At 46.6% G+C, this 72,089-nt stretch overlaps 1 protein-coding gene across 1 annotated transcript; it reads right to left on the bottom strand.

Moving 5' to 3' along the window:
* Nucleotides 28,600–32,970, bottom strand: LOC8069453 (protein CMSS1). Its single transcript, XM_002446191.2, has 6 exons — nt 32,590–32,970; nt 32,268–32,463; nt 32,095–32,167; nt 31,464–31,513; nt 28,972–29,085; nt 28,600–28,885 (listed from the first exon to the last, which is right to left on the bottom strand). Exons 1-6 carry the CDS (start codon nt 32,921–32,923, stop codon nt 28,759–28,761), a joined length of 894 nt encoding a protein of 297 aa, XP_002446236.1. The 5' UTR covers nt 32,924–32,970; the 3' UTR covers nt 28,600–28,758.

Below are 72,089 nucleotides of genomic sequence, written 5' to 3'. Positions count from 1 at the left end.
TAAACATGGTGTTTAGGCTGGGGTACTCATAGATATTCCCTGACTAGCTAGACCGTGGTAGTAGTGAGGAACGTGACAATTCCGAGTTACCTTTGTAGACCATATCTCATTAGCAGGAAGGATAGGGTTTATAGGTGCGGGTTGAACATCCTTTGTGGTGTCTAGATTCCGTTAGCCTCTCCGATAGAACAGTAGATCATCCTTGCCAAGGTTAGAAGGAGACTACGGTTGCAGTCTTCTCTATTTATCACTCACATCGAGAACATTCTTTGTTGCCTAAAGGGTTAGTAGTAATAGACCAGTTAGTCAGATGCACTCTTTCTCCTAGTGGTAAAAAAATAAATGCGATACTCTGGATAATTTCCCGGGTGAAGTGCTCACCGATATCCGTGCGCTTGCGGATCAATTCCTTATTGCGTTCCCAAATATCAACACACTTGATCTCTGCCTTGTCTCTATGAACAGCTACACTTCAAGCAAAATATTGAGGAGTTTTACAACTCCCAGATTCCACCAAGTGAAGAACCGGGATCTACGAGCACAAACACAATGGATGTCAGACACTTAGTTTCCCAAAGGAAATATTGAAGAACCTCTGTGTCCGAGTTGGTACCTTGTACGCTCCAGCAAACTTTGTGGTGATAGAGACTGGTACTGAGGAGAGGGCACCCATCATCTTAGGGAGGCCATTCCTAAACACCAGAGCTGTCATCTACGCCAAGGCTGCCAAGATCAGTCTCTACATCAAGGGGAAGAAGGAGACTTTCCTTCAAGAACAAGACTACACAAATTTCAGAGCAATCTCGACATGAACCAAGGAAGAGGACCAACAGGAGGAACAGGAACAAGCAAATGTGGACCGAGTCAGCTAAGATGGTCACTGCAGCTCAAGGAGGTCAAGATCGTCGACTCAAGTCACCTTTCTTGATCAAGAAGGACGACCCTGGTGTTCCAAGCATCAAGTGCACAATCAACAGATACTCTTTTTAGAAGACACTCTACGACACCGGATCTGACGTCAACATAATGGCCGCAATCACTTATCAGCTCCTGCATGGAACCATGCCCCTACAAGCAACATACATTCAGCTCCAGATTTCAGGTCATTGACATGGGAGAAGACGAGTATGATCCACCCACCATCCTTGGAAGACCGTTCCTCAACACTATCAAAGCCATCATCTATATTAGAACCGGAGAAGTCCACATGCACTTCCCCTCTGAGAAGAAGGCGACGCAACCGAAACCAGAGGAGGCAAATCATCGAGGACGGATGGGCAGACTATGAAAGAGATGTGGTAAGGTCTGAAGACATACAGCTTGAACAGAACTGTCCTGAGGAGACCATAGCACCGAGTCAGGTGTGGAGAGAGAAGATAGTTATACACGAAGAAGAGGCACCACCGGAATCACCGACTACGCCACCTAGCGAATCCCAGGACGACTAAGAAACCGGAGAGTCCCGTTCGGAGGACTTAAAAACACCGAACGCCTTGCCAAGAGGTAAACTTGGTAGTTATCCTTTTCCCTTCAATTATTTTGTTTAGTTAATCAGGTTCATATCATCTCGAAAATAAAATAAAAATGTTAAAAATAGTAAGCCCCATGTGAGTAGACTTGTGGTTTAAAAACTCATAGGTATATTGACTGTGGTGGCATAAAATAAATATGTTTTCATCTTACAATAAAAATATAAAAATAATAAGTGCATGATCCTGCTAAATAAATAACATTTATTGAGGAGGCTCAACATGATAAAGGCTAGATATTTATGCTAACACTTAACCAGTTCCACAAAGCTTTGTTGTCTATTTGAGCTCCACAAAATTCAAGGATCAAAGAAGACTAGCAGAAGGAGGACATCCTAATTGCTGTCAGGGTGCTGCCGACTTTCAAATACACCTCCACCACCTGCTAGCTACATCAGAAGAAATTACGTCAAAATCCAGCTTGGGGGAGAGCACCCCCATTTATCAAGCTAAGTGTTTCTACTCGCGTTTATACTTTACTGAAATAATAAAAGATGCATAATCATGAAAATCCAAATAAAGATTTTGTGCTTTTATCTTTGCTTAGTTTGCTAAATAAATAAATAAATAAAGTTTGCTATGAACCCTCATGATAAACTCTCACATGGAAATGATGAATAGTTGCTCTGCCATGACTAGATCTTAAAATTGAAATCTCTCTCAAGTTTAGGCATGACTGTTATGAAGTAAGATTTGCTCTAAACCTGAACTTGTGGGAAGAGTACTTGATCTAAAGTCTAAGTTGTTAACGGATATGATATGGGAAGGTTGAGCTGTTGTTTATCTGTTCCTAGAGATGCTAGAATTCTGGAGAATTTTATCTTTGAAAAATCTTTAAAATATCACATGATGAGTTCCTGTATGATGAGAGTTTAAGAGCCTACCACAGCCATATATACATGCTTATTAGACTTTGAGCCACACATTTACTTTTTACTGCTTATGAGCATTGAGTGTGGTCAAGCTGTGTAGACCCTTAGGAGCTTGTCATGTGGTTAAAATCAAGATTCACTTGCACGTTCACTCATACATGCTACTTCTACTCCGGAAGTACCATCCACATATATCCACTCATTTCCATCTCCAGATTCACCCAAAATAATTCTACTCCTAATCCGGGAGAGAATAGCCAGAAACATTATCCTATCCCTGTTATTCCCTTTGAAATAAATGCTCGAGTTATCTTGGTTACTACCACTTGCTATATTATTTCAGGAGATGAGTGCTCTAAAAAAAGAGAGAAAAAGAAAAAAAATACAAGGAAATAAAAAGGGGCAAGTGCCCGGAACCTCGAAGAAAAGAAAAAGTGAGACGAGAGGTAAAAATGGACAAGTGTCCGATAGTAGAATTAGGGGTACAAGATACCCACATGAGAGGAAAGAAAAAGAAAATATAGAGCATCTCATTCTCCTCAAAAAGCTTCAAAGTGCAAGAAAGGTATGTATCCCCTTAAAAGAGCAAAAGTAGAATTAGACTTTCACCATTGTTATCACCATCATCACCATACACCATTCACTCGCAACACATGCACATCTTGATTTGACTTATTGACTTGTTTCTCTGGATCCATGGTTTGACTATGCAATAAATGTCTTGTAAGTATGTATTAGCTGTCTCCCACCTATGAGCTCCAGATATCAAAACCTTATTAGAGTAGGGTGAGAGAGAAGGCAATTTCACTATGCCTCATACCAAAAATACCACATATTTTGAGAGAAGGCATATACTATTACTGCCTTGGAAAGGATCCAGAAATACCACAAAAGAGAGATCTGAGAGAGTCATACAAAGAATCTCTGAGTTTTATTTGAAAATCTGCAAAAACTCCAGAGCTATAGCTGATCAAGAATAAGAGACATGGCGCTTGACTTGACCGTTCTATCTTTTAACTGCTCAAGACACAAGTGACGGTTACAAGCCCCATGGTAAAAGGTAAAATGAGTAAGTTTTAAGTCTTAACAGTTTACTCTAACTCAGAGATGAGATCTTGCTTGAATGCGTGTGTACTTTTAAGGCATGAAACCACTGCAGAAACTCTTGAGTTCATCCTTGCTTAGGGACGAGCAAGAGGTAAGCTTGGGGGAGTTGTTGACGGTCCTTAAGTACCAAATATAAGCATCAAATAAATAAAGAAAAGGATGCAAATGCAACCAACACCTAGACTTAGGGTTTTATCTGACAGAATTCTACGAGTTTTGGTGTTTGTCTATTTCTGCAGGGGGTTATCTAGAAATAAGGAAGAAAGGCCCACATGTCGGGATTACATAGAGATATCAACGCACCGCGCAATTTTCTACCATCTAGAAGACTCCAGAAGCCACGGGAAGGAAGCGGAGGCCGAAAGGGGCCAGGCCCAGGGCGCCCGCCCTGAGGACCTGGGCGCCCGCCCTCTGTTGGATGCCTATCAGGACTCTTTTTGCACACAACGTTCCACCGACCTAAAGGATCAAGGATAACGTAGTACCACATCGCCTGCTAGACCAAAAATGCACAAATGAGGAGGACTATATAAGCAGACCCCCTGGCCCCTGGAGGAGACGAAGTTTATCATAGAGTTGAGGGGTGCCCTCGAAGGAAAACCTCTTCTCTAAATAGAATTTCTTTTTAGGCTTAGCAACCAATATAAGTAGAAATAGATCATCTAGTTTCTACTAGATTGAGAGAGATAGAGTGGAGGTGTAGATCGGAGGAAGGCCGGCCTGTCGGTATCTACTCCGAGGTTGTACCTGCGGGATCAAGTCTTCTAACCCGAGGCTTGCTCCTAAGATTCTTCAGTAATTCGACTTCTAATTCTAGTAAGTTCTTGTTTTATTGTTCTTTGGTTTATGAGTTTACTTTAATCCTCTTCCGGTTGAGTATTAGAGTAATCATTACTAGCGTAAACGTGGTGTTTAGGCTAGGGTACTCATAGATATCCTCTGACTAGCTGGACCGTGGTAGTAGCGAGGAACGTGACATTTCCGAGTTACCTTTGTATCCCACATCTTGTTAGCAGGACGGGTAGGGTTTATAGGTGCGGGTCGAACATCCTTTGTGGTGTCTAGATTCCGTAAGCTTCCCCAATAGAACAGTAGATCATCCTTACCAAGGTTAGAACGAGACTATGGTTGCAGTCTTCTCTATACATCACTCACATCGAGAAACATTCTTTGTAGCCTAAAGGGATAGTAGCAATAGATTTGGTTAGTCAGATGCACCCTTTCTCCCAGTGGTAAAAATATAAATACGATAACTCTGGATAACCTCCCGGGTGAAATGCTCACCGATATCCGTACGCTTGCGGATCATTTCCTGATTGCGTTACCAAATATCAACACACATGCGGTATGTCAGTCGCATTCATTATGTAGCCTCTAACAATGTCGCAGAATACAAGGCCCTTGTCAATGGGCTATGCATTACTATCGAGCTCGGGGTATGACGCCTCAACGTTTGAGGTGATTCGCAACTTGTTATCAACCAGGTCATGAAAGCCTCAAGTTGCCACGACCCCAAGATGGAGGCTTACTCTAATGAGGTACGCAAGCTGGAGGATAAGTTCCATGGACTCAAGCTCAACCACATCGCCAGACACTGCAATGAGGATGTGGATGAGGTCACCAAGATTGCATCCACACGAGGCATTATCCCACCCGACGTGTTCTCAAGGGATCTCCTTGAGCCTTCAGTCGACTACAGCAATGACAAAGAGCTATACCTATGAAGCCCAACAGGGATCCTTTAGCGGTGTGTCACCATTGAGGAACGCAAGAAGCTCCTTGAGGACATACACTCAGGGGCTTGCAGCCACCACATAGCACCAAGGACCCATGTTGGAAACACTTTCCGACAAGGTTTCTACTAGCCAACCACTGCTGTTGACGCCATCAACCTCATCCGCTAATGCCACGAGTGCTAATTCTATGCCAAGCAAACGCATCTCTTGGCTCACACCCTATAGATGATCCCCATCACCTGGCCATTTGCGGTCTGGGGTCTCAACCTGGTAGGACCCCTCTAGAGGATGACTGGAGGTTACATGCACCTGCTCATAGCCGTCGACAAATTTTCCAAGTGGATCGAGGCTCCACCCATGCCAACAACGCTCCGAGCAAGCCGTCTTGTTCTTCACCGACATTAACCATTGCTTTGGAGTTCCTAATGTCATCATCACCGATAACGACACATAGTTCACAGGAAAAAAGTTCTTGGACTTCTACGACCATCACCACATCCATGTGAATTGTTCCTCGTCAACCCACAAACTAACGGCCAGGTCGAGCATGCCAACAAGATGATCCTTTAGGGCCTAAAACCAAGAATCTACAATCAGTTGAAGAAATTTGGCAAGAAATGGGTCGCCGAGCTGACTTTGGTCCTATGGAGCCTAAGGACAATGTGTAGTCGAGCCACGAAATTTACCCCATTCTTCATGGTCTATGGATCCGAAGCTATCTTGCCTATAGACCTCAAATATGGGTCCCCTCGACTCAAGGCATGCAACGAGCAGACAAACAAGGCAGCCCTCAAAAATGCAGTCGACCAGCTCAAGGAGGCTCGGGACATGGCCCTCCTTAACTCGGCAAGGTACTAGCAGAAGCTTTGGCGCTACCACGACAAGCACGTGCATAAAATAGACCTACAAGTCGGTGACCTCGTCCTCCATCAACGATAGAGCAACCAAGGGTGCCACAAGCTGATTCCACCTTGGGAAGGCCCATATGTCATAGCAGAAGTCTTGAGGCTAGGAACCTACAAGCCAGCATATGACAAGGGCATGATCTTCACCAACGCATGGAACATCAAACACCTATGTCGCTTCTACCCCTAGAGCCTCGAGGCATTGTACACTGCTTGTATTATGTACACCTTTGCCGCATCTCGAATGAATGAAAATGCTTTCGACATTCAACACTTGTTATTCCATATATAAAAAAGAGAGGTAGCCTCGACTTTACCACATCATAAGTCGAGACTCCCTTGAGGGCTAACAGGGGGAAACCCCCTTGGCTCTTAAAAAACTCGAACGTTTTTTCAAAACTCAACATTGCTTCTTTCTTTTATGCCATGGAAACATATTACGCGGCTAGGTAGAAAATACCTCATGCCCCTTAAGGGTCGAGGGACGTCGAGCCAAGGGTTCTCCTATGCCTCTGAGCTATGGTACCCCCACTCGCTTATCCCTCGAGGTAGACGAGTATGTGTCGAAAACTTGGTCAAAGAAACAAAACTCAGGCAAAAAAGGAAAGACAAAAACTCGAGCATAAAACATTGTAGCAAATACCCACATAAGTCTCAAGGCCATCCAGGCCGCAACAGCACAATGTAGCAAAAGGACTAACTTATTTCATGTGTCTCTATACCCAGATAAGGCTCATAGGCCCTGGCTGCCATCGCCACCTTCATCATCTGCACCACCTTCCTCTCCAGCACCAACCTCAGGAGCAGGGATGAAAATGGTACGGATATTTTCCGACCATATTCGAGACCGAATTCGTTTAGAGGGGTTCAGATCTGTCCGTATCCGAGTCCGAATATTCAACATCCGATACCGTATCCGTATTTGAATATTTAAATCATATATTTGTGATGTCGACATCCAATCATATCTTATTCGACATGGTTGACATTATCCGTATTCAAATCCGAATCCGACCAAAAATATGAAAACAAATATGATATCAGTGATATCTGTTCGTATCCGATCCATTTTCATCCCTACTCAGGAGGGAGTACTTCTAACTTAAATAGCACCGCCAACCTCTCACCAGGTCCCTCAGTGTTGTCGATAAGGGCTTGATGCCTCTCCTCATTCTTAGCATCGGGCTTCGTGATGTTAGAGACAAACCTGTGAGAGACTACTTCCATGTCGTACGTAAAGTCAGAGCAAATCATTGCCATTGTCCGCTTCACGCCGATGTGGAGGGCTTCCTTGATGCGGTCCCTCATAGAAGCACTAAAATAGCATAGCCGGTCGACAAGGGCCTCACCTCGAGCTTCTTCTCCGACCTCATTAGTAGGCTTGAACTCCTAGGAGATGTAGAGGTCATTAATCGTGGTATGGAGCCGGCCAGTCAGCGACACTTCCTCCTCGAGATCCACCTAGAGTGTCTTGGAAGTGGTCTGATTGTCGAGCAGATCACCCTTGAGCTCTAAAAACCGACACAAGAAGTTAGTCACGGCGAACAAAAGCATAAGAAAGACAAATCTAAGGAGAAAAAACTCGCCACAGGTACGTTCATGGAGGGACATGTTCTTACCGACTAGGTCAGTGTTCGCCTTCTCAATCTCTTGATGGGAACAAATTACCTCTGTTTTCTCGACCCTTAGGTCCTCAATCAACTTGTCAGCAGTGGCAATAGTTCCTTCTTTTTCTAAAAGGGTTCTCTTCAGTTGGTCGACGTCGTAGCCAAAGCATTGGCATGACTCTTCTCTTTCTCAAGCTCCTCTTTAGCCCATTTCTCCCCCTCTCAGGGCAGTAGATGTAACTGTTGCAAATTCTAAAGCCAACGCCCGAGCCTCGGTGAACCCCTCCTTGACCTTGGCCAGATCGGTCTCGAGCTCCTTTATATGCTCGGTGAGCAGGACGATGTCCCCTTCTACGTGCTTTGCCCTGGCAACCTCCTCCTTGGCCTGCGCTGCCTCTTCTTGAGCTTTTTCAGCATCCGCCTTTTGCGGTCTCAGCGACGTCTTGGGTGGTGTAGATTTGCCCTTGAGTCATCGCCGCATCAATCCGAGCCTCGACCAGGTCGTCCTCTTTATTCTACCTTTCCTTCAAGGCCTCGATTAGCTCCTTCTTAGCCTTAAGAAGCTCTTCCTAGAATTTGATAAGCCGGTCCTCCAAAACAGGAACCTGCTCCCACCCGCCTTTAGTCGCATGGATAAAACGAGACTTTTCTAAGGAGGTTTCCTTCAAACTCTGAAGAAGAAAAAGCATGGAACCAAACATCAGCAAGCATATAACTCGAGCTTACAAAGTTAAAGCACATAAGAGGAAAAGCACGTACGAAGAAGGCCTTGGCGAGATCCCTGCTAATGACGTCTGTTGACGGTCCTTAAGTATCAAATATAATCAACAAATAAATAGAGAAAAGGATCCAAATGCAACCGACACCCAGACTTAGGGTTTTATCTGACAGAATTCCACGATTTTTGGTGTTTGTCTATTTCTGTAGGGGGTTATCAGGAATTATGGAGGAAAGGCCCACATGTTAGGTTTACATAGAGTTATTAACGTGCACCGCAATTATCCAACATCTAGAAGAGTTCAGAAGCCACGGGCACCAGCGAGAGGCTGAGCGGGCCCAAGGGCAGGGCACCCGCCCTCCCCCCTTGGGCGCCCGCCCTGGCCTGAGAGCCAATCGGGCTGAGTCTCATGGATCATGCTCCACCGACCTAAGGGATTAAGGAAAACCGTGTGATTAAGGTCGGTTTGATCCGACGGCCCATATTCATTTCGAAGGACTATATAAGCAGGCCCCCTGGCTCCTGGAGAGGAGGACCTGAGAAGCCCTAATTCATTCATCCATCTTGGGAGAAGAAGTCCCTGATCAAGCCCTAGAGCCACCACATCAACTAGATCTCTAGTTTAGCATAGCTACATAGGATTAGAACTAGAAGGAGTCAATCTTCCATTGGTTTCCAAATCTGTCAAGATGATTCTTGGTAATTCCTCTACTGTTCTTCATTTGTTCATCATTGTTCTTCAATATTATGAATATGACTTTATTCTACTTCAATATATTGATTATGACTTTGCTCTACTTGTTTATATTTGCAATTATATTGTTCTTAGTTTATCATAGTTATATGCTTGGCTTAGTTAGATTGGAATTATATACATGTTTATGATCGTATAGCGTTTATCCATGTGTACAGTGGGTAAATGATAAGTATTGTGTAGGCGTGGTGTCTATACCGTATTTATCTGCGATTGTACCCTTATGCCGGATCGCGGGGTAGTTCGTGGTGGTGACAGCTCCATTGATTCTTATATAGTCCCCCTCTCGTGTATAGGGCAGGCAGAGCAACATTATTACAGGGGAGTGATTGCTATGTTTCTCATCTTCCTTGATAATATCACTATGCATGGGCGTAGTCCTATCTCGCAATGATTGCCAAGTATAATTGCACTAACTATGATATGCTAGACTTTATAGTTAAGAATAACTTAGGAAATATTCTTGTAGTTCATACTAATTCCATGCTAATGACTTGCTAGAATATCTGTTGAGGTGCTTATCATTATTATATGTGGCTAGTTATGCTGATCAGATTAATTATCTTTGTCACCATTCATACTTTATCTATATTTTATGTGACATTTATCCCTGTATGAAAGAGATAGATAAATTGGGGCAGAACCTTCTAGGTAGTTGGGCCCACCGACACCTGTCATTGTCCCAAGGACCTCTGACGGTGATGTCGGGATCCTTCTACTCTAGAAGCCCGATGAGCATCCCAGGACGCCCATTCCACTTCTACCTGTGGCGTAACAACCGAGCTCGTCCGGACCACTAGTGATGGTCAATTAACGAGAACTTCTTCTCGCCCTTTCACGCAAGTGGCCACCTTAACACCAAGATCATTCGTTGCGAAGACATTGCAGTATCACAAACGATATATAACCAAAATAGCATTTTAGAGTAAAACAGCGGAAGCATTAAATAACATAATTTACAAAAGTAGTTCTTCAAAGTAGGACTTAGATAAAGTGTTATTACAAGCCAGGTCCAGCGGAGCAACTTAAACATAGTACAAATATTACAACTTTTACAGACCCTGCCCATGGGTCACGTTCACTCTGCTTCGTCGTCAACATCGACGACAGTCACACAACAGGGTCCGAAACAAGTCGGTTCCTGAGCTTCACCTGCAATTAGGGTTATAAAACCCTAAGTACTGGAGTACTCAACAAGACTTACCCGGCAGAAAAAGAGGAGAACTTAGGAATGCACGCTTAGGGTAGACAAGGAGTGGCTGAGCAAGGAGCAAAATTGTTTTGCTAAAAGCTTAGTAATAGTGCATCCTTACTTTCAGTTTTAACCACGAATTTCTCACCTCAAGAGGCCGAGGAATTCGAGGACAGTCTATCTAGTTGTTTTTCACAAACAAGTCTGTAAATTCCTAGTCCTTAATAAAAGTATTATCCATCCAACGGCCATAGCTTCATGTCACTCTGAGTCCTGGAATTGGGATCCGAACCTCATGAGACATTTCACCCTTTCTCATTTTACAACTTAGTTGCATATTTAACTACGATGAGGGTCGAAGGAATTGAGTCTCCCAATCATGGAGCAACGACGATTCGAACCACTTAGCAATCCAGCTGAAGTTCCTAACCACCCGACATATGTAGAACCAAATCTTGCATATGTCAACCTAAATCTAGCTTTTCCAAGATCTGACCGGGTTCGCGGCACCCGAGAGCACAGTACTCCACCGTCCAGCCCATTTGCCAGGAGGGTACACGCTACTCTCGCCATCGCTCCACGCCCAGTGCACGAGTAGCTGTTCTCGTCGAGGAATCACAAGACCGGGCTTACCGAGGGCAAGTGGCTAGTACTATAAATTCTCAACCCAGCAGGCCATCAACGGACCGATCCTTAATCGACACAGTTGGAGACACTACTTTAAGACTCCATTCTTAAAGAAAGTCCACCGACCGGTCTCAAGTTGAAACATCATTGACCATAAAAGTATTCCACAACAGCCCTTCAAACTTTCTTATTTGAAAACCTATCTAGTAGCAGGGCTAAGCATCACTATGCAGTTTTAAAATAAACAGGTGCCAAGGACAAGATAACAAATATCAAGGTAGTAAATGCAACAGGAAGGTTAAACCCAATTCTAGACTACGTAATGCAGTATTTTCAATTCATAAGTGATAAAAGCTTTAAAACATTCAAGGTGGGGTTAATGAATCGGGGGCTTGCCTTGGTTGCAGAGCTGAGTGGGTTCCTCGGAGACTTCCCAAGTCTCGGATCCTACTTCCTCGAACGGAGCACCAACCTCGGGGCTCGGTTCAACGGTCGCTCCTTCGGTCACGTGCACTATACGCAAAATGATGGATGCTCATGATATGCGTATGACAAACATTTAAGAAGGACCGAGTTGAGTACAACTTTCCTTCTCGGTGCAAGGACAGCCTAAATAGTAATTAAAGTTGTTTATCATTTTAGTATTTTTACCCAAGAGGTTGCATCAGTAAGCTAAGACTTTCCTTACTTTATAATCATTCTTAATTAACTAATTATTAATTCTTTTTATCTTAATTAATTCTTAATTAAGTATTAATGACAGTAATTAAGCATTAGTACCAAACAATAATTAAATGCCAAAGGTCAATAAGGTTAATGACCTGAGGTCATCATACAATCCCAAAACACTCAAATCCTAATTTGAGAGATTAAGCTAATTATTACTTAATTATTTTGGGATTATTACTGAATTACTAATTAAGGGTATATTAATATTTTATTCAAATTTTATCCAAATGCCCCCAAATTTTGTGTGAAGCTAGGGAATAATATTCAGAGACATCCCGCAAATTTTCGTAATTTTTGGATATATGAATAACTTACAAAAATTCATGGAATTTTTGTTTACTAAAGAAAGGATATAATTTTTATACACATGTAAATTACCAAAAGATGGAACCTAGTATTTTGCATGTGTTCTACTCATTTCATAGAGCCTACACAAAAGTTTCTACTATTTTTGGATCTGCATAAAATTTCCTACACAAATTCAAACATTGGTCACTTTTAAAATAAAAAGAAAAAGGAAAAAGTACATTGCGGCCGTGGTCGGCCCGCTCACGCTCGGCCCAGGCCGGCCACTCGTGCTCGGCCCACGCGCGCGTGTGCTGCTCCTCTCCTCTCTCTGCGGGTCACTGACGGGCAGGCCCCGTCCGTCAGCTCCATCTTCTACGCGTCCGTCGGCTCTACTGCTTCTCCGGCCACCGCTAGCGGGGGTCTCAACCTACGCGCGCATGCGCAGCAGCTTCGCCTCAGCCCCGTGACTCTATTTCCATCACCCCAACACGCTCTACTCGCTTCTCTCTATCTCGGCCACGCGAATGGCGGATGGCCACGACAGCCGCTCGTAGACCGGCCGCTAGGGCTCGGTAGAGCGCGAACTAACACGACAGGGAGATTCGGGGAGGAGTAAGAAGCATGGTGCTCACATCACCACGGCGGGAGAAGTAGCTGAGGGCTCTGGTGACGGTGGCGGTGTCGTCGGGCGGGCGCTCTAGCTTCGGTGAGGTCATTCCGGTGAACCTGTTCGCGCCCAGAGAGAAAGAGCAAGCGCATGAGCTTCTAGGGAATGAGAGGAACCGGAAACAACTGCTAACGAGACGTGTTACCCTCTGGAACGGCGTGGCCACGGAGAAGACGCACGGCGGCGGTCCCGGCCAGAGTTGGGGGAGAAGAGAAGGTTCCGGTGATTGGGTGGGTAACAGAATGTTCTAGGGAGCGCACTGGGTTCGCAAGAGTGTGGCGAAGGTGGTGGGGAGCTCCATTAGGCTGGGGAGGGAGTGAGCGAGGTGTATTCGTAAGAGATGGTCGTCAGTGTTCTCTGGCTTTGGACTGGGAAACCACGCGACACCGTCCACGCTGGTGCTCAAGGAAGGAGGGAAGCGAGTCCGGGGCGTCGACGTAGCTTGGTGACGCAGGCAAGCAAGCAGCTGCGTGCTTGCATGCGCGCACGCGGTGGCGTTCGCCGCTGCGGACGGTGGCAGGGGCGCTCGTGATCCCCATCGGGACACTGTTGCCATCTATATCCACCTTGTTTTGGTTTTTTTTGCAAAATTCCTCCAAAATTTGAACTGAAGTCAAATTTCCACCAAAACAAAAGTTGTTCAGAATTTTAAAAGCTACAAAACATCTTTAAGTGCCCAAAGCTGATTCTGAGTGGAAGAGTTTGAATTTGGGCAAAACAGTTTGAATTTCAAATCCCAATTTGGGGAAATTCCTATTTGAATTGGGGCAGATCAGAAATTCCAAAATTACTTTTGATTTTTCTCAATAACTTGAAAACTTCCCAAAATAAAAATTGTTCAAATTGAGAAGCTCTACAAATTTAATGTTGGTCACATTTCAAGATTCCAACAGATTTTGAATTGGGGATTCAAATTGGAAAAGGGGACAATTTTTGAAAATCTGTATTTTCAAAATTACATTGAATTTTGTGTTGAAACTTTAAAAACTCAAAACACCAAAGTTGTACATCTTGACAAGATCTACAACTTTGCTTTTCAACTCAAGCTCAAATTTTGCTTAGTTTTTAAATTGCACAAAAGGGGGTGAAACTAGGGTTTTAAAATCAGGGTTTCCCCCCCCCCATTTTCTCGGAATGCTCCAACACAAGGGATTTCACAACCACGCTAGCATCATTTCACAATAAAGGCACACTTTGTTCCCTAAGCACAAGCAACCAAAATAAACTTATTTTAAGTTGTTGCATCAGGTGGTGCTTAATCATATGCTTACAATGCTTATGATGTCATGATCCAGTTTTAGTGACCGTAACATCAGGGATGTTACAGCCCTTCCCCCTTAAAGAAATCTCATCCTCGAGATTTAAAGCCTTAGGGTGAGTAATGGAAAAGGAAATTTGTCAAGCTAATTTATCATTAGCTTTTTCACAAGACAAGCAGTTGGGGAAGAATATTTCATTATAAACATATATGTACATTAAGTACATAGCTTTGGCTACCCTTTTTCCCCTCTAGAGTACACTTCTTTTTATTGGATATTATGTTGAAGAGAAGCATGAAACTCAGGAAAATTCTCCATTAGATAGCCTCTAGATTCCCATGTGGCTTCCTCCTCAGAGTGCTGGCTCCATTGTACCTTGTGGCATTTGATAGTTGTTCTTCGGGTAACTCTATCTTTTTGGTCCAATACTCAGATAGGATATTCTGCATATGTCAGATCTGGTTCAAGTTCTACATCTTCAATATCTTGAACCTGGTCCGGTACTCGAAGACACTTTTTCAGTTGAGATACATGAAACACATTGTGTACCCCGGATAATCGTTCGGGCAATTTAAGGCGGTAAGCTACCTGTCCACACCGGTCAAGGATTGGAAACGGACCAATGTAGCGAGGTGCTAACTTGACTTTAACCCCAAAACGATTCACTCCTTTCATTGGGGATACCTTTAGATACACATGGTCACCCTTGGCAAATCTTAAGGGTCGACGTCTTCTATTAGCATAGCTCTTTTGTCGGGATTGAGCAACCTTCAAGTTATTTTGAATTTGTTTAACTTTGTCTTCAGTTTCCTTCACTAAGTCAACCCCAAAGAACCATCTTTCACCGGGTTCAGACCAGTGTAGTGGAGTCCGACATCGACGGCCATATAGTGCCTCGAATGGAGCCATTTTAATGCTTTCTTGGTAGCTATTGTTGTATGAAAATTCTGCTAGAGGCAGGCAGTCATCCCACTTGTCTGGAAAATTTAGGGCACATGATCTCAATAGATCTTCTAGTGTTTGATTCACCCTTTCAGTTTGCCCACCTGTTTGAGGGTGGTAGGCTATACTGTATAAAAGCTTGGTGCCCAAAGATTCATGTAAGCATTTCCAAAATTGGGAGACAAATTGTGTGCCTCTATCCGACACTATTGTCTTTGGTACCCCATGCAGACTTAGTATACGATCAAAATAGATTTTGGCATAGGTGGAAGCAGGATATAATATCTTCACGGCTAAGAAGTGTGCTGTTTTGGTAAGACGATCCACAATGACCCAAATAGAATCAAAGCCTTTTGTCGTCTTGGGCAATCCCACTATGAAATCCATGCTAATATCATCCCATTTCTATGCTGGAATAGGCAAGGGTTGCAACTCTCCAGCAGATTTGAGATGAATAGCTTTGACCTTTTGGCAAGTGTCGCATTGGGCCACATAGTGTGCTATTTCTATTTTCATTTTCATACACCAAAACCTCTGCTTCAGGTCCTGATACGTTTTATTGCTCCCTGGATGAATAGAATATCTTGTGGTATGGGCTTCATCCAGGATTTGCTAACGTAGCTCAGGTACCTTTGGAACTACTAACCGGTTTTTGAACCAGATTAATCCTGCATCATCCACCTTAAAGTCTGTGGGTGCTTTGTTAGAAATTTTCTCTTTGAGGTATTTCATGCCTTTGTCTTCTTTTTGTGCCGCTATGATTTGAGCTTCGAGATTGAATTCAATCTTCAAATTGGCAAGGCTTCCTTGGGAAGTCATTTCTATTTCCAAGTTCTCCAGCTCTTGGCACAGAGTTATATCTTTAGGCGTCACTGTTAAGCAATCACACTTGAGCCTTATGACTGAGGGCATTAGCTACTACATTCGCCTTGCCTGGGTGATAACGCACCTCAAGATCGTAATCTTTGATCAATTTTAGCCACCTTCGTTGGAGCATATTAAGTTCATCTTGAGTAAAAATATATTTCAAGCTCTTATGATCTGTGTATAGATGACAAGTGTTTCCCAACAGATAGTGGTGCCAGATCTTCAAGGCATGCACTATGGCAGCTAGCTCAAGATCATGGGTCGGGTAATTTTCTTCGTGTGGCTTAAGCTGCCTGGAGGCATATGCAGTTACTCGACCCTCTTGCATTAGCACACAGCCTATCCCTATTCCTGATGCGTCACAATACACATCAAAGAGCTTTTCAATATTCGGCTGGGCTAACACAGGTGCAGTAGTCAGCAACCTTTTTAGAGTCTGAAAGGCCTGCTCACATCCAGATGACCAAACAAATTTTGTTTGATTCTTGAGCAAGGCTGTGATTGGCTTAGCGACCCTTGAAAAGTCCAGAATGAAGCGGCGGTAATATCCCGCCATACTCAAAAAACTACAGACCTCATGCACCATAGTCGGGGGCTTCCAATTCAAAACATCTTCTACTTTACCTAGGTCTACAGCGACTCCCTCTGCTGATAATACATGACCCAGGAAATGGACTTTGTCTAGCCAGAACTCACACTTGCTGAACTTGGCATATAGTTGATGATCTCTGAGACGGGTCATCACAATCCTCAGATGTTCAGCGTGTTCTTTCTTTGTTTTGGAGTAGATCAAAATGTCATCAATGAAGACGACTACAAATTTGTCCAGTTCTGGCATGAAGACGGAGTTCATCAAATACATGAAGTGAGCTGGTGCATTGGTTAAACCAAAGGACATCACCAGATATTCATACAGCCCATAATGCATTGTAAAAGCCGTCTTGGGGACATCCTCTGGCTTAATTTTGATTTGATGGTACCCCAATCTCAAATCAATCTTTGAGAATACTTTAGCCCCGGATAACTGATCAAATAGCAGGTCAATGCGGGACAGTGGGTACTTGTTCTTAATCGTCACTTCATTTAAGGGACGATAATCGACACATAGCCTTAATGTTTGATCTTTCTTTTTCACAAATAAGGCTGGGCAACCCCAGGGAGATGAAATGGGTTGAATAAAACCTTTCTGCAACAACTCTTGTAATTGGGTTTTCAATTCAGCCAGTTCTTTTGGTGCCATTCGATAGGCTCTTCGAGAAATTGGGGCTGTCCCAGGTTTCAATTCTATGCTGAATTGAACATCCCGGTCTGGTGGCAGACCTGGTAGGTCCTCGGGAAACACATCCAGAAACTCCCGAACTACCGGGATATTTTCAACTTCTATCACAGTAGTGGCATGAACTTGTTCAATTGCCCATTTTGGAGTGGCTAATTGGATTAGAAGGTAAGAATTTTCATTGGGCAATGGCATCTTGATGGTTCGATGCAGGGTGTCTAGCACAACCCCTCATTGTGCCATCCATTTCATGCCTAGTATAACATCAATAGCTTGATCTTTAAGAACAATCATACTGGTGGGAAAACTATGCCCACCAAATTCGATGGGTATCTGATAAACCATTTCCTTAGAACTCAGTCGTCCTCCTGGCGAATGTATATAGAAATGATCCTTAGTTTCCCCGATGGGTATGTCATGCTTTATCACAAAGGTGCGATTGATGAAAGTATGAGATGCACCAGAGTCAAAAAAGCATTAAGGCAGGATGTTTAGCAACAGGGAACATACCCATTATTACCGGCTCTCCTTCCGGTATTGTTTCAACCTCTGTATGAAAAACTTGTCCCGCCTTCTTTGCAAGTTTATGTGCATTCTGCCCTTTCTGAGCCCCATTTTTAAACTGGCTCGGTTGGGGTTGGCCAGTAGGCGGCCTTTGGAAAGTGGGGTTATTTTGTCGATGGTAGGGGCATTCTTTAGAGAAATGCCCAAGTTTACCACAATTATAGCAAGGGTAATTGTGGTTTGGCAGAGCAGTAGGACGAACACCTATGGCGTTCGGCTGGCGTGGTGCTATGGTAATGGTAGTAGGTCAAGGATAAACCTGCTGCCCGGGTCGATACTGTGAAGGAGGGAAGGAACCACGAAAAGGTGGCTGCGCCGGAAAGCGCCCTTGGCCCTGTGGGAGATAGATGATTCTCTGGCGCTTTTGGCTGCGACCAGAGAAAGAGGAAGAAGTGGCCTTCTTCTTTGCTTCTTTATGTTTTTTGTTCTTCTCTTCTGAGGCGATGGCAATATTAACTGCCTCATAGTAAGTAGCATTCTGACAGGTGGTCATCATTGTTTGAAGTTTTGTATTGAGGCCACGCATAAAGCAGGCCTTCTTCTTCCGATCAGTATTCACGTGCTCCATGGCATACTGAGAAAGGTGATTGATTTTGGCCACGTATTCCATCACACTTTTGTCGCCTTGTCGCAAGGCGAGGAATTCTTCCGCTTTCATTGGCATAAGCCCTTCTAGAATATAATGGGCGCGAAAAGCGTCCTTGAATTCTGCCCAGGTGATCTGGTGTCCTGGATCCTAGATAGCAAGGAAATTTTCCCACCAAGCCCCTACAGCTCCCCGAAGCTGTTGGGCTGCGAAGAGGGGCTTTTGAGTCTCTGAACAGGGGATCAGGCTGAATTTATGCTCCATTGTCTGGAGCCAGTCGTCAGCCTCCAAAGGCTCATTTGCCTTTGTAAACACAGGTGGCCTTGTCTCTGTGAAATCTACGTAACGAGTTTCACCCTCTAGATTATGTTGTGCCCAGAGGTTTGGGAGAGGATGGGGTTGGCGCTGCGCTAACTCACGCAATAGACGAGCATTGTCTGTGGTAGCGCTCAGAAGAACAGCAATTGCATCAGCTAGGGAAGGTGGAGTAGGTGGAGGGTTGGGGATGTCCTCCCCTCCATGAGAAGATCTAGCTCCATCAGATCGACGAGTGCGCATCGGCATCTGCTACAAGAGTTATATTTACTCACTACCACTTGGAACCCATAACTTAGAAACATATTTTACATACTTCAACTTATTTATCATACAACAGTTCAGCATACTGAAAACAAACGAGTACAACTTTTAACTTCAAGAAAAACACTTCACTACGGACCAAACCCAACTACGGTAGTCTAGGAAACTCTATAACGACGTCGCCCACAACTCCACCGAACTAGTCGGTGTGGTCAGAGCCATAGCCCGGGTCGTCGTCGTTATCGCCATGGTCGTCTCCCGGGTTGTCGTCGCCGGAGTCAGATTCCTCTTCACTACTGGGGTCTTGGTCAGGCTCTCCACCATCTGCCAGCTCTCCGTCAGTATCCATCTCCCCTTCCCCAAGAGGTGGATGAAGCTGATGGTACAAGTCGAATGCAATATCGCGGTATTGCATCGCCATATCGCTAACGGTGTCCAGATGGTGCGCCAACTCAAGCTTCTCCAGCTGCAGTTGATCCTCCCGTTGCCATGCAACGTCCCTCTGTGCGATGACAGTGGCCACCATCTTCTTGTACAAATTTTCAGTGTACTTGCTTTTGGTCAACTTGGCCTTCATCCGGGTCAACTCGTGCATATATGTGCTCTTGGCTTCATCCTCCCGGGCAACGGCTGCATTTCGTTCTTCCACCATGCGGGTCAGCATCACCTCACAATTCTCTATGGCTTGTCTTTGATTTGTTAACTGAGCTTTGAGCTCACCAATCTCCATAATGTTATACATTCTCTCTCTAGTTACTTCGGCCAACTCCGCTGACAACCTCTCCATCTTCTCCTGAGGTTGGGAGTGGCTACTACTAGCTTGATCATTTCTCGGGGCCAACTGGTGTCGAGGTACCCCCTTGGGACCTGTTCTCTTGCAAGGAGTTTGCTTCCAACGGCCCATCCTATAGAGGGTAAGTTTGGATTAGTAAGGGAGACCTTAAAGGTTAGCAAGAATGGAATTGATCCTATACAACCCAACCCGAATAAAGAGGAAGGTAATTAACCAAGTGATATATCATGATGCATGCACGCACTTACGATTCGCAATAGAAATTCATAACTATAACACTTAAAATTTTACAACATAGGGCTATACCTGACGTTGCTCCTCCACATGACCTCAAAAATTCTAATAAAGCCTACAGACAAGGGTAAGGTAAAGCTAAAGCACTTGGACTCAAAATAGGTAATTTTCTATTATTGGATCCAAATAGGTTTGAAGTTTTTCAAATGATACTGTAGTCATCTTAGCAACGAATGCTCTGATACCAGCTGTGGCAGAACCTCCTAGGTAGTTGGGCCCACCGACACCTGTCATTGTCCCAAGGACCTCTGACGGTGATGCCGGGGATCCTTCTACTCTAGAAGCCCGATGAGCATCCCAGGACGCCCATTCCACTTCTACCTGTGGCGTAACAACCGAGCTCGTCCTGACCACTAGTGATGGTCAATTAACGAGAACTTCTTCTTCTCGCCCTTTCAGGATAGCAAGTGGCAACCTTAACACCAGAATCATTCGTTGCGAAGACATTGCAGTATCACAAACGATATATAAACAAAATAGCATTTTAGAGTAAAACAGTGGAAGCATTAAATAACTTAATTTACAAAAGTAGTTCTTCAAAGTAGGACTTAGATAAAGTGTTATTACAAGCCAGGTCCAGCGGAGCAACTTAAACATAGTACAAATATTACAACTTTTACAGACCCTGCCCATGGGTCACGTTCACTCTGCTTCGTCGTCAACATCGACGACGGTCACACAACAGGGTCCGAAACAAGTCGGTTCTTGAGCTTCACCTGCAACAGGGGTTATAAAACCCTGAGTACTTGAGTACTCAACAAGACTTACCCGGCAGAAAAAGAGGAGAACTTAGGAATGCAGGCTTAGGGTAGACAAGGAGTGGCTGAGCAAGCAGCCAAGTTGTTTTGCTAAAAGCTTACTAATAGTGCATCCTTACTTTCAAGTTTTGACCACGAATTTCTCACCTCAAGAGGCCGAGGAATTCGAGGACAGTCTGTCTAGTTGCTTTTCACAAACAAGTCTGTAAATTCCTAGTCCTTAATAAAAGTATTATCCATCCAACGGCCATAGCTTCATGTCACTCTGAGTCCGGGAATTGGGATCCGAACCTCATGAGACATTTCACCCTTTCTCATTTTACAACTTAGTTGCATATTTAACTACGATGAGGGTCGAAGGAATTGAGTCTCCCAATCGGGGAGCAACGACGATTCGAACCGTTAGCAATCCAGCTGGAGTTCCTAACCACCCGACATATGTAGAACCAAATCTTGCATATGTCAACTCAAATCTAGCTTTCCCAAGATCTGACCGGGTTCGCGGCACCCGAGAGCACAGTACTCCACCGTCTAGCCCATTTGCCAGGAGGGTACACGCTACTCTCGCCATCGCTGCACGCCCAGTGTGCGAGTAGCCGTTCTCGTCGAGGAATCACAAGACCGGGCTTACCGAGGGCAAGTGGATAGTACTATAAATTCTCAACCCAGCAGGCCATCAATGGACCGGTCCTTAATCGACACAGTTGGAGACACTACTTTAAGACTCCATTCTTAAAGCAAGTCCACCGACTGGTCTCAAGTTGAAACATCATTGACCATAAAAGTATTCCACAACAACCCTTCAAACTTTCTTATTTGAAAACCTATCTAGTTGCAGGGCTAAGCATCACTACGCAGTTTTAAAATAAACAGGTGCCAAGGACAAGATAACAAATATCAAGGTAGTGAATGCAACAGGAAGGTTAAACCCAATTCTAGAGTACGTAATGCAGCATTTTCAATTCATAAGTGATAAAAGCTTTAAAACATTCAAGGAGGGATTAATGCATCCGGGGCTTGCCTTGGTTGCAGAGCTGAGTGGGTTCCTCGGAGACTTCCCAAGTCTCGAATCCTACTTCCTCGAACGGAGCACCAACCTCGGGGCTCGGTTCAACAGTCGCTCCTTCTGTCACGTGCACTATACGCAAAATGATGGATGCTCATGATATGAGTATGACAAACATTTAAGAAGGACCGAGTTGAGTACAACTTTCCTTCTCGGTGCAAGGACAGGCTAAACAGTAATTAAAGTTGTTTATCATTTTAGTATTTTTACCCAAGAGGTGCCATCAGTAAGCTAAGACTTTCTTTACTTTATAATCATTCTTAATTAACTAATTATTAATTCTTTTTATCTTAATTAATTCTTAATTAAGTATTAATAACAGTAATTGAGCATTAGTACCAAACAATAATTAAATGCCAAAGGTCATTAAGGTTAATGACCTTAGGTCATCATACAATCCCAAAAACACTCAAATCCTAATTTGAGAGACTAAGCTAATTATTACTTAATTATTTTGGGATTATTACTGAATTACTAATTAAGGGTATATTAATATTTTATTCAAATTTTATCCAAATGCTACCAAAGTTTGTGTGAAGCTAGGGAATAATATTCAGAGACATCCCACAAATTTTGGTAATTTTTGGACATATCAATAAATTACAAAAATTCATGGATGTTTTGTTTACTAAATAAAGGATATAATTTTTATACACATGTAAATTACCAAAAGATGGAACCTAGTATTTTTCATGTGTTCTACTCATTTCATAGAGCCTACACAAAAATTTCTACTATTTTTGGATCTTCATAAAATTTCCTACACAAATTCAAACATTGGTCACTTTTAAAATAAAAAGAAAAAGAAAAAAGTACATTGCGGCCGTGGTCGGCCCGCTCACGCTCGGCCTAGGCCGGCCACTCGCGCTCGGCCCACGCGCGCATGCACTGCTCCTCTCCTCTCTCTGCGGGTCACTGACGGGCGGGCTCTGTCCGTCAGCTCCATCTTCTACGCGTCCAGCGGCTCTGCTGCTTCTCCGGCCACCGCTAGCGGGGGTCTCAACCTACGCGCGCATGCGCAGCAGCTTCGCCTCAGCCCTGCAACTCTATTTTCATCACCCCAACACGCTCTACTCGCTTCTCTCTATCTCGGCCACGCGAATGGCGGATGGCCGCGACAGCCGCTCGTAGACCGGCCGCTAGGGCTCGGTAGAGCGCGAACGAACACGACAGGGAGATTCGGGGAGGAGTAAGAAGCATGGTGCTCACATCACCACGGCGGGAGAAGCGGCTAAGGGCTCTGGCGACGGTGGCGGTGTCGTCGGGCGGGCGCTCTAGCTTCGGTGTGGTCGTTCCGGTGAACCTGTTCGCGTCTAGAGAGAAAGAGCAAGCGCATGAGCTTCTGGGGAATGAGAGGAACCGGAAACAGCTGCTAACGAGACGTGTTACCCTCTGGAACGGCGTGGCCACGGAGAAGGCGCACGGCGACGGTCTCGGCCAGAGTTGGGGGAGAAAAGAAGGTTCCGGCGATTGGGCGGGTAAGAGAATGTTCTAGGGAGCGCACTGGGTTCACAAGAGTGTGGCGAAGGTGGTGGGGTGCTCAATTGGGCTGGGGAGGGAGTGAGCGAGGTGTATTCGCAAGAGATGTTCGTCGGTGTTCTCTGGCATTGGACTGGGAAACCACGCGACGCCATCCACGTTGGTGCTCAAGGAAGGAGGGAAGCGAGTCCGGGGCGTTGACGTAGCTTGGTGACGCAGGCAAGCAAGCAGCTGCGTGCTCGCACGCGCGCACGCGGTGGCGTTCGCCGCTGCGGACGGTGGTAGGGGCGCTCGTGATCCCCATCGGGACACTGTTGCCATCCATATCCACCTTGTTTTGGTTTTTTTGCAAAATTCTTCCAAAATTTGAACTGAAGTCAAATTTCCACCAAAACAAAAGTTGTTCAGAATTTTAAAAGCTACAAAACATCTTTAAGTGCCCAAAGCTGATTCTGAGTGGAAGAGTTTGAATTTGGGCAAAATAGTTTGAATTTCAAATCCCAATTTGGGGAAATTCCTATTTGAATTGGGGCAGATCAGAAATTCCAAAATTACTTTTGATTTTTCTCAATAACTTGAAAACTTCCCAAAATAAAAGTTGTTCAAATTGAGATGCTCTACAACTTTCATGATGGTCACTTTTCAAGATTCCAAACAGATTTTGAATTGGGGATTCAAATTGGAGAAGGGGACAATTTTTGGAAATCTGTATTTTCAAAATTACTTTGAATTTTGTGTTGAAACTTCAAAAACTCAAAACACCAAAGTTGTACATCTTGACAAGATCTACAACTTTGCTTTCAAAATCAACTTCAAATTTTTCTTAGTTTTTAAATTGCACAAAAGGGGCGAAACTAGGGTTTTAAAATCAAGGTTTCCCCCCCCCCATTTTCTCGGAATGCTCCAACACAAAGGATTTCACAACCACGCTAGCATCATTTCACAATAAAGGCACACTTTAGTTCCCTAAGCACAAGCAACCAAAATAAACTTATTTTAAGTTGTTGCATCAGGTGGTGCGTAATCAGTATGCTTACAATGCTTATGATGTCATGATCCAGTTTTAGTGACCGTAACATCAGGGATGTTACATAAATGCTCTCTATTACACATGCAATGATAGATACTCAATTCCATATTTCATTCCATAATCAACATTGATGATTAGCAATCCATTCCTAGTGGTAAAAATATAAATAACGATACCTGGAATACTTCCCGGTTAAAATGCTACATCGGTATTAATCTGTGCGCTTACAGATCTCATTATTTATTCATTCAGAAGAGCAATTGCATATTTCAATACCGCGTCTCTCATGTCATGCTGGGGATGACAACTTGGCTTAAATGGCATGAGGGATATGTTCGGCATTTTTTGCGCCGTTATCAGAATTAGAAAACCAAGTCTACTTTTGGTAATGACGTTAAGAATGCCCAACAACGTCAATGGACAGGGCTATGGCCTGATGCAACCAAAGCCGCAGCTCCTCCACATGCTCCCACTTCTCAACCTCGGCGTGGTCATCCATCTCGAGCAGCATCTTGTCTGGGAGGGCTGGGTCTAGAAGCCGGAGTTTCTACGTCCCCTAGAAGGGAAGCTCCTACGATGTACAATCTTTCACGACGCATATGGTGTCTTCTGCTAATTTTGTCGTACCACTGTGGTGCAACACCAAGTCGACTAATGTGGGAAAGCTCCTGGCTTCTTCCCCAAACCTGGAAGCTCTAGCCTCATACACCCATGGCTCTTTCCTTGCAAAATAGCTCGGGGTGACCACGTTAGGACCATATAAGGTTCTCCGAGGCTCAGAGTCCATCCCGACTGGTGGGCATGACAGGAGCACCAATGCCACGACCCAATCTTCCTGATTTGACTTAGCCTTTTGGGTGAATGGCTGCCCTAGCCTCCTCCACACAGGGACCTTGGAGCCCTCGATCTACTGCTCCTGCTGTTGCGACTCTCCCTGCTGCTGAGTCTCGAGTTGGCTTGAGACCGAGACTTCCTCCTCATGATGGCCTAGCGACGGTGATGCGTTCTTCTTCTCGTCTTCCTTCCTTTTCTTCTTGTCCTCTGCCTTCCTCTTCTCATCCTCCTCTTTCTTCTTTTTCTCCTCCTCAGTTGTGTGATGCCCAACAGGCCACGGCACCCACCCCTCAGGCCGAGGAGCCTTGACATTCTCCTCCACAGGACGCTCCTCATCTCATGGGGGCAATTCCATCGTCTCCCCGTCGTCGATGTCGATCAGAGCAACTTTTGTTCCCGACTTCGATGCCTCGGGGGCTCCTTCTTGGCAGTCGGTGAGAGAAGCCTCGGCTTGGCTCAAGGCAGAAGCTGCTAGTGTCGAGGCTCTAGGGATAGCCCACCCCCAGGCGCCTGAGGCAGGGTAGAGTTGCCACCAGATGCGAGCCTCGAGATGGACAACCCTATGGCCAAAGAAGCACCCATCAGCCTATCTCATGTCAAAGCGCCCCACGCTTGAACTATCCTGGCGACACATAGGAAGAAAAAGAAACCATACCCTCGAGACCACCAGACACATTGGCAGTCGCTCCCATCTTAAGCCTCTTTGCGGGAGAAGGGCTCGCTTTCTCCAACTAGCGTTTGAGCCTAGATCATGAACCAACAAACAAAAATCATGGAAACATTAGAATAAAAAGTCAGAAACGGGGCTGGCGAATCAAAGCCTCGAATATGTACCCCACGGGGAGGGTCATTCTCCTCCCTGAGCCATGAGAGCTGCTAGAAGGTCTCGAGGCACCACCACGCATCGGGCCTTGCTGGAGGGCAGAACCAGCGGTGAACGCTGGTCATGACCAAGGCTCCCGGTGATCCTTGGAGCTTGAGCTCTCCTTGCATGCCTCTCCATGGCTCGAAGACATCACGGCCCGATCTTCCAAGCCGGCCCAGCCTTGAGTTTGAGGCCCCAGCACAGAAACTTTAGGCAGACACGGTGGTAGCTCAGATTGACCCTGGGCGGGGGTCGGCAGAGTGCTCTCGCGCGGGTGGCGGGATGAAGACTACACCTGAGACGAGGAGTCACCTCGCCTCTCCTCTCGCGGCTCCACTGGGATGCCTCCCTGCATAGACGATGTATCAGCTCAAGGTGAAGGGGCAAGAAGATGCTCGAGGCGCACCGCCATTCCCTCAACGTCCACGTCATCATCTCCACCATCACCCTCATCATCATCATCATCAGGGGACTCCTCTTCAGGTTTTCCCCCGTGCCTCTGCTTTGCGTGGCGCTGTCCAAGCTCCATTCGAGCAATGTTCTTCTTCTTCTTCTTCTTCTTCTCTTTGTCCAACTCTCTCTTACGTTTTTGGGCAGAAAGACGCCTCACCTGACGCTCTGCCTCATCCTCCTTTATCGGGGCCTCGACGCCCTAAAATTGATGCTCCCCTACATGGAAATACCCAGACATAAGGAAAAAGGATAGGAGACGAATAAAGGTGAAGCTCGAAGGATGTAGCTTGAGGCACTTACAAGATTTATATGACCCTCCTCGGGTATCATGGGAATGAGGTTGACGCTCTGAACTAGGAAAGCACTGGAAATAGCTGCCTTGACCCTCGAGACGATTTCCTCATCGGATAACACCTCCCCCGACATCCGACACCTATCGAGGTCCTCAGGAGCTGCCTCCGACCCCATTTCATCTAGCTGCAGTGGATGGGCCATCAATGGGAGCACTCGCAGATGATGTACAGCAGAGACAACAATGGCTGACATTAGACCTTCCTCATGAAACGTCCTCATGGCATTGAGAAGAGGCCGCAGTCGAGGCTGGTGCTCCGCGGCCACGCCATACAGCTAGTGTTCTTGGCGTGTTGTGATAACGCATCTGGTGTAGGGAGAGAAGAACCCCTCATTGTTACGAAGATAGAACCACTAGGAGTCCCACTAGCGTGGTAGGACATCAGCCCAGTTGGGATGCACTCGCAGGGCTCTCCACTTCGAGTCGACTTCAACACCAAGTTGAGGCAGCCCGCCCTCACAGTCTTCCTCACACCTCTATCCCCAGCAGGAGCCTCGAAGAGCTTGCCCTTGAAGAGATGAAGCCACAACTCCCAATGCGGCCTCATCCCTAGGTACCCCTCGCAAACCGCCACGAAGATAGTGGCGTTTGAACTGGCGTTGGAGGAGAAATGTTGGAGCTTGATGCCATAGTGGTGGACGAGCGCCCACATGAATTTGCATGGGGAGACCCGAGCCCATGACGATGAAACTTGAGAAGCTAACAACATAACCTTCTAGCGAACATGGCTCCTAGTCCTCCCCCGATGGCGTGATCCACTCTGGCCGATTTGGTGAGGTAACCGGGCGGAGGAGCCCTTCGCTCACCAAATTGCACAACTTGCGCTCCATCACGGTTGATGGGTGCCACTCGTCGGTGGGTAGCAGAGTCATCATCATGGCAGCGTGGACCAACTCGGTGGTGAAGCGATTGAGGAGGTCCCTTGTCCCTCCCCTCTCTCTCTCTCTCTTTCACGTGCAGGAAGAATAGACATGAAAGGTCAACGGCAATGGCGAGGAAGCAGATAGGTGAAGATGCGAGACGGACAAGAATGGGAGCAGCAAGCCCTACCCCTCAAATTTATAAAACCAGTTGCAACAGGCAGATCCGACAACAAAGGGAAGTAAATCCCCACATTAAATGCACCGACTAACTGTTCCTCGATTCATGTGACAGGTATGTACTGTTTAATTAATTAAGTCAGGCAACCAATCAATCTTAGGCCTTGTTTAGTTCACCCTAAAATCCAAAAAGTTTTCAAAATTCTCCGTCACATCGAATCCTGCGGCACATGCATGAAGCATGAAGCATTAAATTTAGACGAAAACAAAAACTAATTACACAGTTTGTCTGTAAATCACGAGACAAATCTTTTGATCCTAGTTAGTTTATGATTAGACAATATTTGTCAAATAAAAACGAAAGTGCTACAGTAGCGAAATCTGAAATTTTTTCAGAACTAAACAAGGCCCTAGCTACATGGGTTTACTGTTATATGGTCTATTTGTCATTAGATGCTACAAGGTCATTGTCAATGACAAGGCTCGGTGAACTGAGTCAAAACAAGTACTCTTGTTTGCTCTCTTGAGAATGGTGGTAACCGCACCAAAACACTACCTGGGTGCTGGCACCTTATGCCGTGCGGCTAACCAAACAAGAAGGCACACACCGGCTCATACCACAAATCAATCCACAGGGGCAACCAAACAAGATGACTGTCCTCCTGTATGCCTTAAGAAATTAAGGCCAAACAAAGCTGGGTGAACCGTTTCAGCCAGGATGGGAAGAGCCTGGAGAGGACCTCCTTACCGGATGACCTGCCTCAGAGCGACCAATCAGCCCCTAGCTAGCATGACCTATCCTCACCTTCTGAAACCACTGGCATTCAAGACTGAAACATTGCCACTTCGCAGCCCCTTTATATAATTGCATTGCAAACCGTCGGGGAGTAAAAGAACACACTGGAAATTTATAATTTCTTAACATCATAAAAAAAACAGCTCCGTAAAGTTTATATTAATCTACAGAATACAATGGACTCATACACACATTTAATTAGCTGGTGGAAGTGCTTTGGTGATGTCTCTCTCAGACACGGCACCATAAAAACATATCCTCGTGTTCCCTTCTCGGATCTTTGGATCTAGGTAACCTTTGTACAGGTCCCAGAACTCATTGCTACATTGTAATTCATAATGAGATCAGAAATAGATAAGGCTTTGTACAAAGTTCTGGGAGCTGAAATCTACTAATGAAATTAGTACCTGACTTGTGGTAATGTAAACAAGGTGAAGGACTTCGCATCTTTCTGCATGTCAAGTACCACTAGTTTCAACCGTGACAAGGACAATGCTTCCAAGTCAATTAGTTTCTTGATCCTGCACTGAGACTGAACTATAAGGAGCAGCAACAGGGGGTACAACTACTGAGAAACACACCATTGTTGTTACTACTGGACAAAAGGAAATATATATCAGGTTAAATTGCATAGAAGCTACAACAGGACATCACCCTTAAAACAGAGTTCACTGTGAACACCCAAATTATCTAGAATCTGTTTAGAAATAAGTAAACATATTATATCCTTTAACATAACCAGAAGTGACAATTATGAAGTATCAATGGAACACAAGGACTGATAAGAAAGACATTTTATAGGCAGACTGCTTAATAAACATGAATGGAAATGTCTGCTTCCAATGTTTTTTCGGTTTTAATATAAAAATGGTGATTATATGTTACCAACATTGGACATTGGAACAGTCAATAATCAGCACAATATTTCGGTGTCAGCAGATAAGCAAAAGACCAGCAAAATGGAAGGTCTACCAATGAAAACATTGTTTTTTTAAAAGTTTTTAAGGCCATTAAGGGCCGCAATGCAATTAAACTAAAGCAGAGTAAGGTTCTTTGGAAGAATCTCTTAACAAATCAGTGCAACACATGTTCATGAAGTTTGATAGAACAATGGAACATTTTGTAGAAATAACAGGACAAGGCAAAACACAGAATTTGCAAACGTGAATAGCAATATCATGGAAATAGTACCAGAGGGAGGCGAAACCAGTAACCCATAGCTTTTTTGTTTTGGAAAATATGGATGCTCTTGACCATTTCCATAAATTATAAAGGGTCGAAAACACAAAATTCTTAAGCCCAGATCCAACTCTATAGTGACTGTAGAAAAAAAAACTAGCTGTCCTCATTCCTCACTAGGAAATTGCTTGCAAACTTGATATCCAATCGCTAGGAAATTGCATAGGCAAGTTTGATATCCAAGAGCTGTCCTCACTAGGAAATCGCATAGGCAAGCTAGAGGTCAGGGTTGCTGCCAGCCTGTGAACCACAAATGTGCCTTGTAAAAGAAATTGATATGTTACACATAGGTGTAGAGAAGGAAGGACACGTAGATAAGAGAATTTACAGTCAAGGCTTGATGAGTAGCAGATGGCGGCAGCATACAATCAAATAGGTGGACAAACAACATAGAAACTCAATAATTTTGGTAGCTTGGGATCTGCGTAAACACCGCAGGGGCTGCATGTTTAATGGTGCTTCCGTGCGTGCAAGAGTGGTGGTGTGTGCAGTAAAGGAGGGAGCCCTACAGTCTGAAGCCTGGGCTAGCAACCTCCAAAACCTTACTTGACCTATCTCAGTAGGTTTTATGGCCATTCCTTTTCTTTCTAGCATGATGTGTGTGTGGGTGTTGCGTGAATGGTGTTGAAAATTTGGGTACTCTTTCTTTATGAAATGAAACATTAGATCTCCTGTGTGTTAGAAAAGAATTAGTGCCAGATGCCGATACATATGCCAAAGGACTATCTTAAAGGTGGAAAAGATGATACAGACATTCAAGCTACTTTAAGAAAAGGGGACACAAACATTAGCATGTAAGAAGCCAAACAAAATAGGTATTCTTTGCGTAAGATACAACAAACACCAACTACTAGCGTTTGGAACTTTGGAGAACAACACAAAAACAGTCTTTGTTCCACAAGCTAAATAAGCCCAATTGATATGGATGAAACACAAGAAAGAAAAGGCAGATAGTGAACAATGTTTTTAAGGCGGTAAGGCGAGGCATGGCGAGTGACTACCGCCTTACACTTAGGCGACTAAGGCGTGAGGCGAGGCGACACCTTACCAATTTAAGAAAAATTTAAAACAACAGCTTAGAGTAGTAGATGATGAAGAGAAAAGAAAAGGAAAAAGAAAAAGAGAGGAGGAGTAAGAAGTGGACTGGCCCAGCCCACCAGGCAGCCCATGTGCCCCTCCCCCTCCTAGCGTGGCTTATCCCAATGGGAATCGCCTCCAGCGCTGCTGCTCATTCTCCACCACTCGTCCGCCTCCGCTCGTCTCTCCGCCCCACTTCCCTCTGCAGCTCCGCTTCCGTCCGCGGCTCCTCCCCTCTCTTCGGATGCGCTGCTCTGCTCCCCTCCCTCGCTGCTCCCCTTCCAGATCTACAGCCACTGCCGTCCCTTTCCAGATCGAGCAGCCGGTGGCGAGAAGGCAGAATTGAGTCGACGGCGGCGAGGAGACAGCGGAATAGAGAGGACCCGCATCAGAATCAATGAGGAGACGGCGGAATCGAGGGGGCATCAGCATGTGCATAAGGCGACAAGGCGCCGCCTTACCCCTAAGGCGAGCCTCGAGCGCCCCGACGCCTAAGCGTCGCTTAAGCGACGCCTTATAAACACTGATAGTGAATAAAAAAAAAGACAGATAGATAAAAATTGGAATAGTCAAGATTGCTTGCCTGCTCGGTGTACCACAGGCAATATTTACTCGAGCATGAAGCATCCCCACCTGCATGAAAATTTTATAGTTTAAAAAACTAAAGCCAAAACAGTAGGAAGCTAAAACAACAGCAAAAAATACAGGTGGCGTAACACAGAATAGAGTCTGGTATTATCATTTACATTTGCACTTCTTTTCAAGAATCGAAATCCTGCATTTTGCATGGACAAAGCATATTAATGTTCTTTTAGTGAAATGCTGGACCCAAAGAAATCAAACAAGACAATAGTATTAATGGAAAATTGTCTGATTTTCACCAAATGTACTGGTCTACCACTAGATTTTGTGAGTGATATCTGCAGATAGTCAGTAGACAAAAACAAATATGTCCTTACCAAGACAATATTTGTTGTACCAGTAGAGTTATGAATTTAGTCACTTATAGATGCAGCAGCGCATTAAAGCAAACAATCCAGTACTCTACACGAGTAAGACATTTGTAGTGGTTGAACGTTGAAGTGATAAAATTAACAATTCAAAAATTGCAATATACAGATTATCAGCTGCAATTTTGATCAATGCACAAATAGATTAAAATGGAACAGTTAATGAAAACCATGCCAATTTTCAACTTCGGAGAAAATACAGACCTGCTGCTCCACTTTCAAGTGTTTGGCAAAGAGCTTTACTGGGCGGCATTCTTTAGTAAACATCTTTAAGCCCCTACAAACCAGTTGCTGCATTGATTATCTAAAAGAATTACAAAAGGATGCAGTGATAAACTGGAAAACCTGTTCTTGCACTTTGGAACAACAGATTCTACCTCAGTAAGTCTAAGGATCGCAGAGCAGACGAGCTGATAACCAGAAGTGTCGGACTGCCCATGGCGATCTCACTATCGATGTGATTTCCCTCACAGAGCTCTTCCTTCCAAGAAGAGCCGAACGCCCCCTTTACATGATCACCGAAGCTCTCGACGTCCTGGGCTGCTCCCTCCGTGAGCTGCACCATGCACCCTTCTGCAGTGAGTACAAACAGAGGAGGCCTTCAGGTAGTGTCCCTCAAATTTGCATGCGGAATATGCACCCCTCTGCAGTGAGTACAAACTGAATCGAATCCAACACGAGGATGAAAGGGGTGCGTACCTGAGTAGGAATCGAGTTCAAGAGGAGACAGTCGCATCTTAGCGGTGCGCTCGAAGCTACGAAGGAGAAACTCGAGCTGCCGCGCCGGCTGCATCACTGCCGACAGGAGGACCGCTGCCCCTGCGGCCCCATCTCCGACGGCGGCGGCGATTTGGTCCGGCTCGGCGGGTTTTGACCGCGGCTTCTTGTCCTTATGCTTATGCTTCTCTTTCTTCTTCTTCCCGTATGCCGATTTGGGATCCGCGGATTTCTTCGCGAGGATTTCGGAGGGCCCCTGCGGTTTCTTGCGCTTGCGGCCGGCGGCCGCTGCGGTTGGTTCCGGCGCCGGTGCCATTTTTGGGTTCAGGTTTGGTGGGGTGGGGCGAGTTTTTCGTTAGTTAGGGTTTTTAGGTTTTCCCTATAGATGGCCATCGGGCCGTGCCGGCCCGTCCCATCGGCACGGCGTGCCGTGCTGGCCCGTGCCGGTTTCGTGCCTCTGCGCCCGTCGTGTCTCACAGGCCGTGCCTCTTTCATGCTCGTGCCTGGCCTACGCGGCCCAAAGCATTGTCCATGGGCCATTTGGCCGTGCCGTGCCGTCCATTGGGCACGGCCAGTTTTGTCGTGCCGGGATGGCCCGTAGCCCGTTCAATAGAAAAAGCAGAGCACAAGTGATACAAAACTTCAGAACTTATAGCCAATTCATGCAGCACAAGACAGTAATATGGAAACAATTCAGGCAGCACAAGATAGTAATATGAACAATAATATATATTATCAAAAGGAGTTGTTTTATGCAATGTTGTCTCATTAAAAACCTTTCTAGGTAAAACTCACCCTTGTGAGAAACCCTAAAAAGAGAAAAAGAGTGCAGCCAGCTCAAATGTTCAAGGTCTTAGTTCAACTATCCTATTACAAATTTACAATAGCCAGCATTAGTGGCAATGCATCAGTGTCAAGACAAATATGAAAGTTCTATCCTATTACAGAGTTCTTGCACCAGATATCTTGCACTTGCACCAAAAGACATCTTGCACCAAGACACCAAAATGTGTCTGCAAAATTATACTCAAGTGTGAATCCATTGTCAAGCAATGTTATACAGAATTGAGATTTGAGTTTTAAGACAAGTTCATTACCTAGGCAATTTCCTTCTTTCTCCCATCAAGTACCAGCAGTAGTATCAGCAGTAGTACCGCCACTGCCGCTGCCGCTGCCGCTGCCTTCGCCTACTTCATCCAGGTAGAGGTTCTTGAACTTGTCCTCTAGGTCAAAGTCTTGAGCTTTATGTTGTTCTCTTGCTGCTCCTTGCTCCTAATCCTTGATGCAGGTGAGCATCTCCACATGCTCAGGCAACAATCTCCGCCGCCGGTCTTCTAGAATCCTAGAGGTACAGCTGAAACAGGACTCCAAAGAAACAGTAGAGACAGGAACAGACATAACATCGTGAGCCATAATAGATAGAATTGGATATGTTAGCTTGTGGTCACGCCACCATAGCAGTATGTCAAATGACTCATCCCAATCAGTGACTGGGTCACTCTCCAAGTAAGCTTGAAGCTCACTAGCAGCAGATGGACTAGATGAACATGAGGGGGAAAGACTAGGAGATGCACCAGGACCTCCATAGATCCTTCCCCACACCTGCTTATTCTTACCAGAACAGGCTAAGGGCATTGCAACTCTTTGAGACCTACTTGCACCACCAAATTTCTCCTCATACTTGCCAAATAGCCTGGACATCTCATCTTTAACATCACCACAGTACAGAGTGTAAGAGACACAAGTACTCTCAGCAAGCAAGCCAAGCACATTAACAAAGCCCTTCCATTTACCTCTAGGATCAAGGATGAATGCATATGAATAGATCAATGGAATTTTCTCCCAATATTTCAGAAATTTAAGCTTCATAGGAGAAGCAATATTTCTAAAATTTGCATCATTCTCAGCCTCATGCAAGTGCTCAGCAATGTGAAGAAGATGATGCAAAACAAGTGGAGCAGTTGGATAATAAACACCAGACAGAACAAGAGTGGCATCATAAAACACTTCCAGGAATTTCAACATGTGTTCAGCAACAATCCAATGATCTTTAGTCAACAAGTTCTCATCATGATTAGTGGTGATCCACACAGAAAAGACTTCCTTGTAAGGCACCAAATGCTTAAGCATTAGATAGGTGGAATTCCACCTAACATCCATATCCAAGCCAAACTTTCTAGGTCTTAAGCCTTTAGAAATGCAATAGCTTTTGAACAGTGCAATCCTCTGATTAGAGGAATTCAAAAGTTTATTACAGTTCTAAATACTTCAAGATAAGGATTAATCCTCTTCAAACCAGTCTTAACAATTAGATTAATGATATGACAAGTACAACGCTGATGCACAAGCAAATAGTTAACTTTGTGAGGTTCTTCACGTGTAGGTGTAGGATAGGAACCCATGTAACCAAACAAGCAAGGTTGCAAAATCTCAAAAGCCCTAGTATTAGCAGAGGCATTATCAAGAGTTATAGCAAAGGTCTCATCCATCAAATTAAACTCTTCAAGCACATAACATATTCTATCAGCTATGTTTTCACCAGTATGTTTCACTTCGATTAGCCTAAACCCAATAACCTTATTCTGCAACTCCAATCAGCAGAAACATAATGAGCAACAATAGATATGTAATCTTCTTTAGCATTACCAGACCAAATGTCTGATGTGATAGACATAGATGAACAAGCAGGCAACAAAGAATTCATAAGCAAAGAACGTTCTTCAAAAAACAACTTGCCAAGATCTCTAGTTGTGGACTGCCTAGAGACCCGCTCGAACAAAGGGTTATGAGCACGCTTGATATAATCTTCTCAGGCCTGAGTATCACCAATGCCTAAGGGAAGGTCTAACTTAGCTATCAGCCTACATAACTCAATGCGAGCAACGACAGGATCATAAACCCAGTTTTTCAAGCCATCAGCGTTAAGTTCAAGTTCAGATTGAACCATAGTTGCATGTTTTTGTTTTTTCATGCAGGTTCTCATGTGTCACCTCAAATGCCTAGTGCCCCCCGTGGATCTAGCAGTATACCGAGAACGACAATGTCTACATACGGCACCAGATCGTAACCCATTCTCATCCTTGATCTCATCAAAGTAAGTCCACACAATAGACTTGCGCTTACCACTACCCGTGGTTGAGGTACCATGAGTGTCAGTCGAAGCAGACACGCCACCGTCGTCGTCCTCATCCCCATCGAGGTTGATGGGCTGCTGTTGGTCACCGAGGTCGATGCCGAAGAACGCACGAGCGTCTTCATGCAAGTCGTCATCGTTCTCGAGTTTGGCTTCCATATCCTCGACCTCGTCCGGGTGCGGCGTTAGGTCCTCGCCATCGCCGAGGGGGATGCAGATCCACCCCTCGCGTTGCGAGCCCTGCACCAGCACTGGACTTCGACGGCTGAGCACGACCTGGACCCACCAGCCCTCCAGCACCACCCCTCAACGGGCGCTTTGGCAGCCTGGCCATGTCCACTACTCCAGAGGAGGAGGACGCGGTGTCAGGCACGAACCTGCAAAGACAAAGATGAAAACAAAGAAAAGAGTCAGAGATCGCGAGAAAGAATCAAAGATGGAAGAGATCTAGGGTTAGGGTTATGGCAAGTACCTGCGCTACCGGAGCCCGGTGCCGGAGAGGAAGCGACCGACAAGTCAAGTTGTGACAGACAGACAGGCATCCATTAGAGATGACGATGAGTGGCGGCAGAGGGAGGAAGATAAACACGAACTCACATGCTTCACTAGAGAAGGAGAGAGAGGAGTGGAGGGGAAGGGAGGGAGGAGAGGGTTAGGGAAGGGAACTCATCCGGGAAGGTGGAGCAGCGGCCGTCGGATCGAGGGGACCGGCGACCGGTGGATCGAATCGAGGACGAGGCTAGCGGTGGCTGGCGGATCGAATCGAGGCGAGCGGCGGCTGGAATTGAGAGAGGAGAGAGCTAGCAGGCTGGGGCGCGGCGGGGTGGGAGATTAGGTTTAGGGTTTACACAAGGGGCAGGGGGCGACCTTTTATATACCGGGGCGGGGCGGGGTGGACGTGGGCAGGGCTGAAAGAGCCGTTAGGGCTATGGGCCACTGTCGTGCTGCTATTTTTTTCGTGCCGTTCTCGGGCCGTGCCACGGGCCAGGGTGGCGGCCCAAGCACGACCTGCTGATTCGGGCCGTGCTGGTGCCGGCCCGACGGCCACCGTGCTGGGCCGTGCCTCTGCCGGGCCAAAACAACAGGCCGTGGGCCATGCTAACGGGCCTCGGGCCATATGGAAATCTATAGTTTTCCGTGCTCGTTCGGGCCGGATTGTCTAAACGGGTGGGCTTTTGGACTTGTTTGGTGAGAGTTTTAACCTTTATCTCTAATATAATTGACCATTTCAAAATATTTTAAGTCTAAAATGCCTCCATTAAGTAGTCTAATCATTGTGTACCTAGAAAATTAGAACTACGTCAGATCCAACGGCCGAGAGACGAAGTTTGATGCAAGGCTTCTCACCGCCCTTGCACCCGCGCCCACAAAAAGCAATAGAAGGAACCGCACGATTAGAACCCAGCTACCTCCTCTCATGTCTGTGCCAGCAGGATCGCCTCCGTCCATAGCCCCATCACTACCGCATAATGTAGGGGAGGATAGCCACGCCTTGGAACCCAGTGCGCCTCCGATGATGAGGGGTCACGTGCGTAGGGGCTAGGGTTGCGATGGCTACCACAAGAAGGAATGTGGCTAGCCACACGCAGTTCATGAAGAAGCTGCACCAGGTGTGAATTGAGCCCACTCGCCCTCTTGATCCTGCTGCATTTAATGATTGGCGGATTCGATCTGATAAAGATTACCAAGCAGCTCGGCAAAACTGGTGATGAACACGTGTTGACTGTTCTTAAGTACTAAATTTAACCATCAAATAAACATGGAAAAGGATCAATATGCACCAAACATCTAGAATTAGGGTTTTATCTGACAGAATTCCATGAGCTTTGGTGTTTATCTATTTCTGTAGTGGGATATCAGAAAATATGGAGAGAAGGCCCACATGTCATGTTTACAACGAGATAATTACGTGCCACGCAATTTTCCTTAATCTAGAAGAGTCCAGAAGCCACGGGAACGAACGAGAAGACTATCGGGCTCGGGGGCAGGGCGCCCGCCCTCCCCCCTTGGGCGCCTGCCCTAGGTTGGACTCCAATCAGAATTCTTTTCGGGGACCAAGCTCCACCGACCTAAAGGATCAAGGATAACCATCCAATCAATGTCGATTTGATCCAACGGCCCAAATTCACTTGAAAGGACTATATAACCAAGGCCTCTCCACCCCTGGGGGAGAGAAGAGACGAGGAGAAATCATTATCAGAGGTAGCCATCAAAGTTAGGATTTAGAGCTTCTCTCCCACAGAGAATTAGAATTAGCTACTCTCTAATCCTTCAAGTTTAGAGGTTTGATTAGATAGCAATTAGAGAAGTAGAGCACTACGCTCTGGATTCGGATCTTCGGTAATAAAGATTGGTATTATTCATATCTTTCTCTAATACTTTGTTCTAATTGCATTATGTCTCTATTTATTATGCTCTTAGTTTGCTCTAGTTCTATATTTGATATAGTTATGATTGATAATGAGTTTATGTATAAGTTTGCAAAGCGCTTAGCTCTTGACTCGAGGGAGTTAAGTGGTAGATCACATGTGGGCGTGGTGCTTAGATGTTATTTACCTGCAAATGTATCCTATTGGCCGGGTTGTGTGGTAGTTCGCGATAGTGACAACTTCGTTGATTCTTATATAGTCCACCCTTCGTCGATAGGACAGGCAGAATTTGTATTGCGGAGTAAGTCTTACGATGTTCTGATTTACTTTAGCATGTTCCTTATACATGAATGAAGAGTCTTTTATGCTATACATGATCTTGTAGATAACTAGAGTAGATTATGACTTAGTAGATAGTAGATAACTTAGAATCCATTCTCTAGCTAATCCGACGTCACCTACATATATGAGGAGTAGTCTATTTTCTAATCGTTGTGTAATTTACCCATGAACTTATAATTGATTATCATTATCGTTATGGTTTACCCCCTGCCAAAGTAAGTGACTGTGTGACGAGTTTCTCATTAGTAATCATGTTCTTGCAAGTTTATCTCTAGTCTATGCCTTGATAGATTTTGTCCTTATTTTAATTTCATCCCTCTTGTTCTCTTAAGCAAAATTATAAATAACGATACCTGGGATACTTATCCTGGTGAAATGCTACAATGAGGTGTTTTATCTGTGCGCTTGCGGATAGAATAGATTATTTTCTAGAGAGCCTTTACATTTATAAATACCTTTGTACACTCTGGCATCATGCTGGGGATGACAACCTAGTATCTAAGTGGTGTTAGCTAGTGTCAACAAGCATTTCTGGCACCGTTACTGGGGAACAAAAGGGTAATACATAGGAACGGTAAGGAAAGTCAGGAAATCAGTCAAGGTTATTCACATAAAATATTAGACTAGACTATAGAGAAATAATTGCATAAAACAACTACTAAGTGAGAAATCATAACAAGGCACCTCTGCTTTGGTAGGTTCACCCTATTGTTTTTCTATGTTTATATTTTTATACAGGGTATATCAGGATTGACTTTGGGTACATTCAACTCTTCATCATCAGAACCAAAGCAATCAAGAAAGAAAGAAGAAGCTAGCTACCAATTGCTGAAGCTATGGCACAGAAGACCCTACAAGAATTCTCTGCTCCAAGTCTTGAGAACATTCCAACTAATCCAAGATTTGCAGTAGAAGAAGGAGTACCCGAGTTTGAGCTCAAGTCAAGCCTCATCAATTTGGTGCAAGCTACACAATTTAGTGGAAAGGCACATGAAGATGCTAGTGCACACTTGCAGAATTTCTTAGAAATTGGAAGCACAATCCACATCAATGGAGTCGACAAAGACATCATACTGCTTCGCCTTTGTCCATTCTCACTAGAAGGGAAAGCAAGGAAGTGGTTCTGCACTCATCAAGATAACATCAACAACTGGACGAACTTGTCAGATGCCTTTCTATCAAAGTTTTCCCTATAGGCAAAATAACTGCCTTAAGAGGAAATATAGTCAGTTTCCAACAGTGGAAGACAGAAACCATTTTAGAAGCATGGGAGCGTTTTCAAGAATACATATCAGATTGTCCTCACCATGGAATGGCCACATGGTTACTTATGCAGACCTTCTACCATGGATTAACCCAGAAGGCTCGTGAGTGCCTAGATGCATCTGCTAAAGGATCATTCTTGGAGCTTACAATTGGAAAAGCAGAGATACTTTTGGATAAGATAGCAGAAAATCAAAGCTGGTTCCAAGATGAAGCTCAACAATGTCGTCAAACTGAAGAAATACCAGAAGAAGTAAATGCATTATTAACCAAGATGGAAAATTTGCTCCATTGGATTGACCAGAGGGCCAAGTTCAAAGAAGATCAAAGGGCTATTGAGATAGCACATAAATATCAAACCACTCCGAGTCAACCCAATAGCAAAGGTATGAATTAAGGTAATACTTTCAAGCAACTTCCATTAAAAGAGATAATTGCTCAACAAACCAGAACTAATGATGAAGTTAAACAAAGGCTAGATACAAATGAATCATCTCTAAAAGATATACACAATAAAATGGATTTTCTACTAACTGCCTTTGATGAGCAAAACACTCTTAATAAAAGGGTAGAGCTTAAATTAATAAAGTTAGCTGCTGCATGTTGGGTATTCTTAACATCATTACCAAAAGTAGACTTAGTTTTCTAATTCAGATAACGATGCCAAAAATGCCAAACCTATCCCTCATACCACTTAAGCCAAGTTGTCCTCCCCAGCATGACATGAGAGACGCGGTATTGAAATATGCAATTGCTCTTCTAAATAATAAATGGGATCTGCAAGCGCACAGATTAATACCGATGTAGCATTTTAACCGGGAAGTATTCTAGGTATCGTTATTTATATTTTTACCACTGGGAAGGGATTAGTAACCATCAATGTTGATTATAGAATGGAATATGAGATTGAGTATCTATCATTGCATGTATAATTGAGAACATTTATCTAACTCTTTCATATAGGGATAAGTGTCACATAAAGGATATATAAAGTAATGAATAGTGACAAAGATAATTAATCTGATCAGCATAACTTAGCCACATAATAAATATGATAAGCACCTCAATTAGATATTCTAGCAAGTCATTAGCATGGTATTAGAACGAACTACAAGAATATTTCCTAAGTTATTCTCAACTATACAGTCTAGCATTATCATAGTTAGTGCAATCATACTTAGCAATCATTGCGAGACAAGACTACACCCATGCATAGTGATATTAGCAAGGTAAATGAGAAACATAGCAATCATTCCCCTGTAATAATGTTGCTCTGCCAGCCCAATACACGAGAGGGGGACTATATAAGAATCAATGAAGCTGTCACTATCACGAACTACCCCACGATCTGGCATATTGGGTACAATCGCAGATAAATACGGTATAAGCACCACGCCTACACAATATCTATCATTTACCCATGGATCCGATGGATAAACGCTATACGACTAAGCCAATCTAACTAAACATGTATAATAGATCCAATCTAAGCCAAGTATATAACATGGATAAACGCTATACAACTAAGCCAATCTAACTACCCATGGATCCTAAACATGTATATAGATCCAATCTAACTAAGCCAAGTATATAACTATGATAAACTAAGAACAATATAATCTTGAATATAAACAAGTAGAGCAAAGTCATAAGCAATATATTGAAGTAGAACAAAGTCATATTTATAATATTAAAGAACAAAGATGAACAATTAGAAGAACAATTAGAGAATTACCAAGAATCCTCTTGACAGATCCGGAAACCAATCGAAGATTGACTCCTTCTAATTCTAATCCTATGTAGCTATGCTAATTTAGATGTCTAATTGATGTGGTGGCTCTAAACTTGATCAGAGGCTTCTTCTCCCTTGAAGAATAATGAATTAGGGTTGAGAGGCTCTCTCCTCCAGGGGCCAGGGGGTCTGGTTTTATAGTCCCTTCAAGTGAATATGGGCCGTTGGATCAAACCGACATTGATTGAACGATTATCCTTGATCATTTAGGTCGGTGGAGATTGATCCTGAAAGAGAGTCCTGATTAGACTCATCAGGGGGGCGGGCGCCCAGGGCCAGGCCCCGTTTCGCCTCCGCTTCATTCCCGTGGCTTCTAGAGTCTTCTAGATGTAAGATAATTGCGCGACACGTTGATATCTCTATGTAATCCCGACATGTGGGCCTTTCTTCCGTATTTCCTGATAACCCCCTGCAGAAATAGACAAACACCAAAACTCGTGGAATTCTGTCAGATAAAACCCTATGTCTAGATGTTGATTTCATTTGGATCCTTTTCTTTGTTTATTTGATAATTAAATTTGATACTTAAGGACCGTCAACACTGCACTGCCTTTTGCTACTAACATTGAGCAGGTAAAGAATATAACTACTAGAGGAGGCAAAGCCACCAGGGATCCCCCATACCCAAAAGAGAAACAAAGAACATCAGCACCAGTACAACCAGCAGTGATAGAAGAAGAAAGCCCAGTTGAAGCAGAAGATCTGCTACAACCACCAAGAACTGGAGAAATGAGGAAAGATTTTTACGACACCAACTATTTGCCATTTCCCAGAAGAAACAGAGGACTGCAGTCGAATGAGCAGTTTGGTAAGTTTGTAGAGGTCATTCAAAAATTATATGTCAACATACCTCTGCTTGATGCCATACAGGTACCTACATATACAAAGTACATCAGAGATATTCTTAACAAGAAGAGACCACTTCCCACCACTGAGGTTATCAAGCTGATAGAAGAATGTAGTGCGGCCATCCTCAATATACCACCAAGGAAGAAGAAGGATCCAGGATGCCCCACTATTGATTGCTCGATCGGAAACCAACACTTCAACAATGCACTTTGTGATCTCGGAGCAAGTGTCAGTGTGATGCCAGCATCAGTCTACGAGAAGCTTGAGCATACGACCCTAGAACCAACATCAATGTGCCTGCAACTAGCGGATCAATCAGTTCGACACCCGTTGGGCATCGCTGAAAACATTCCAGTCAAGATCAGAGACTTCCTTGTGCCAGTAGACTTCATGGTACTGGACATGAGTCCTGACTCAAAAGTGTCCATTATCCTTGGAAGGCCATTTCTGAGCACCGCCAATGCCCACATTGATGTCGGGAAAGGAGAAATCAAATTCAACATAAACGGACAAGAAGAACACTTCACATTCAAGCCCAGACCAGAGAGAGACTCAATAGTGAAGGAAGTTCATGAAGAAGGACCACTGGAGACACCATCTCTGGAGGAAGGTAATTCAGAAGATTAAAAGATTTGGAGGTCCAGCTTGGGGGACCTAAAAATCCCAAACCCTCACCGGGAGGTAAATCAGTATTTATCCGCGTCATTAATTCTTGCATAATTAATTCTTGCATTAGTCATATATATTCATAGCATTATTATAATAATAAAAAGCCCCATATAAATAATATTTATGGTGTGTAACAACCCATATTTATTAATTATTGTGGAGGCACAAAAATATTTTCCATTATCATTTCAAATAAGTTTTAATTCTCATAGATTTTCCTGCATTATATTTAATTATAGCAACCTTCTAGAAGCATGACCCACACTCCTTGGGTCCCACATGTCATACACCACACCTCACACACATCCCATCACATTATTTGATCCACCAACATATCTCCACTCACCAGCACTTTTCCACCGACCAACCACCTCCATTGAATTATTTTTTGGCTTAAAGATTAAGCAAAGGAAGGAGTGGAGAAAGGGCAGCCAGGATGGGCGCCCACTTGGGTGCTCGCCCACCTATAGAGGGCACCCGCCCTGCCCCCTCTTCCTCCTATAAATTGCCACCTCCTGCCTCCATCTCCATCACACAAGCATTCTAGAAAACCACGCAAGTTTCAGTTTCCAGAGAAGGAGCTCTTGTAGTGAAGTGAGAAGAGAGTAGAGAGGAAGAGAAGAGTGGGAAAGAAGTTGGTAGTGTTTGAGTGAGAGAGTGAGCTTCACCTAGTAAGTAGTGATCCCGCTGTCCAAAGCGGAAGTAAAAGTTGTTTAGGGGCAGGTGCTGCCAAAATAAAAACTTGTCTTGAACGACTAACCCTTGGACTACTAACATTCCGGACAGCTAATCACTAATATTTTCTCTCACATTTTCCACTAGTTGTGTGTTGGCCAACTTTTGTTTACAGGATGTTCAAGAAGGTGAAGAACGCAGGGAAGGCCCTCAAGAACATAGGTACAAGGAGTTCATCCCGACACTCCTCACACCCGTCAGAGATGAGCGTCGACCCAACGCCTACACAAGGTTCGTCATCTTCATCTGATCAGCAAGTAAAGGTCCTTCTCAAGATAGGAGACCTTGGACTGAAGACTCGTAGGGAAAAGGAAGTCTACCAGCAACTAAAGGACAAAGATTTCATTCACACCACTACTCTTGATCCAATCTTGCTACAAGAAACAGGTATGGATACTGAATTCGACTTAATTTTCTAGATGTTAGGTTGGATAAATTTTTGGAACATAACTAAGCTGGGTTTTTGTCTTCTCACCCTTGAATTTCTTTGCACTTTACAATATTATGAGGGGGGAATTGTTTTTCGGATGTTCAAACAGGAGATTATGTTGTCTTGGAGAGAACTGAGCGACCATCTTGGTTTCTCTTCAAGATGCATCCTGAACATTGACTCCGACTTACCCGATTTTGAGAGACACCAGTTCTAGAGAGAAATATCTAGAGATAATTTTTATAGTCAAGCCCGAACTAGTGATATGGAACACCCCACTCTTAGGATGTTCCACAAATGGCTTGGGTACAATCTTTTCTATTATGATGATATTAGGAAAGTAAGAGTAGGAGATTTACAACTTCTATATGCTGCTATTAATAAAGTACCCACTTCACCTGTTACACTTTTAGTTTCTCATTGGCTTAGTATACCAAGTCTTCAGGGACCAGTATAATGTACTTCACTTATCACTCGTCTAGCCTCTAATCTTCATTTACTAAAAAATTCATCACTGGAATTCATAGATGAGTTAAGAATTTATCATGGCTATGACACATTTAGACAAGCTCGGATGTTAAAGAAAGAGGAGAACGTAATGTATATGCTATATGATAATAAAGGCAAGATTCGGTTACCTAACCCGAACCTTGGCCTCTATGTTGTTCAAAATTTTTTGATTGAGATTGCAGTGACACCAGTGAACCAGAGAGCTCCACAGAGAGTGGCATCTAAAAGGATGACCACCCATCAAGAACGCACCTGGTATGGAGCTGATTCCGGACCAGAAGAAGCAGCACACCTGCATTATCATGGCTACAACCCCCGAGTCCTTCGAGACCCATGGGTTCGACATGCGCAACCACAAGAGCCGACACAGGAGACATGGCCGGAGAGCCTAGATCACCAGTGGACAAACCCGCCTTTCCAAACAGGCAGGTACTCTACTGATCCTTATGGAGCTTCAGGATCAAGACCTCCGCCCCAATTCGATGCAGGACGATACTCCGACGCCTCCTACGCTTTCATGAATGACTACTACCAAGAGGCCAGTGCTTTCTTCACCCGTACCGACAACACTCTCCTCGACATCCAGAACACGCAAGCAGAACATGGTCGACTCCTGGAAGAACAGCAGAAATGGAACCAGGACCACGCCACTGCAGTATAAGAGCTGACACAAGATACCACAACAATGAACGATAACATCACCACCATGATGCGGTTCTGGAACATCGGGTAAGACCGACATCCACATCCAGCTTGGGGGAGTTCCTCCCAAATTTATCAAGTAAGTTTTTATTTGCTCTTCTTATTTATTCTTTTCTGCTTTAAGTGTTTTATTTATCTTATAGAGTAAAACTTAGAAAACCCAATAAATATTTTCTTGCTTTAATTTACTGCATTTTATAAACATGAAAACAAAATGAAAAGAGTGTGTAGATAAGTGTGCTTTATTTTCTGCTAAGTTTAATCTCTAGAAAAATAAATAGACCAAAAAGATGCATGATGGAAATGATGAACAGTTGCTCTGTTACAAGTACCTAGCTTTTTATATTAGTGTTCTTCCAGGAATTACTAAAACTGAAATTACTATCTATGGGAAGCATAAAACTAAAGTCTAGGTAAGCAAAAGGACATAATATAAAGTTTGACCTGCTGTTTATCTTGTTCCTACTACACTAAGTTCTGGAGATTTATTTTGAAAACTTATAAATCACATGATGAGTTCCTAGCATTACAAACTACCTACCACAGCCATACTTGCTATAACATCTTTTACTATATTTACATTGAGTTTGATCGAGCTGTGTAGACCCTTAGGAGCTTTTCATGTGGTTAAATTAAGATATTCACTTACACACACCATTCACCACCATTCATTAAAACTGCTAAAAAAATATTATCACTCACTGTCCCAAATATTGTTTTTCTCTCTCTCTAAAAAGATTCTATGCAAAAGAGGCATGGGTTATGCAAAAATATGCGAGGAAATAAAAAGGGGCAAGTGCCCGGAACCTCGGAAAAGAAAGAAAAAAGAGTGAGATGAGAGGTAAAAATGGACAAGTGTCCGGAGTAGAATTAGGGGTACAAAGATGGCCACTTGAGTGGAAAAAATGGACAAGTGTCCGACAGTAGAATTTGGGGTATCTACTACCCACCTGAAAAAAAGAAAAAAGATAGCCCACGTTCTCCCAAAGCAAAGATCAAAGAAGAGGAGAGGTAGCAATATGAGGAGCAATGAGAAGTAAGTTTTATTATCACCTATACATTTTTACCATCACTATCATGTACTTGTAATACCCGATTTTAAGGACAAAATCAGATATGCACCATATGTGAGTGTTAGAAGCCAAATCTCACATATAGCTACAAATAAGGGGTAATATCAAAAGACAATGCATAAATTATATAACGAACGTAGTATAAAAGATATCACCTTTGGTAGCAAACAACGGATAGACAACATCAAACTTCGGGTATTAACTTCTCTCCACAGGATCCAACTGACTGGTTGATCACAAGCCTATCATCTCCTGAAGTGTGGGGGAAATTGCAAGAGTGAGCACATATCGTACTCAACAAGTATAACCAGGGGTTCATGAGGCTCAATAAGCTGACACTGGTTTGACTGTAGTTAGCTTTTATATGTAGATAACATATTAATCATTGAATAGCAAATATCAAGGTAGCATGATTAATCCCATAACCACATGATCAATTGTATATAGGAATTATGAATAACACATATAAACAACATAATAAACCATCATTTATCATCATTAATCAAGTTCATCAGTGTCCATCTATTCCGTCAGTTTTTCGGGCCGCCCGTATCCGTGGGCACGGCTAGTATACCAGATTTAACACTCTGCAGAGGTTGTACATCTTTACCCATGAGTCATGATTTACCCTTTCGCCTGAGGTCGCGAGTCTCTTAACCCCCTTCCTAGGGAGGTCGGCAGGGATCACTAAGAAGCCTTTCAAAAGTTCGTCTAACATGTTAGGGCCGCAAGGTTTCCTTTGTGCACAGATATAGATACCCCCCTTCCAAATGGCACAATGACGCGCAGCCTATACACATAAGGACAGGGGCTCGCACTATACCCAAAACGGTTCAGCCCCTCCGCCCTTTCGGGTAACCTCTAACAAGCTAGAAAAGGTCTTCATACTGAGCTAAAGCCAGAGCCATATAGCCCTCATGGTTGTACGAGTTGTCCCAGCTTTTGCCAAGGGATAAGTCCTTATGGAGGGTCAAGATCAATCTAGCAAAGGCCAAAGTTCTTTCCACCCTTTATATTCAAGTTGGTAGAAAGCTTATTTTATTGTTTATTATATATCCAAACATTCATGTTACAAGATCATGGATTATATTCAGGCACTAGCAAGAACTACCCAAATGCATATCCAAAATAGGTAACAAGGAATTCAGGATAACAATCATCTATGATTTTGCTAGGGTCATCAAGGTGGACATATGCAAATGATAAATATTGTATTAATAGTGTATAGGTAACAAGGATGAACCCTAGTTATACTTGCCTTGATCAAAGCTCTCCTGAGCCTGCTGGTCTTCAAAGGCTTGGTCTTGCTCACCAACATACGGCTCACCGTCTAATCCCGATCATCAATCAACAACACACAATTCAATGTAGACAATCATACACGAAGCAAACAAGCTATAATTAGAACAATACATCAAACAGTGGTAAAACAAATATAAAAGTTTATCAAAATATTCTACGCAATGCTACAATCACACAAACGTAAAGTTCACGAAAATCGGAGTTAAAACGGAGAAGATATGAATTTTCTAAGATTTTATATAGAAAACTAATTAATTAAATAGGATCACGAAATTAAAAAGTTTCAAACTGGGAAAATAAAGTTACTAACATGTAGATCTCATGAACACAAATCTAGTGCAATTTGAATGGGTCAAATCGGAGTTAAGATGAATATTTTAGAGCCAAAACAAGTTCAGTGGCAATTTAGTAAATAACATAAAGCGTATTTCAATCAACCCGGCCAGGAATACGCTTTCGAAGTTGGAAAACGAAAACCTGCTCGGGGCACCGAGGACCGCGGGCTAATTCGTAAAAATACTCAAGGACTCTTAAGCAAAAAGACCACCGAAGGGGCCGATCTGGGCCCTCGAATTAGGCATGGACGGTTCAGATCTGCCCTGGGGGAATACGCCGATCGGCTGCCTCGCCGGAACAAGGCATCCACGGCGGCGCCATTGATGCACCTCGCTGGAGCTCGTTTTGGTCGTTCCCGATGGCCAAGCAGCGAAAGAAGACCACCAGAGGGTAGCGGAGAACGTTGCGAACTCACCACAACACTTCACTTGAGCGAAGAGGGAGCAGAGAGGGCGTGCCTCGGCGGCGGATGGAGCTCGACACGGTGAGATCCTAGGACCCCTCGACAAGTGCGGCTAGGGCCCTAAACTTGCGTCGGGGATGGAAAACAACACACGGGGGCGACGCTGGGGGTTTTATAGAGGTCGGTTTTCGCGTTAGGCAAGGAAATCCCAGGCTCCACGGATTCGATTTGGTGTGGAATCGTTTCCTGCTCGAGCATGGCGGGGAGGAAGGAGGAGGGCTGACGTGTGGGGCCAGTGCGGCAGAGAGAGAAGGGGTGGGGCCTGCTCGCCTGCCAGAGAAAGAAGAGGGGAAGGGAGGCTGACACGCGGGCCCAGGATGTCGGTCAAAGAAAGAAGAGGGAGGGGAGGGTGCGCCTGCTGGGCCGAGAGCAAGGGAGAGGGAGAATGGGCTACAGGGGGGCAACCAGGCCTTCGGGCCGAGAGAGAGAAGGGAGAGGTTTTACTTTTCTTCCATCTTTTTTGTTTTATTTCAAAAGCCATTTGAAATTCATTTAAAAACCCTTTTGAATCATTTTGAATTTTGCGTTTAAATACACTCATCACAGTAAATAAAATGCCATGGCATGTATGCTCAAACATGTTTCTATGTCCTACGATGAATTTTAATTTAATGAAAAATATTATTTCTCTATATTTCATGAGCACAAAAATACAAAATTAAATCATTTTCTCTCTATTTCCCAGAAAACAATTTTAGGGTGTTACAGTACTCCACCACACATGCACATCTTGATTTAATTATATGCTGAGTTCCTTTGGATCCATGGCTCGATTAGACAACATATGTATGAGCTGTTTTTCACACCTATGAGCTCCACTTAAATATTCCATTAGTTATAGGTAAGTGATATTTTGGTAAGGATCCAAATATCAACTACCCATCCATCGGAGTTAGGAATGGTAAGGAATGGGTTGGCTAGCAAGAATGGATGGATGGGTAGTCGATATGTGGATAAGAAAATAAAATAAAAGATATCCAAATTAATCTACTAACTAACCTAAGGGGGTTGAGGGATAAATAAGAGCGATAGTAGTCTAGGGAATGTCGGTGTTTTCCCCTCGGGGGGTCACACCAACGAGTAAATTTGTACGCGTGCTCCCTTTCCCAGACGGTGATGCAAGAAGACACAGAGATTTATCCTGGTTCGGGCAAGAGAAGGCCCTACGTCCAGCGGGGGGGGAGAAGTTTGTATTATCTTGCACCTAAGTGCTCGTACAGGGGTGAATACAAGCGCGGTATGAAGTGTGGGTGCCTTACTACGTGTGTGTGTAGTATCGCGAGGTGATGTCCCTCCCGTTCTATTCCTGAGTCTCTCCTTTTATAGTTCCAAGGAGAGACCCAGGGTACATGTATAGGCGTCAGAATAGGAGTTGATAGCAGTATGGAGCGCTGACCTACTCGAGGCTCCCGTACCGGCATGGCCTCAAGCTGTCCCGTCTTAATAGCCTGGTGATGATTACGCGTGCCCCTGCATTCTGCTCTGCGCGCCGTCTTGTACTGGTTCAACGGTTGCATGCTCGTACGGTTTGGCGGCAAATCCGACGGAGTGGTTGCGGCGCGGCCAGTCGACGTCCGACCCGTCCCCAGGAAGGAACCATGTTTAGTCGAGGGTCGGACGCCGTACGTCGTCCTGATGCCGGAGCGCTGACCTTGGCTACCTCGAGGGGGTCTTGATTAGACGTGCCATCTCTGTTTCCCTCGTCCTGACACGCCCTAGGCCGTTTGGTGGGGAAGGCTGCAAAAAGATCGATGGGACGGATGCCTGTTCCCTATCACGCCTCCCGTGACCCGTGTGTTAGGTGGGGAAGCATCAGGCGCATTTAATGCCCCGGCTCGCGTGCGCGCGTCAGGCGGCGGGCGGCGTCCTTGCGCTCGACGCCTCCCGGTTCGCGTGAGCCTGTTCCGTATTCGACGGTAACCAGAGCTCGGCGCCTGATTGATTCGCTCGACGCTATTTCCGTCTTCGAGGCTGTGGCCGTCGATCGCTGCGCATACGTACGGATGGAGCGTCGAATCGAGGCCCTCGCCCTACGTACGGATAACCTTGTTATATGCCTCGGTGAGGGTACCCCTTGTTGATACCCTCGACAGTAGCCCCCGAGTCTCCATTCGAGCGCTGGCGCTCGAGTGGAGACTTTTGGTTTTTCGGTCGAACTTCCGTGGGGGTGCGCGAGCGACCCCGTGGGGGTAGCCCCCGAGCCCTCGAGGGAGTTTTTAACTCCTTCGAGGGTTATTTTGCCAAATTCGCAGAAACACTGTCGACACCAGTGGTGGAAGGTTCTGATCGGCTTTGTCTTACGAGGGGGTTTCGACGTACTCTCGATAGAGCGAGCGTCTTCCACCCCAGTTTGAGTTTCTAGCGGGCAGTCCAAGTGAGAACCTGTGCCCTTTTCGAGGGGGTCAGTTGTAGCCCGGAGGCGTTCTCATAAAGCTGGGTTGACGTGGTCGGGGTTACCGGTCTCATTCGATAGAGTCCAGCGGCTCGATGCCTCCCGTCGGGGGGATTCCTCTCGACTGTCTCAATCCTACCTTGGACATCGCCAGCGAGTCTTTGAGGCGGGCCTCGATCTTCGACCGCTCGCTGGAGATCCCTGACTCTGGTGCTCGAGATCGGCTGTCGAACCCTTTCGGCGGGCCAGCCTGCGACCTCTCGAGGCTTTCGCGGGTACGCCCCTTGGCTTACAAGGGAAGGAAGTGGCCGTGGTGGTTCGCCTTTTTGCCCGTTGGGCGCGCCTTTTCAGGCGGGTGACGTTATGACATTGTACCAGCGTGGAATTCGGAGCGCCCGGCCTGTGAAGGGGGGAAAGACTGTTAGGTAGCGCATTGATGGGGGGACGTTACCTCATTTCTCGGATCTGTCCGTTGGTGGATCTTGGCTTATAAATACGCCACGGCACCGTCGCCGTTCTTTCTTCCGCCTCCCATCTTCACTCTTGCCTTAGCCTTCTTGCCACCCTAGCTTTCTCGCCGTCTCACGCGCACGCGACTCCTCGAGCAGTAGCGGGTCCACCGTCCCTCCGGTCGTGATGCCTGTAAGACTCGTCACCGCCGACAACTGGTGCCCGTCGTCGATGACGGAGCGCTGGTTGTTAGAGCTTGAGAAAGAGGGACTGCTGCGCCGCCGTACCTCGTTGTCGTCGCCAGAGTGGATCGCGCCGCCGGCGAATCACAGGGAGCCCCAGCCGCCCGAGGGCTACGTGGTGTCGTTCGCCAAGTTCCACCGCCACGGCCTAGGCGCGCCCCCTAGCTGCTTCATGCGGGCCCTCTGCTTCCACTATGGGGTGGAGCTCCAGCACTTCTCCCCGAACGCCATCACCGTCGCGGCGGTCTTCGCCGCCGTGTTTGAGGGCTACTTGGGGATGATGCCGCACTGGGAGCTGTGGCTCCACCTCTACAGGGGCGAGCTTTTCCATGCCCCCACCGGAACCATGGGCGTAAGGAAGCCCGTGCGGGCGGGATGCCTCAACCTTGTGCAGAAGACGGGGAAGACGGACAGGCCGCGGGAGTACATCCTGGTAGGGTTATCGACCAACCATGCCGGCTAGGACTCCTAGTGGTTTTACCTGCGGAACGACGACAACCTCCTGCCTTCCTACTCGGGCCGTCTGATCATGGAGCGTCCAGCGGACTGGACATACGGCGTCGTCCAAGCTCATCAATCTCGGCTAGACCCCCTCCTCGACGCCATGAAGAAGCTGCGCTCGGAGGGCTTGACCGCCGCCCTCGTCCTCTCGGCCGTCCATCACCGGAGAGTTCTCCCTTTGATGTCTTGGCCGTTGAGGATGGATGAGATGGGCCCTGGCGTCTCATCTCGAGACCTCGAGGCGTGCCGGATGTCCAACGAGGCTCCGGCGGATGACGAGGTCGCGGCCCGAGTCAGGGCCGCAATTGCCGGTGATTTTCAGCCGGAGCATGTTAACGGCTTCCCCATGAGGCCAGACGCCGGCTCGATCGATCTGGTATGTTTTCTCCATGCGCGCAGCCTCGATTCTGGGTACCTTTTCTTTCCCTCTCTTTCTCTTTTCTAAGTCTGCCTTTATTTCGTCAGGGACAGATTGACGTCCGGTCCTCGAGGTCTCCGGTAAAGGAGGACGAGGTCGATCGCGACAAACGGCGCCAATCCGCCGAAAAGCTAAAGTCCGCCAAGGACTCTGCCAAGAGGGGGGAGAAGAAGAAGAACCTCGACCGTCAAGCGTTAGAGGAGCGTCGAGCCAAATCTAGGCAGAGGGGGGAGCCTGAGGAAGAATCCCCCAACGACGATGACGACGACGACGACGACAGCGACGATTCCGAGGGGATGGCGTCACGCCTTGACCGAATCCTCGAGGGTCCATCTCGAGGTGATGTCGACGCTCCTCGGACGGAAGTTCCGACGGGGGGTCCAGGCGGATCCCACCGTCCGCGCGCCGACACCCCTCCTGCGCCCGCGGCTGGTCGGGTCGCCCCGCGCCCTCCTCCCGTGCCCAAGACGGGTGGCCATGCTAGGTCCCAGGCGACGGGGCCACTGACTCGTGGTCGCGCTGCGGCCTCCGACAAAGGAGAGGCCGGTCGCAGGAGCGCCAGTCCCGGCGCCCGCCAGGCGGGAACTGACGCGCCTGGGCCAGCGCCTGCCCTCGGGGGGTCTGGAGCCCTGACGCGGGGCGGCTCGAGGCCCACCGGTCGGGGCGGCGGGAGGCGAGTTGTTCTCCCTGTGGGGTAAGCCTTTTCGATGTTGTGGCTTTTGTCTTCCTCCTCTTCCGCCTTTCCTCATATGCTGATCCTTTTCGCGCTCATTTCTTTCTTTTCTCAGGCTAAAGCGGACCCTCGAGCAGGCCCAGCCGTCCATGGCGAAGAGGCTCAAAGCGGGTGCCGCCTCCAAGGAGCCAGGTTTGTGGCTTACTTTTGGGATCTGTGATGTTCTTGTGTCGGTTACTATAGTGTCTGACTTTTACCCTTTGCTTTGTAGGCTCCTCCGACTCCCAACCTCTAGCCGGCGTCGAGAGTGCTCCGCCTCGTTCCGAGCCTACCACGTCGTTGCCGGCGTGTGGTGAGGCGCCCCAGACGCAAGTGCCGGAGGGAGCCCCCGAGTCTCCTCGATTGGGGGTCGAGGGGGAACCCATCACCATCAGTGATACGTCTGATGGTAAAAAAACGCCTGGAGGCATCCGCCCTATGGAGGAGGAAACGTCGACCTCTCACGTCGCGGGACCGACTCCCTGGCCCGCCGGCCTCCGCGCCCTCGAGGAGCTGAAGAAAAAGAGGGAGGAAGATGAAGAACGGGAGCGTGAGGTGGCGCGGCAGCCACAGGAGCAGGGCCGCGGGCGAGAGCCGCAGGAGCATGAGGCGCAACAACAGCAGCAGCAGCAGCAACAGCAGCAGCCGGGTGGCCAAGAGGAGGGACTGCTCGAGCCCCCGCCCCAAGGTCCGGCCCAGCCAGTACCGCCGGAGCCGCAAGGGCCCGGTGAGTAGGAAGAGGATCTGCCGGTGTACGGCCCCCCGACCCCAGCGTGGCTCCTCCCAGGGGCACCTGCCGCGATCCGGGCGGAGCCGGGGCGAGCGGATGGAGTGGTGGCGCTCGCCTGCATGATGTGCACCCCCACTGACCCCGAGTCCGAGATCAAGAGGACGATCTACGGTATGGACGGGATCGCCCCAGGGTTCCTCCGGGAGCGTCGGGCATGGGAGGACCACTTTCCCTCCGAGGAGGATGAGATCGGGACGTCGGGGACCAAGGACAGAACCTGGAAGATGGTGGATGACGACGGGCGGTTACCATGCCTCGTCGACCTGTTCCTGCGCCATGGGGGCTCCCTCGAGACCGTCGAGGACCTCATTCGCGGCGTCAAGGCGCGGGCCGACCGGGAGATGGAGCACTGGTGCCCCGATCGGATCCGCATCCGGGCTTCCCACGACCCGTCCGAGCCTAACATCTTCCTGGACGATAGGAAGGAGGCGGAGAAGTGGGAACACGTCGAGGAGCTCCGCCTTCGGATGAAGCATGTGGTGGGGCTCCTCGCAGACGTTATCAACAACGGGCTCGGGCCGGCTTATTTCGTAAGTGTTTTTCGATCTTCAATCCTCATGGAGACTTTCGGTTTTGTGCTCTAACCGATCGATCCTTGGTTCACAGGATATGAAAGAGACCTCCCGCATCAAGTCTAGTTTCATTCATGCCACGAGAGGTGGCTGGGAGCAGCTCCCCCTCCTTAAGGATCAACTCCTCGAGTCGCAGGAGAAGCTCCTTCAGACCTACAAAGACCTCATAGCGCTCGGGGAGGAGAAGAAAGCAAGTGAGGCTGCCTTGGTCGAGGCTCGAGAGGCCTCGAGGAGGGCGGAGGAGGAGACGACGATGCTGCGGGAGCGGGCTCTTATGGTCGAGGAGGCCGCGTCCAAAGCCCGGGAGGAGGCCTTGTCCTACAAGAGCGTCATTGCAGACCTAGACAAGGAGAAGGGCCTTCTCAAGACCGACCTGGACTCCCTCCGCGACTCCTTCCAGAAGATGAAGGTGGCGTACGTGGACAGTGAGGTCGCCAGGGGTGCCACCGAGGACGTAAAGAAGAAGGCCCTCGAAGACCTCGAGGCGGAGCGGGCTCGATCCCGCAGTCTCTCTGACGACGTCGAGCGTCTGAAGGGAGAATTGCTGGAGAAGAGTGGAGCCATTGCTTAGGCTGGCAAGGTGATTGAAGATCTCCGCGTTGCCAATACTGAGCTGGCGCACTCCAACAGAGAGATCGAGCGTGCCAACACCAGATTGGTCGTCGAGAACACGGCCCTGGAGGAGAGCATCAGAGGTATGTTTCCTTTGTCGAATTTCTTTTTCGAGGTGTGCTTGAGTTTTTCCTAAAGCTTCCTTGTATTGGCATTTACAGGGCTCAAGGACGAACTCCTAGCCGCCCAGGCTGAGGCCCGTAATGCTAGGGCCCAGCTCGAGGCGGAGGTCGCTTTGAACCGTCGCGTGCGGACGGCGATAAGCGACCTCTCGACCTCGTGGGAGGTCGAGCCTATGGACGAGTCGAGGGAGGGAGCTCGAGGCGACGCACTGGTCGACCAGCTGTGCTACTTGGGGGCGACGCTGAGGGACCGAGTGTGGGACGCCCTCCACATCGGGGTGAAGCGGGCGATGGCAGTTGTCTGCTCGGGCTTCTCCTATGACATGGAGGTGGTGTCCCACGGCTTCGTCACCGATATCTCCAAGACAGACGCGGAGAACGAAGAGAGGCTCCACGCCTTGATCGATGACGCGGAGGCTCCTGGAGAGAGGCTGGCCAAGCTTTTTGAGCCTGAGGTGCTTCCTCCTGAAGCTGGCTCGGGCGGAGGCGAGGGTGGTGAGGATCGTACCGCGGACTGAGGCCTGCGAGCCTGCTCAGGGCGCCTGGGGCCCCTTGTATGATACTTTATTAATTCTGCTGTTAGGTGATACAGTATCTTTTTGTGATTGTTAAATGCTTATTTGTCTTTCCGCTCGAGGTTCTTTTGTTTCTCTTTGTTCCTACGTTTGTATCCCTTGCTCGATTTTTCGTCAAAAATAACCTCGATCACCTCAAGGGTGAGGAAGTGAGTAGAGTTTCCGTAGCCCGGGGGCGTGGGAGTTCTCCGCTTCGTTATCCCTCGGCCTTTGAGGGGCTCGAGGCGCCTTAGCTACTCGAACCGTGCAAGGTTTACTAAGTAAGAAAAGAAAATTTCTTGGCTTTTTCGATGCTTAGGGGGGGGTCGTCCCCCTGGTAGCCCCCGAGGGGGTGTTGACTATGATGGGTCATAGTCGGCATCCCCTTCTAACGTCGAGATTATGACTTGTAAATCTTTTGGCGCAAAAAGAAGTTGCTCGAGGGAAAGACTTTATTTATTCATTCATTCGTTTACAAAGTCTTGGTACAAAATGTACGTAGGAACATGAGTTTAGAACTTCTAGGGGTAGAATCGACGTAGCTGTTCGATGTTCCATGCGTTGGTGAAGACTGCCCCCTTCTCGTCCGCCAACTTGTACGTTCCCGGCTTCAGGACCTCGGCCACCACATACGGGCCTTCCCAAGGTGGAGTCAGCTTGTGGTGTCCTTGATTGCTTTGCCGGCGTCGTAGGACAAGGTCGCCCACGTTGAGGTCCCTCTTGCGCACGTGCTTATCGTGGTAGAGTCGAAGTTTCTGCTGATATCTGGCGGAGTTGAGGAGGACCATGTCTCGAGCCTCTTCGAGTTGGTCGACCGCGTTTTCTTGAGTCTCCTTATTGGATTGCTCATTGTATGCCTTGAGTCGAGGTGACCCATACTCGAGGTCTGTGGGGAGGACAGCTTCGGAGCCGTAGACCATGAAGAATGGGGTGTACTTTGTGGCCCTGCTTGGTGTTGTCCTTAGACTCCATAGGACCGAGGAAAGCTCCTCGACCCATTTCTTGCCGAATTTCTTCAAACGATTGTAGATTCTTGGCTTGAGTCCTTGCAAAATCATGCCGTTGGCACGCTCGACCTGGCCGTTGGATCGAGGGTGGGCTACTGCAGACCAGTTCACGTGGATGTGATGCTGATCGCAGAAGTCCAAGAACTTTTTGCCGGTGAACTGAGTGCCGTTGTCGGTGATGATGATGTTGGGAATCCCAAATCGATGGATTATGTCGGTGAAGAAAAGGACGGCCTGCTCGGAGCGGATGTTGGTGATGGGTCGAGCCTCGATCCATTTGGAGAATTTGTCAATGGCCACCAACAAGTGGGTGTAGCCTCCTTTCACCTTTTGTAGAGGTCCTACCAAATCGAGCCCCCAAACTACAAACGGCCAGGTGATGGGGACATCTGAAGAGCGTGGGCGGGCAGGTGCGTGTGCTTGGCGTAGAACTGGCACCCGTGACACGAGCGTACGAGCTCGATGGCATCTGCCACGGCCGTCGGCCAGTAGAAACCTTGTCGAAAAGCGTTTCCCACGAGGGTCCGTGGAGCAGCATGGTGGCCGCAAGCCCCCGAGTGTAGGTCCTCGAGGAGTTTTCGACCTTCTTCCACGGTGATGCAACGCTGTAAGACCCCCGTCGGGCTTCGTCGATATAGCTCATTATCTTCGCCATAGATCACATATGACTTGGCCCGTCGAGCGATACGACGGGCCTCTGACCGATCTTCTGGCAGTTCGCCGTGGATTAGGCAGTCGAGGTATGGTGTGCGCCAGTCAAATGGTCGACCAGGCTATCGTTCTACCTCCATCACTTTAGCCGCCATCATGAGTGTGTCGACGGTGTTCGTTGGCTGGGCAGGAGCAGCGTCGATGCCAGCCCCCGAGCCTAAGTCGACGGATGGCTCGTGGAGATCTCTCGAGAACGCGTCAGGCGGCACCGTGCCTTGAGTTGATGCGATCTTGGCGAGTTCGTCGGCTGCCTCGTTGTAGCGTCGGGCGACATGGACAAGCTCGAGACCATGGAATTTGTCCTCGAGCCGACGGACTTCTTTGCAGTACGCCTCCATTTTTGGGTCGTGGCAGCTCGAGGTTTTCATTACCTGGTCGATGACGAGTTGGGAGTCACCTCGGACGTCGAGGCGTCGGACTCCTAACTTGATGGCAATCTTGAGACCATTGACGAGGGCCTCGTATTCTGCGACATTGTTAGACGCGGCAAAATGAATCCTGATTATATACCTCATGTGGACGCCCAAGGGCGAGATGAACAACAGGCCGGCCCCGGCCCCTGTTTTCATGAGTGACCCATCAAAATACATCGTCCACACCTCCGCCTGGACCTGAGTCGGGGGAAGCTAGGAGTCTATCCATTCCGCGACGAAGTCTACCAGGGCCTGCGATTTGATGGCCTTGCGAGGCGCGTAAGTGAGAGTCTCACTCATGAGCTCGACCAACCACTTTGCTATTCTTCTCGTGGCCTCTTTGCTCTGGATTATTTCGCCTAAGGGGAAAGACGAGACCACCGTGATGGGGTGGCCAAGAAAGTAGTGTTGCAGCTTACGGCGGGCAAGGATGACGGCATAGATCAGCTTCTGGATTTGTGGATAACGTGCCTTGGTTTCCGAAAGCACCTCGCTGACGAAGTAGACTGGCCTCTGGACTGGTAGCGCATGTCCCTCCTCCTGCCTTTCAACCACCACTGCTGCGCTGACGACCTAGGTCGTCGACGCAACGTAGAGGAGCAGCGGTTCTGCAGGTTGAGGTGGGACCAGGACTGGTGCTGAGGTCAGCGTCTTCTTCAGCTTTTCGAGCGCTTCCTCAGCCTCGGGGGTCCAAGAAAAACGCTCGACCTTCTTCAGAAGTCGATACAATGGTAACGCCTTTTCTCCTAGTCTCGAGATGAAACGGCTTAGAGCCGCCAGGCATCTCGTGACTCTCTGCACACCCTTGATGTCTCGGATCGGCCCCATTCTCGTGATGGCTGAGACTTTCTCGGGGTTGGCCTCGATGCCGCGCTGCGAAACAATGTAGCCCAAGAGCATGCCTCGAGGCACGCCGAAAACGCACTTCTCGGGATTGAGCTTGATCTGGTTGGTGCGTAAACAGCTAAAAGCGATCTCGAGTTCCTGGATCAGGTCCCCTCGCCGTTTTGACTTGACGACAATGTCGTCGACATAGGCCTCGACTGTCGACCCTATGTGTTCACCAAAAATGTGGAGCATGCAACGTTGGTATGTAGCTCCCGCGTTTCGAAGCCCAAATGGCATGGTCACATAGCAATACATCCCAAAAGGCGTGATGAAAGAGGTCGCGAGCTGGTCGGACTCCTTCATTTTTATTTGGTGGTAACCAGAATACGCATCAAGGAAAGAAAGGGTTTCACATCCCGCGGTAGAATCGACAATCTGATCAATACGTGGCAATGGAAAGGGAACTTTTGGACATGCTTTATTTAGACTAGTATAATCGACACACATCCTCATTTTCCCATTCTTTTTCTTAACTAATACAGGGTTTGCTAACCAGTCAGGATGATGAACCTCCTTGATGAATCCAGCCGTCAAAAGCTTGTGGACTTCCTCGCCAATGATCTTGCGCTTCTCCTCGTCGAATCGGCGCAACCGCTGCTTCACTGGCTTGGAACCGGCTCGAATCTCCAAGGAGTGCTCGGCGACTTCCCTCGGTATGCCTGGCATGTCCGAGGGACTCCATGCAAACATGTCGGCATTTGCACGGAGAAAGTCGACGAGCACAGCTTCCTATTTGGGGTCGAGATCGGCGCTGATCGTCAGCACCTTGCCGTCGGAGTTGTTGGGGTCGAGTGAAATCTTCTTGGTTCCTTCTGCCGCCTCGAAGCTGCCCGCATGGCGCTTGGGCTCTGGAGCCTCAGCGGCCAGGGCCTCGAGCTTCGCGACGAGCTCGGTGGAGTTTTCGACCGCCTCCCCATACTCGACGCACTCGACGTCGCACTCGTACGCGTGCTCGAAGGAGGAGCTAACGGTGATGACGCCTTTGGGACCGGGCATCTTCAGCTTCAAGTAGGTGTAGTTGGGTATAGCCATGAACTTGGCGTAGCCCGGGCGTCCAATGATGGCGTGGTACGTGCCTCGGAATCCAACCACTTCAAAGGTGAGGGTCTCCTTCCTGAAGTTGGCCGCCGTGCCAAAGCAGACCGGTAAGTCGATTCGACCTACTGGTAGTGCCTTTTTTCCTGGCACGACGCCATGAAAACCGCCGGCGCTTGGTTGGAGCTTCCCTCTATCTATGCCGAGGAGGTCGAGGGTCTCGAGGTAGATGATGTTGAGGCTGCTGCCACCATCCATCAGCACTTTTGAGAGCCGTGTGTTGACGATGATCGGGTCGACGACGAGCGGGTAGACACCTGGGGCGACTACCTTGTCTGGGTGGTCCTCTCGATCGAAAGTGATGGGAGTGCTTGACCAACTGAGGTACTGGGGCATCGCCATTCTTGCCGCGAAGACCTCGCGACACTCCTTTTTGCGCTGCCTCGTGGTTAACTGAGTCGAGGGCCCGCCGTAGATCATGTAGCAGTCGTGGACGACGGGGAAGCCGTCGTCGTCTTTGTTGTCCTCCTTGTTGCTGTCCTTCTCTTTCTTGGAGTCGTTATGCGCATCCTTCTTGAACCCTAGACCGTCGAAATGTTTTTGCAGCATACGACAGTCCTTGAGCTTGTGGTTGGCGCCTCCCTTATGGTAAGGGCACGACTCTTCTAGCATCTTGTCGAACACGCCTCCCTCCGGAGGGCCTCGAGGCTTCTTTCGTTCCATGGCGGCGACGAGGTTGTCGTCGGAATCCTCCCGCTGGAACTGCCGTGCTTTCTGCTTCTTTGTATTCTTCTTGAGGCCTCGACTGGGGGTTCCATCTTCATCGGCAGGCCGCTTGCCTTTCCCCCCTTCACAGCTGAAGAAGGCGCCGACTGCCTCCTCCCCTGCCGCGTAGTTTGCCACTACGTCCATCAACTCGTCGATGGTCTGAGGGCGATTTCGGCCCAGTTCCCGCACTAAGTCTCGACTGGTGGTACCAGAGACGAAAGCCAGGATGACGTCATGGTCGGGGATGTGCGGCAGCTCAGTGCGCTGCTTCGAGAAGCGTCGAGCATACTCTCGAAGGGTTTCTCCTGACTTCTGTTTGCACTTGGTGAGGTCCCACGAGTTCCCGGGCCGTATGTAGGTCCCTTTGAAATTACCCTCGAAAACCCTGACCAGATCAACCCAGTTGTGGATCTGATCAGCAGGAAGTTCCTCGAGCCATCGACGGGCGGTGTCGGAGAGGAATAGCGGTAGCTGCCTTATGATGGCTCGATCGTCCCCTCGAGCTCCCCCCAACTGACAGGCCAACCTAAAATCAGCTAACCACAATTCTGGTTTGGTTTCGCCGTTGTATTTCGCGATGCTGGTCGGGGGTCGAAATGGACTGGGTAGGGGCGTGCTGCGGATCGCCCTACTGAACACTCGTGGGCCCGGTGGCTCAGGGGCCACCTGATCTTCGTCGCTGTCGTACCTCCCACCGCGATGAGCGCTGTAACCGCGTTCCTCCGCGTCTCCGTGCCGGCGGCGTCGATTCTCTTCGATGTCATGCCGCGCGTCATGTCGACGCTGATTGTCGACGGGGAGAACGAGAGTGGTCTTTCTGCCTCGAGGTGGAGGCTGTTGATGGACTGACACCTCCTTTTCATTTTGAGGCTGCTCGTCGCGCTTTTCAGTGGCAGCTCCTCGTCGTCGAGAAGCTGAGCTTTCGGCTTGTTGAACTGCCGCCACCTAGAGCAGGGTCTGTACCTCGTCTCGAATGCGTCGAGCCTGGGAGTTCGATGGCTCTGGCATGTTGCGCAGCAGCATCGTCGCTGCCACTACGTTTTGGCCTGCTCGAGGGAAGCGGCTGACGGGCTGCTCTGGCTCTGCGTCTCCGACGATTTGTCGATGCACCTCTCGAGCACGCCTGCGAACACTTCCGCCCGGCGGATACGGCAAGTCTTGCTCAAGGATTTGCTCAAGCAGGACGAGGTGCTCTCGGTCTTCATCAAGCTTCATCTTGAGCTCTCGCAGCTGCGCTAGCTGTGCAGCCTTGTTTTCTTGTGGAGGGGGGTCGACTTGCCCGTCGTTCCCAGGCGTCCTGGGGTCTTCTCGTGCCGTGGGGGCCCGACCGCCCGCAGCAGCATCTCGCGTCTCGTCGGTAGTTTCTACCGCCCCGTCGATGTGATAGCATTCCCTTGTAGGGTCGTAGCTATCGGTTTCGGAGTCAGAGTCCGGTTCGGCGGCGTAGAAACATCCACGTCCCTCCTCCAGCAGCCGCTGCCTGAGTGAGGTGATCGTGTATCGTCCGGGGCCTAGACGACGGAGGCCTCGTACCCGGGAAAGATCCGGCAGCTCAGACGCCGGTCGCTGCGCTTTGGTGTCATGTGGGAGGACCATTGGTCTTTCCACGTACGTCTGGGCGTTTGGGCATATCGCCCTGGCGAGCGACGCCGCGGCGTTATCCACTCCGAATGGCAGTGCCGTTCTTGGAGTGAACAACCCGTGTGGAAGCAGCCTAGCAGCGGTGGGGGAGAGCGCGTGGGATGCGTCCGCTTTCGTTGTTGTGCGGTGCTGAGCCGTCGCGCTCGTTGCTTCGACACATGGTGCTGCCGACTTGTGGCCCGCTTCTTGCTTCACACGAGTTGTTGGTCGTGATGAAGCAGAGGGGCCGCGGTGGTGCTGTGCGCGCCTCTTCTTAGGCGGGGAGGCGTGGTGGTGAGGGCGTCTCGGGGCCCTCAACCGTTTTGGCGCAACGCGGGCTCCTCCTGGTCCTCTGACTGAGAGCAAGATCATGTCGTAGCCGGAGCCCGTAGACATGAACTCGAGACTCCCAAACCAAATCACCGTGGAGTGCGGAATCGGCGAGGCAAGAGTAGCCATCTGGAAAGGAGTGGGAAATCGATGAAAAACACGCAGGACCCCTACCTGGCGCGCCAACTGTCAGTGTTTTTCCCCCGGGGGGTCACACCAACGAGTAAATTTGTACGCGTGCTCCCTTTCCCAGATGGTGATGCAAGAAGACACAGAGATTTATCCTGGTTCGGGCAAGAGAAGGCCCTACGTCCAGCGGGGGGGGAGAAGTTTGTATTATCTTGCACCTAAGTGCTCGTACAGGGGTGAATACAAGCGCGGTATGAAGTGTGGGTGCCTTACTACGTGTGTGTGTAGTATCGCGAGGTGATGTCCCTCCCGTTCTATTCCTGAGTCCCTCCTTTTATAGTTCCAAGGAGAGACCCAGGGTACATGTATAGGCGTCAGAATAGGAGTTGATAGCAGTATGGAGCGCTGACCTACTCGAGGCTCCCGTACCGGCATGGCCTCGAGCTGTCCCGTCTTAATAGCCTGGTGATGATTACGCGTGCCCCTGCATTCTGCTCTGCGCGCTGTCTTGTACTGGTTCAACGGTTGCATGCTCGTACGGTTTGGCGGCAAATTCTGCGGAGTGGTTGCGGCGCGGCCAGTCGACGTCCGACCCGTCCCCAGGAAGGAACCATGTTTAGTCGAGGGTCGGACGCCATACGTCGTCCTGATGCCGGAGCGCTGACCTTGGCTACCTCGAGGGGGTCTTGATTAGACGTGCCATCTCTATTTCCCTCGTCCTGACACGCCCTGGGCCGTTTGGTGGGGAAGGCTGCAAAAAGATCGATGGGACAGATGCCTGTTCCCTATCACGCCTCCCGTGACCCGTGTGTTAGGTGGGGAAGCATCAGGCGCATTTTATGCCCCGGCTCGCGTGCGCGCGTCAGGCGGCGGGCGGCGTCCTTGCGCTCGACGCCTCCCGGTTCGCGTGAGCCTGTTCCGTATTCGACGGTAACCAGAGCTCGGCGCCTGATTGATTCGCTCGATGCTATTTCCGTCTTCGAGGCTGTGGCCGTCGATCGCTGCGCATACGTACGGATGGAGCGTCGAATCGAGGCCCTCGCCCTACGTACGGATAACCTTGTTATATGCCTCGGTGAGGGTACCCCTTGTTGATACCCTGGACAGGAACTCTATAACAGGATAATACTAGTTATTCAAATCAAGCAAAGAGGCGTACTCATCTTGAACTCACCGTATGGTTGATCAGGCACGAAGCACAACGAGCCTTACGTTTTAAGAACTAGACCGAACATGGGGGACTACGTAGACAATTAGGACTGTCACCACTTGATGTTACCCCTAACTATCTGTGGGTCTAGCCTATCTGAAAGTAAGCCTATAGCCTAAGCACCACGCTTAATCTATATTCCTACTATCTTTACCCGAGCTCTCAAGTAAAGACACCCTAACGAGACGACAAAGCAATTCCTTAACTTGAACAACTAACACTAGACTAACTAAGCAACCTATTGCCACACAATCAAGCACCTAAGCTCACTAATGATATGATCACTATAAACAATCAGGATAATGCTCAAATACTAAAAGTAGATGATAAATGATAAGTGATAAATAAATGAATACTATGATAACAAAGGTATAATACCAGAATGGAGAAGAGAAAGACTCTTCTCGACTCCAAGCTCAGCTACGCCTAGCTACTCTTCCTGATTACAACTTCGAGCTACTAGAGCTAGGCTAAGCTGGATGTAGAGAGGCTCTAGAGCTAAGCTAGGCTACCTAAGCTATGGAACTACTTGAGACTACCACACTAACACTTGCTCTACTAAGCTCTATGCTCTATGCTTGTGCTCTTCTTGTGTTCTCTTTGTTTCCCTGAATGAAATAGGTGTCGAGGGGGTCCTTTTATAGGCCAGGGAGTCTTCTGGAAGAAGGAACTTGTAGGGCGTGAAGTGGAGTGGGGGGCACCAGAATGAGGTGGTGGGCGCCGCTCCCCCCTGCCGGGCACTAGGGATCAACGGCGAGCGCCACCCCTGAGTAACTGCCTTAGCTCCCAACGGTCCAGATTAGTTCCCAAGGTCAGTTTCATGAAGGACATGTGTTGGAACATTGTTTTATCACATGTTTTAAAACCATAAACCATGTGACATCATCTTCTGGCCATTAGATTGAACCAACATAACATTGGACGCCTTAGATGGACTCCTGGAGGTGTCACGTGGATCAGTGACGTGGTCTGCCATGCTAGGGGTGGTGTCCGCCAGGTGGGCTAGGCATCCGCCACCCTAGCATGCCGCCTGCCACCCTGTCTGGCCCATGAGGCTCCAGGTCTGGTGGGTTGCCTTCCAGGTGGGTCTAATTCGCTCTTTTTTCTATTATTTCCTGCATACAAATAAATTTCTATGTACATGTGGAACTAGGTAAGTAATAAGCAAAATATGCACATGATCATGTTGATTTTCTATGGTTTTGGATGAAATGTTGATGGTCAAAATGGTCTTAAGGACCATCAACAGTGCCTAAGATGAAAAAGCAAGATTCAAAAAAATATTTCTTGAATCTCAAAGGTAGAACTGGATTGCTACAAAAGAGGTGCACATACCGTCTTTAGTAATGCGAGCCTGATCATACAAAACTCTCTTCTCTACTTCTCTAAAATGGATATAACCTTCTACAGTTGCTGAAACTTCTCTTTGGCTTCCTAACAGCATATAACATTATATTTGAGACACAGTGCACTAAAGGAATGCAGAAAAATATTTTGGGTGGAGGCGAAGAGCCAATTTGTGATATGCCTTCTTTATTTCTTGTTGTGAAGTAGTCTTCCCAACTCCCAAAACCTTCGATGAAAGAAAAATAAACAAGACACTAAATTACTAAATTGTGATATTGGAAGAGAAGCTGAAAGCGATCCGTGACATCACATTTAGAATAGGGTTTAGACTTTTTGCCTCGTCTGTGGTTATTTACATGACTTATTTGTGAATACACCTTAAATAAAGAACCAAAAGATTAGTTAGCCATCTTTCTGTGCAACATGGCTATTTTTAGAGAAGACATAATAAAAAAAGAAGGACAAACAAATTACGTCCAACGTTGGAGAGTTCATTGTCAGTTCAATGGTTGAGTGCCTGTTGTTGACACTAGCTAACACCACTTAGATACTAGGTTGTCATCTCTAGCATGATGCCAGAGTGTACAAAGGTATTTATAAATATAAAGGCTCTCTAGAAAATAATCTATTCTATCTGCAAGCGCACAGATAAAACACCTCATTGTAGCATTTCACCAGGATAAGTATTCCAGGTATCGTTATTTATAATTTTGCTTAAGAGAACAAGAGGGATGAAATTAAAATAAGGACAAAATCTATCAAGGCATAGACTAGAGATAAACTTGCAAGAACATGATTACTAATGAGAAACTCATCACACAGTCACTTACTTTGGCAGGGGGTAAACCATATAATGATAATCAATTAGAAGTTCATAGGTAAATTACACAGCGATTAGAAAATAGACTACTCCTCATATATGTAGGTGACGTCGGATTAGCTAGAGAATGGATTCTAAGTTATCTACTATCTACTAAGTCATAATCTACTCTAGTTATCTACAAGATCATGTATAGCATAAATGACTCTTCATTCATGTATAAGGAACATTGCTAAAGTAAATCAGAACATCGTAAGACTTACTCCGCAATACAAATTCTGCCTGTCCTATCGACGGAGGGTGGACTATATAAGAATCAACGAAGCTGTCACTATCGCGAACTACCACACAACCCGGCCAATAGGATACATTTGCAGGTAAATAACATCTAAGCACCACGCCCACATGTGATCTACCACTTCACTCCCTCGAGTCAAGAGCTAAGCGCTTTGCAAACTTATACATAAACTCATTATCAATCATAACTATATCAAATATAGAACTAGAGCAAACTAAGAGCATAATAAATAGAGACATAATGCAATTAGAACAAAGTATTAGAGAAAGATATGAATAATACCAATCTTTATTAACGAAGATCCGAATCCAGAGCGTAGTGCTCTACTTCTCTAATTGCTATCTAATCAAACCTCTAAACTTGAAGGATTAGGGAGTAGCTAATTCTAATTCTCTGTCGGAGAGAAGCTCTAAACCCTAACTTTGATGGCTACCTCTGATAATGATTTCTCCTCTTCTCTTCTCTCTCCCCCAGGCGTGGAGAGGCCTTGGTTATATAGTCCTTTCAAGTGAATTCGGGCCGTTGGATCAAACCGACATTGATTGAACGGTTATCCTTGATCCTTTAGGTCGGTGGAGCTTAGTCCCCGAAAAGAATTCTGATTGGAGTCCAACCCAGGGCGAGCGCCAAAGGGGGAGGGCGGGCGCCCTGCCCCCGAGCCCGATGTCTTCCCGTTCGTTCCCGTGGCTTCTGAACTCTTCTAGATTAATGAAAATTGCACGACACATAATTATCTCGTTGTAAACATGACATGTGGGCCTTCTCTCCATATTTTCTGATATCCCCCTACAGAAATAGATAAACACCAAAGCTCGTGGAATTCTGTCAGATAAAACCCTAATTCTAGATGTTTGGTGCATATTGATCCTTTTCCATGTTTATTTGATGGTTAAATTTAGTACTTAAGAACCGTCAACAAACTCCCCCAAGCTTACCCTTTGCTCGTCCCTGAGCAAACAGCTAAACTCAGATGGATCAGGAGTTGCTTCGATGTTTTTTTCCTGACAGGCACACATGCTTTTATATAAAAATTCTTCCAGATTAAAGTGAAGTGTCATGGAGCTTAGTACCTGCACCTAAGTCTTAAGTAATTGAAAGACAAAATAATTAAGTCAAGCACTATTCCTCCTGTCAACTACCTATCCATCGGAGTTAGGAATGGAGATTAAGCGTGGTGCTTAAGCTATAGGCTTACTTTCAGATAGGCTAGACCCACAGATAGTTAGGGGTAACATCAAGTGGTGACAGTCCTAATTGTCTACGTAGTCCCCCATGTTCGGTCTAGTTCTTAAAACGTAAGGCTCGTTGTGCTTCGTGCCTGATCAACCATACGGTGAGTTCAAGACGAGTACGCCTCTTTGCTTGATTTGAATAACTAGTATTATCCTGTTATAGAGTTCCCTAGACTACTATCGCTCTTATTTATCCCTCAACCCCCTTAGGTTAGTTAGTAGATTAATTTGGATATCTTTTATTTTATTTTCTTATCCACATATCGACTACCTGTAACACCCAAAATTTTGAATTTTAATTAATAGGATTTAATTTGAATTATTTAAGAATTTTAGTGAGCATTTAATGTAGCAAATAAATAATTTTTGTGGAAATTAAAATTTATCATAAGCTTAGTAACATGATTTTGTGCATTCATGCTGAGATATATTTTATTTTGTGTTGATTGTATTTGGTTTGTATTTAATTGTCCTCAAAATCCTTTGTGAAAAAAAAACTTTGAAAAAAAAAAATAAAACAAAACAGAAAAGAAATTAGAAATAAAAAAAAAGAGAAAGCCCTTGGAAGACAGCCGAAGCCCAGCTCCCCGGCCTGGCTCCTCCCCCTCTTCTCTGCTCGCTGACACCCTGGGGCCGCATGTTAGCGCTTCCATCTCCTTCCTCTGTTCGTAACCGAGCCGGACACGGCCGGGAGCCAATCGAACCCGATTTCTCGGGATTACTTGCCAAACGCGTTAGCCGAGCCCCTATATAATCCCTAGCATCGCCCCCGCGCGTGTTTCCCATCTTTGCCGCGCAAAATCCGTGTCCTAGCTACAGCAGCCGCCAGACGGGATCTTGCCGCAAGCCGAGCGCCTTGCCGCGCGCCGCGAGCTCCTCCCGTCGTTCTTCGGCCCCAGCAAAGCACCTCCTCGAGTTCGCGGTGAGCTCCTCGTTCCGATGGTGTTTTTCTTTCTTGAAACGGTGCTCGGAAACAAGAAACCCGCGAACGCCGGCGAGCTTTCCAACGGTGGCCATGGCGCCACCGTGCTGAGCTCCGGTCGGCCGGCCAGGCTTGGCCCTGGATAGATGCAAGATCAAGGGACAGAAATAGAAGTTACCCCTTCAGCTGCGAAACTATATAAAGAGTCCTTGAACTTTTTCATATTTGCTCCGCAGTCCATGGCGCCCTGAGACGATTCCATTGCTCAACTCCGAAAGCGTATTTCGTAACCGCTTGAGTAAAATACGTTTTCTAGAAATTACAGAATTGCCATTGGATTTAGTTTGCTCATAAAATACTCATTTTAACTCCGTTTTTGTCCATTCAAATTCCGTTGGATTCGTATTTACGATCTCTACATGTTAGAAATATTAGTTTACTGTTTTGAAACTTTTTAATTCTGCAGTAGCATTTAATTAATTATTACTCTATAGGAAATCTTAGAAAATTCATATCTTACTCGTTTTAATTCCGATTTTCGTGAACTTTACGTTTGTGTGATCGTAGCGCTGCGTAGAATATTATCATAAACTTTTATATTTGTTTTACCACTGTTTGGTGTATTGTTCTAATTATACCTTGTTTGCTTCGTGTATGATTGTCTACATTGGATTGCGTGTTGTTGATTGATGATTGGGATTAGACGGTGAGCCGTACGTTGGTGATCAAGACCAAGCTTTTGAAGACCAGCGGGCTCAGGAGAGCTTTGGTCAAGGCAAGTATAACTTGGGACCATCCTTGTTACCTATTCACTTATAACTACATATATATATCATATGCATGCTATCACCTTGTCGACCTTAGCAAAATCATAGATGATTGTTACCTGTATTCCTTGCTACCTACTTGATATGCATTTGGTATAGATGTGCTAGTGCTTGATATAATCCATGATCTTGTAAGATGATTAATAGCTATGCAATGAACATAAAAGAATGACAAATAACTATATGAGATCTTGTCTGTAAGTGATCACCGGGACAACAGTGCAACCATGAGGGCTATAATGGCTCTGGCTTTAGCTCAGTATGAAGCACTTTTCTAGCTGGTTAGAGGTTACCCGAAAGGGCGGAGGGGCTGAACCGTTTTGGGTATAGTGTGGCCTCTGTCTGTATGAGTATAGGCTGCGAGTCATTGTGCCATCGGAAGGGGGGCTCTATATCTGCGCGCAAAGGAAACCTTGCGGCCCTAACTTGTTAGACGAACTTTTGAAAGGCTTCATAGTGATCCCTGCCGACCTCCCTAGGAAGGGGGTTAAGAGATTAGCTACCTCGGGCGAAAGGGTAAATCATGACTCATGGGTAAAGATGTACAACCTCTGTAGAGTGTAAAACTGGTATACTAGCCGTGCTCATGGTTATGAGCGGCCTTGGGGGTTCTTGCTGCGACGACGATGAGCTTATTAAGTTGTTATGTTAATTTGATTATCGTTTATGCTATGAGATTAATTATGCTTACACTTGATCATGTGATTAGTGGATTATTTATGCTTCCTTGACAATTGCTATTTAATTATGAACATGCTATCCACTATTAAAAGCTAAATGCAGTCAAACCAGTGTCAGCTATTTGAGCCTCATGAACCCCTGGTTATACTTGTTGAGTACGATATGTGCTCACTCTTGCAATTTCCCAACACCTCAGGGTATGATAATGAAGATGACTGGAATGAGGATTATCGGTATGAGTACTAGGTTTGGAGTCAACCAGTCAACAGTGTCCCTGTGTGGAGCTTCCATCGAGAGCGTTGTTTACTTTATGCTATCATTTTTGTATGAGACTATGTGATTCAATATATATTCCGCTATGTAATAAACACTGCAATGGTACATTTGAGATTTGTCTACTTATGTGTGCGATTGTTTCTGGGGCACATATGAGTCTTTTATGCATCCTATTTTGTTCTTAAAATATGGGTGTGACAAATTGGTATCAGAGCTTTGTTGACTGTCGGACGCAAGCCTAGTTAGAAATTGGCCGTCATAAGGTTTTGAAATTGCTATAAAATCCTTGTTCTATAAACCTTGATATTTTCTTCTACACTATATCCTATTCATCTTCACCTTGTTGCTTATCTTAAAGACTTGTTCTCATCCCCACTCCTTGCTTTGAATATGCTTTTAGAACCTTCTCTTACCACCTGCTTACATAGTTGAAAGAGAATTTTAGGAATCTTTGCCCTTAATAGGAAGAGAACGATAGTACCGCAAGTTGAGTTAATGCTTGAAATGTGAACCTTTGATGCTTGGTTTGGTTTGTTATTATGCTTATGCTTGATTTGGATCTTTGTAATGAGTGCAATGATCTTGTGGATTTCCTCTACAATTTCATTTAGTTTATAGGCTTAAGGCATAAGGATTAATGAACTAAATAGTTGGGGTTGGTTAAAATTCTGTTTCTGTCCTTTGCTGTTTTATGGAGCAGTCTGCAATGAATCTGGTACATCTCAAAATCTGTTCATGCAATGTCCATCAAATTTTTCTGGGAACAAGTAGACTTCCATATCTTTCCAATGCCGCAAGAATGACCATATCATCGATTATGAGCTGAGAGTTATGACTGTTTCAAGTTGAGGTTTCTGCGCAGTCTGGAATTCTGGAACAGTTTCGGTTGTACCCAGTTTTTGGTTAACCTCACTTTGGAATCTGGTAATATGATCTAAATGAAAGCTGTAGACAATTTCTTTATCTTTCCAACGGTGTACAGCATGTATCCTTTTGAATTCTGGAACTCGAGATATTACTGATTTTCTGATCTGCTGATGTTGGATGTTACCCAGAAAATTTCAGATTCGGTTAACTCTTGTAATTGTCATGTTGGACATTACTAAGATGTGTTTATATACCTTGGAATGCAGATGGCAGCAAGGGGAAGAGGCAGAGGCAGAGGCCGTGGCAATAGTGACAATGCCCCAATTACTGTGGAGGAACTTATGCAAACTCAGAATCAGATGATGCACGTCTTCATGCAACACCTACAACAACAACCTCCACCAACACCACCACCTGTTCATGTGAGAGATAAGCGGGGGGAATTCATGAAGGGAAGACCTCCGGTATTTACACACTCAGCGGATCCCATGGAGGCGGATGATTGGTTACGTGCTGTGGAGAGGCAACTAAACATAGCACAGTGCAATGACTTAGAGAAGGTGTTGTATGCTTCTGGACAGCTTCAGGGAGCAGCTCAGACCTGGTGGGAGTCATATCAAGCTGCTCGTCCCAACAATGCTCCTCCTGTCACTTGGTTAGAATTTTGCAGAGACTTCCGAGCACGACACATCAATGAAGGAATGATGGAGCTCAAGCAGGAAGAATTCAGATCTCTTAGGATGGGTTCTATGTCTGTGGCTGAGTATC

The sequence above is a fragment of the Sorghum bicolor genome, chromosome 6 (assembly GCF_000003195.3).
Source record: "Sorghum bicolor cultivar BTx623 chromosome 6, Sorghum_bicolor_NCBIv3, whole genome shotgun sequence".
Lineage (NCBI taxonomy): Eukaryota > Viridiplantae > Streptophyta > Magnoliopsida > Poales > Poaceae > Sorghum > Sorghum bicolor.
The sequence above is the reverse complement of the archived record's forward strand: the minus strand, read 5'-3'. Positions and strand labels throughout refer to the sequence as shown.

What these genes read in the sequence shown, in the direction of transcription:
- LOC8069453 (XM_002446191.2), bottom strand. Translation starts at nt 32,923, where the DNA reads ATGGCACCGGCGCCGGAACCAACCGCAGCGGCCGCCGGCCGCAAGCGC. An exon ending in TGAACTCGATTCCTACTCAG is followed by an intron (nt 32,464 to 32,589) that starts GTACGCACCCCT and finishes TACTCACTGCAG; the next exon opens with AAGGGTGCATGGTGCAGCTC. An exon ending in CGATCCTTAGACTTACTGAG is followed by an intron (nt 32,168 to 32,267) that starts GTAGAATCTGTT and finishes ACTGGTTTGTAG; the next exon opens with GGGCTTAAAGATGTTTACTA.